At 45.3% G+C, this 71,234-nt stretch overlaps 4 protein-coding genes, 1 non-coding gene and 3 pseudogenes across 5 annotated transcripts; all 8 read right to left on the reverse strand.

The window, feature by feature from the left end:
• Positions 1–15,763: 15,763 nt before the first annotated feature.
• Positions 15,764–19,574, reverse strand: LOC136467354 (two-component response regulator-like PRR1). Its single transcript, XM_066466037.1, has 6 exons — positions 18,872–19,574; positions 17,716–17,877; positions 17,495–17,628; positions 17,212–17,379; positions 16,938–17,019; positions 15,764–16,824 (listed from the first exon to the last, which is right to left on the reverse strand). Exons 1-6 carry the CDS (start codon positions 19,032–19,034, stop codon positions 15,968–15,970), a joined length of 1,566 nt encoding a protein of 521 aa, XP_066322134.1. The 5' UTR covers positions 19,035–19,574; the 3' UTR covers positions 15,764–15,967.
• Positions 19,575–22,357: 2,783 nt separating this feature from the next.
• LOC136463872 (glutaredoxin-C4, chloroplastic-like) lies at positions 22,358–24,797 on the reverse strand. Its single transcript, XM_066462844.1, has 4 exons — positions 24,284–24,797; positions 23,352–23,440; positions 22,725–22,823; positions 22,358–22,577 (listed from the first exon to the last, which is right to left on the reverse strand). Exons 1-4 carry the CDS (start codon positions 24,337–24,339, stop codon positions 22,474–22,476), a joined length of 348 nt encoding a protein of 115 aa, XP_066318941.1. The 5' UTR covers positions 24,340–24,797; the 3' UTR covers positions 22,358–22,473.
• Positions 24,798–25,269: 472 nt separating this feature from the next.
• On the reverse strand, positions 25,270–25,411 carry LOC136468324 (small nucleolar RNA snoR136). The gene has a single exon (XR_010761830.1). It is a non-coding gene; the product is annotated as a small nucleolar RNA snoR136 (small nucleolar RNA).
• Positions 25,412–25,491: 80 nt separating this feature from the next.
• Positions 25,492–25,578, reverse strand: LOC136468345 (small nucleolar RNA SNORD25; annotated as a pseudogene).
• A 4,496-nt stretch (positions 25,579–30,074) lies between these two features.
• On the reverse strand, positions 30,075–35,877 carry LOC136463873 (uncharacterized). Its single transcript, XM_066462845.1, has 5 exons — positions 35,478–35,877; positions 33,404–33,443; positions 32,918–33,133; positions 31,200–32,794; positions 30,075–30,334 (listed from the first exon to the last, which is right to left on the reverse strand). Exons 3-4 carry the CDS (start codon positions 33,125–33,127, stop codon positions 31,241–31,243), a joined length of 1,764 nt encoding a protein of 587 aa, XP_066318942.1. The 5' UTR covers positions 33,128–33,133; positions 33,404–33,443; positions 35,478–35,877; the 3' UTR covers positions 30,075–30,334; positions 31,200–31,240.
• A 2,522-nt stretch (positions 35,878–38,399) lies between these two features.
• Positions 38,400–42,003, reverse strand: LOC136467355 (RAN GTPase-activating protein 1-like; annotated as a pseudogene).
• Positions 42,004–52,214: 10,211 nt separating this feature from the next.
• Positions 52,215–52,733, reverse strand: LOC136465894 (protein FAR1-RELATED SEQUENCE 5-like). Its single transcript, XM_066464455.1, has one exon. It carries the CDS (start codon positions 52,731–52,733, stop codon positions 52,215–52,217), a length of 519 nt encoding a protein of 172 aa, XP_066320552.1.
• A 17,755-nt stretch (positions 52,734–70,488) lies between these two features.
• The window catches only part of LOC136467356 (serine/threonine-protein kinase Aurora-2-like), a 6,787-nt pseudogene continuing 6,041 nt past the window's right edge, over positions 70,489–71,234 (reverse strand).

The raw sequence follows: 71,234 nt of genomic DNA on the forward strand, positions 1-71,234 counted from the left end.
GTACTTGTTCTTGATGGTGACTGCATTCAAGTTCCGGTAATCAATACACATTCTCATTGAGCCATCCTTCTTCTTGACAAATAGAACAGGGGATCCCCAGGGTGAAGCACTGGGTCTGATATATCCCTTCGAGATGAGCTCATCAAGCTATTTCTTGAGCTTGGCTAGTTCATCGACTAACATGCGATAGGGTCTCTTGGCAATGGGTCCTGTTCCCGGCAAAAGATCAATGATGAATTCTACATCACGATCTGGTGGCATACCCGGTAATTCTTCAGGGAATACATCAGGATAGTCTCTGACCACAAGCACATCATGAACTGTCTTTTCCTCTTTTTGTGGTTCTAAACTTGCTTTAAGGGCACATAGGATAGAGGTGGACTTTCCGGACTGGGGTTCACATCTAATGACTTGGCCTGATGGGTGGGTCACTTGGACATATCTAGGTGAACATGATATGATGCCTCAGTGAATGGTTAACAAATCCATGCCTAAGATGACATCTAGGTTAGTGGAAGGTAATAGGGTTAGGTCAGCTTTAAAGGTAAGACCCTCAATGGTAAGACTCACTTCCTTATAGATGTGGGTGCATTCAAGGTCTCCTAAAGGTGAGCTGGTGATGATAGGCTTTTCACATGGGGTTACAGGCACATCATGCTCTCGTGCAAACTTGGATGATATGTATGAACAGGTTGCTCCAGAGTCAAATAGAACTGATGCAGTATTGCCATTAACTAAAAACATACCGTACACCACATCAGGGGCAGCCTGTGCTTCCTCGACGTCTAGATGGTTGAGACGTCCACGAATAGCAGATCCCTTGAACTGAGACTTCTGAGCAGCTGAGTTCTGAGGGCACTCAGTAGCTTTGTGACCTGGTTGGCCACAAGCGAAGCAGGTGAAAGGCACACCGCCTGTAGGGGTTGGCACGGGTGCCTTCCAGTTTCCAGTGCCTGGTGTGGAATGGTTCTATGTTGGACGCTCATTCATAGAGCGGGAACGGTTGATACGATCCTGAGTGTTGCGGTCCTGAGCATAACGGTCCCGGGTGTAACGATCCTAAGCAGGGCGAGGGTATTTGGTGGTGTAGCCTCCACTACCCCTACTTGATCTAGGGTTGTCATCCCTGTTGTGGCGAGAGCGCTCCCTGGAGGGTGCATCTCTGTGGAACCTCTTGCGATCACGTCCATAGAAGGACTCCTCAGGCTAACGCTTCCTCTCCCTATACTCTTCTCTAGCTTTAGCACGGTCCTTCTCAATCTGGATGCAGCGATCCACCAGAGTACGCACCGTGTTACTCTCAATGCCGCCAAACTTCAGCTTGATGTGCGGGTTAAGTCCCTTGTGGTAGTAGTACAGCTTCTCCTTCTCAGAGTTCACAACATAGGGAGGTGCATAGCGCAGAAGGTTGGTGAAATGAGTAGTGTACTCGGTCACCTTGTCCTTTCCCATCTTGATGTTGCGGAACTCCTCAGCTTTGGCCTCCATGACACCCTTGGGAATGTGATACTCAGTGAATGCTTTGGCGAACTCATCCCATGAGATGTTGGCAGGGTCCTCATGGGAATCACTAAAACTGTCCCACCAGGCGCGTGCTGCACCTATGAGCTGGTGTGTGGTAGCTCCAACACACTCATCGTTGGTGAAAGTGGTGAGGTCAAGCTTCTTCTCCATCTCCTTGAGCCAGTCATCGGCTACAAGTGGGTCAAGGTTGGTGCCATCATAAGTGGGTGGCCTTAGCTTCAGGAATCCTTCTAGCTTCCTTTGAAAGTCATTCTGCTAACCTCCCTAGCGATGGTTTGCTCCTTCAATAAGAGCTGCAAGAAGCTGGGTCTGCTGCGCCATCACTTCTGCAAGGTTCGATGGTGGTGGTGGTGGAATGTTCTCCTCAGGCAGCGGGGTATCCTCCAGGTGGAAGGGTATCCCTCCACGTCCATGGCCATGGCCACAGCCATGGTTGTTGCCACCACATCCCCCATTTGGTTCAACTTGTTTAGGGGTGGGCGCACGTCCATGGTTCATTAGGCGATTAGATCGGCGGTTCGGCATCTACAACACGGATCATAGAGAATTTAGTATGATTACATGATTTTGATGATTTAAAGAAAAACATTTACACTATCCAACACTTATTACAAAGAATCAATAAGATGCAATAAGATCCAAAACATTCATTACATGGGTTTTATTACATAGCATCATCTCTAGTAGCTACACTTGAAGACGTGCGAGAATTGTTCTACGCATAGTGTCTCATAATACATCTCATAAGGGGTACATCATGGGGTACAACTTATGGAAGCTACTGACATGACTCATGACCACGCAGGGTCATTCTACTCTAACTCATATACCACAGCTGGGATACGACTGTTCTCGATCTCGATCTCCTCGTCAGACTTGTGAAGTCGGAACACGTACTTTAAGGCCTCGGCGAGCTCCTTAGTAGGCTTGGCTCTAGGTAAGGTAGGGCAGGCATCTAGGTTGAGGCGAGTCAGGGCTAACTCAAACTCCTCTATCCTAGGCTTCGTCTTGCTACGAATCTCCTTGGGTAGCTGATCCCACGTACCCTTTATCTCCCTGAGGCGCTTCCTGTCAGACTTCTACCAGGCCTGTCGAGTCCTCTCACACTTGTCCTATAGGTACTCATTCTGCTTGAGTGCCTTAATCAGGTGACCCTGGTTGTGAACGGCCTTCTTTCTGAACTCTTCTAGATCTTGAGTCATGGTCTTGTTTCGAGACTGGATCCTCAGGATGTCAATCCCCTTGGATCTCTCTCTGTCTCCTCTGCGGTTGAACTCGGCCTTCTTATTGTCCAACTCTCTCTACAACTCCAAGACCTTACTGTCGAGGTAGCAGTTCCTATTGCCTAGGTCGGTGGCTTTGTCCTGTAAGTCGTCGACCTCGGCTCTGTGAATTTCTTCACGGTGGTTGAGCTCGTCCTGCAGCTTGGCAACTGTCTCAAGTAGACTAGCTCGCTCCTATGCTCTCTACGAGTCTCGCTCTTAGTACTCCCACAGAAGGGCCTGGTACTAACGTCTCCTCTGCTCCAGCTGGGTCATGTACCTATCCTATTCCAGCAGGTGGATAGCTGAGACATGAAGGCATCTATCCTCCTCGACAAGGATAACTCTACCAGGCTGTGAAACTCTACTCACTAGGGGTAAGACTAAGGTCGAGGGCCTAGGGAAGTAGATGGAACTCTATCGTCTTCAGGTGCTTGTAGTGGTCCCTCATCACTCTACGAAGTGCCTTGTGCGAGATAGCTCGTAGTCCCTCCTCGACGGTGTCCTCTATAGTCAACTCGGTGGAAGCTGGGACAGAAGGTAAGGTAGTGCTAGCTAGGAACTCAACTGAGGTGACAATCGGTCCTTTGATTCATCCTTCCTAAGCTGGCTTCCCGGTGCAGGTGACCTTGACAAGCTCGTCGGGGACACCTAACATGACGAGAACTTGGCAGAGGGTCTATGCAAAACCCCCGAGCTCACGTAAGTCGAAGGTAAGCTTGGCGTGGTCCAGAGGTAGCGGTCCTAGAGGCGGCCAGTCGACGTTCGTTGCCATCTGCATGTTTTAAGGAATAGGTGTTAGTAGGTCTTGCATAAAAGTAAATGCAGGGTCGGTATATAACTGAAAGAAGGGCTGTTCACATCCTATTCTATCATCCATTTCTAAGAGTTTCGTCCTATGGTCAAGTATGGCTCTAATACCAACTGAAACAACCCTGATTTCCACGAAGGGAAATCCACAGAGTCAAAGTGTAATAAGACCGTTGTAGATCATATTACCCAAATTCCAGTCGAATATCACATCCATACAACGATAATATCAGAGTACAAATAGTGCGGAATTACATAGATTATTACATCGCCACATTGGCGGAATCAAAAGTAGCATTCATTCAGAATAGCTTGAAGATAAGATCGCCAAACTCGAGCGTAGGAACGAACCCCTCAACCGTCAAACTCCTCGGAGCTATACTCCTTAGCAGAACCTGTGTGCCAAAATTTATTAGTATGATTTGTACTGGCCACTCCCAACCCTATGAGCATTGCTTTGTGGAAATTGGATGCAAGTTGGATATAATCAAAAGGAACCTATAAGGCTAGGGTTTCCTATGTATTAGCATAGCAGTATTTATTAACAGTTGGTCAAGTTTTAACACCATTCACACACCATCCCACCCCATTTCCATTTTAGAGCCAGGTTTCAATCCTAGGATCGATACACCACCATCTCCACATCATCTCCATACCACACCCATACCACCGCTCAGTCGACAGGCCAACTCCCTCTCAGCACTGTCTCAAGGCCCGTAGCCCCTGGCTACGTCCGAACACTCGCTCCTAGGGGAAGAAGTGAAGGACTCATCTTGCTATCTAGTTTAAGCGAAACCCAGGAAAGGTCCATTACCGATGAGTCGGCATATGTATCGATCGATCAACCATACACTCTGTAGAGGTTTTACATAACCACAAGATCCGCCTTCCTCACTAACTGTCATCAACTAGGCTGATTCTAACCGCTTGCTACCCTAGGATAATGCCACTCTACCATTCAGCCCTGGTACACCCCAAGTCCGGTCTGGGGTGGCTAAAACTATGAGTCATGAGCCGGGTCCACAAGGTCTCCATGAAGTCTCGGAAGGGTGGGGGGGGGAATCCTCCGAACCCCATACCTCCCTCACACTGTCCGCTATCAACCTAGCAGTAGTGGCAATATCCTACCAAGTAGTCCGGTCGTCCCGCACCATATAGGGCGAGTGGTACGTAAGGCTTCCTAGTGAATCTGAGTACTAGTAAGTCCTTAGGGATGACCAAGCCAGAATGTCTCCATCAGGGTTTCCATTTACCGTGCCACCACAGCACCTCCACCCTAGGCTCCTCCCATCATAGGTTCACACCCAGGGCCACCTCATATACCATTTACCCACCACAGGTATCCATTCCAGAGGTGCCTAGGCAGCACCCCACGGCAAGACTTGCCCCAGGCTCGTCGTATACTCCAACTTAGTTGACACAACCCTCACCCTCCATGCACCCAAGTCACACACACAGCACTCTCCCCATAGTTCAATTATCACACCAGTTTCCAACATGCATCAATGTAGTGTAAGCATAGTAGATGTAATAAGCATTGAAATATAATAGCAAGCGTGTGACTAGCCTAACAGCAGGGTGAGTAGGGGTAAGGTTGTGTCAAGGTAAAGGCCATTAAGAAAGCATACTACCATGCAAGTCCAACCATAGTGTGATCATAACAACAAAGTAAAGCACTAGCATTTCTATTTTAGCCATGCGTAATAGGTGCTACGAGATTGGGTGGGATGTGGCACCTTTAGTGTAGTCATCTCCGTACTCCTCACGATACTCACGATCCTCGTCGGTATGGTGCTCCTCCGAGTCTATAAACGATCGCATTATAGTCGCGTTAGCGACGTCTATAGAATAGCACAAAGGAGCAATAGAAATTCAAAAGAGCCAAATGCACTCAAACATGGGTTCATTGCATAGAGCTCGATTTTAGATGAATTTTGGTCCTGGTTTTGTATTTTTCTGAGGTCATATGAATTAGTTATGAATTTCTGAAGTTTAAATCATTTCTGAAAATGGAAAAAGGGCTGAATTAATCCTGGGCTGACACATGTCATGCTGTGGTTGGTCCACGTGGCTTGCTGATGTCAGCATGACGTCAGCATCATGGTTCCGAGCTGACAGGTGGGGTCCAGCTGACGTCAGCATGACGTCATCAACGTCATCCACACCGACAGGTGGGGCCAAAGGCTATTGGGTCACTGACAGGTGGGTCCGGTCAAAGTCAACGTTGGTCAACGGTGAGTCAACGGTCAACGGTCAACAGTCAGGGTCACTGACATGTGGGGCCTGGGCTGCTGACGTCAGCAGCTGATGTCAGCGTGGCATCAGCATGATGTCACCTCGGCTGTGCTGGCTTCTGACATGTGGGTCCTACATGACGTCATCATGACGTCAGCATCTGACGTGTGGGTCCAGAGTGTCTGTGCTACTGACAGGTGGGTCCAATCAACGGTCAATGTTGACCGGTCAATGATCAATACGGGCCAGGTTCAAGCTGGGCCTAGACAGGGCTCGGGTTGGGTCGGTCTGGGCCAAACTGACCCGGACACGTGGCACGCTGTGCTAGAGCCACATCACGTCCATGGGCTCTTATTAGGCTGTGGTCTACGGCTTGCGGTCTACGGTGGACCAAGAGATGCTGGTCCATGGACCGTAGACTGGTCTACGGTGGACCGAGTCCACCCTTCGTCTCCTAGGCGTGGTCCATGTACTCCGGGTGCACGCGCGGGTGGCCGGTGAGGGGGGGTGTTCCCCTATTTTTCCCGCGGCGGTGCTCCTGTCGGTGGCGAGCTCGTTGTGAGCCCCCGCGGTGGCGCTGGTGTTTGTTTGGGGAGGGGAATAGTTCCCTCACACCGTGGCGACTGCGACGGTGGGGTCAAAGTGGCGGCCAAGGCTTCCCAAGGCGCTAGCCACGATGAACGGCGGCTCAAGCTCCACCAGCATGTGGGAATGGCGCGGTGCTGCAGCATAGGCTGATTCTATGGTGCGCGTGGGCGACACAACGCTCCAACGGGCATGTTGGGCATGTCGATGGGTCCTCCAGGGCCTCCGGTGGCTTTGGCCACGGCGGCGGCTTCCCGAGCACGACGGCGGCGTTGACGAGGTAGCTATGACCCCGGAGAAGTGTCGCAGTGGGGGCGTGTAAGTTTCTACGGGTTTATGGGGCCACGGCGAGGACGTTCAGGCTCAAAGGCGGGGCTTAGATTCTCATGTGGCCGATAGGGGCTTCCCGGCGGCCATGGCGGTCATGAAGACGACGGTGAGGCGCACGGGTGAACCATGGGGTGATCATGGTGCGGTCACAGACATGTGCGTGGGTGCATGTGTTCCCAGCGACCGAAGACAGCCCTAGCCTATGCGCTCCCGGTGTGGAGCGCCATGGCTGGTGTGACAGAGTCCGGCGGTGAGCAGGGGAAGAACTGGGTGCTCACTGATGGTGTTGTGGAAGAGGGGATGGTGATGTAGTGGTGAGTCATGGCAGTGTAGCTCCAAAAGCCATGCAGTGCAGCGTTGCCCGCGTCAGTGATGAAGACGACGGCGTCGTCTTCGGCTCCGATGACCTCCTCATCCGTGGCGGCTTCGGCGTTTTCTCCCTTTCCCTTTCTTCCCCTTCTCCCCCTTCTCCCCCTTCTCTCTTGGTTCGGATGCGCTGTGGATGGCCACCAGGTGGTGGCGGGCGACGGGACAAGCGCTAGGGCTCCGGGGCTAGGGCTTTTATAGCCAAGCTCGGCCATGGGGCTCGGTGATCGGCGGATGGAGGCCGAGAGGTGATCGAAGACGCACGCTTGCATCCAACGGCGCGCGCGTGGTTGCGTGGGCGCGGCGCAAAGGAGACAGGGGCATGCCCCGGGCGTGACCCCCTAGCCCGCCTCCTGCCAGTGCTGTCGGCGTTTGGTCGCACGGTGGTTGAGCACGGCATGGGGAAGAAGAACAGTAGGGCTGACATGCGGGGTCCAGCGGGCAGCGGCTACAAGCGGAGGCGGGGAGACGCGCGGGTGTAGGCGACGTGCAGCTGACACATGGGGTCAAGTGGCAGCGGCAGCTAGCGAAGGCAGCAGGGCGCGCGGACGACGCGCTGGGCCATGAGCTAGGCTGTTGCGCGCGAGTTGGGGCCGGCCTGCTACTGCGCGCGCGTGGGCCAGCGGAGAGGAGATGTGAAGGGCTAGGCCGGTCGGTTGGGCTTGGTTGGCGCAGGCCGAGCCTGCGAGACCTTCTTCTTCTTTTCTTCTTTCTTTTTTTCATTTCTTCTCCGTTGTTTGATTTCAAATTTGGTTTAGAATTTGAATTCAAAACTGAGGTAACTTATTCGTTGGAGTTTAGGGAATTTTGTTTAATAATAACTTTATGGTTTATTACTTTAATGGATTTGTTAAGCATAACATAAAGCAAATGGAAGTCTAAATCACAACTTGAATTAACAATGTTTGTAACACTTTATTTGTTAGAAATTAAATAACATAATCAACAAATGGCATGCCATGCTTATATGTTGTCTTGGTTGGGTCAGACCTAATGCATCTCTTAGGTTGGGTTTCTATACATGACACTCATCATCACATGGGAGTTCTTGAGAAAAAAAATTTATAGTTGGTATTTTTGGTGTGTGAATTTTTGGGTTGTTACATTATGGGCGCCTACCATCATCTCGTACCCGACGGCATGGGCAACAAGACTTAGTAGCATACGTACTCTCTCTCTCTCGCGCGCGCTTGTAAGGCCGTCCCCTTCATCTATAAAAGGAGATGCGCTCTCTCCCAACAAAAGGGGGATCAGGGGACAACTCCCCGACGATCAATCACATAGAGCACACGCTCGAACACTTAGCGCATGTAGGAGCTTCCGTCGCTCTCGGCTCTTCAGTCCGGAGTCCGACCGGGACTCTTGCACCCCAATCTTTCTTCCTCTCGTTTGTAACCCCACAACAAACTTCGAGCACCTAGGCTCAGGAATAAAGCCACTGATCGACTCAAACTAGACGTAGGACACGTTGCCTAAACCAGTATAAACCCTGTGTCATTGAGTGCTAGGCCATATCCGATCACAACGTACGGCAAAACTACAAATATTTACGCGTTGGCCACTTTCTGCACCGACAGTCTCTCTGGTAGGTTTTTACTTGATGTTGGTCTAATAATCTGTTAAACAATTATTGAACTATATTGATCATTGAATATTGAATGAATTTGAATGCTAATCTCAATAGTGATTATGTTGATTGACATGGTGAATGTTAAGTGATGAATGTGAAGGAATATTGTTCTAAAGCATGTACATCATGTGTTTAAGTATTTGTGTTTATAAAATTTTTTCTTGGTTAAATGTTTTCACAAATAAGTAGTTAAGAATTTTTATGTTTCCTATAAAGCCGCTAAATAAAATAGCTTATGTTATATCCGCTATAGCCTTTTATAGTTTTTAAAAGGAAACCTTGTGCGAATTAGTGCCTATTTGGCACAACTCTCCCCTAGGTGCCCCTCTTGAGGAGCCCGAGCCGAAGAAAGGAGTCATAAATTGTACCTCTAGCTTCTAAAAGAACAACTATGCTTCTCTTGAATGCACCAAAAAAATAGTTTTTCCTTTTAAAGATGTTTGATTGATACAACTAATTTAACTTCTGTCAAAGTTGTTGTTAGATCTCAAGATATAACCGTGCCAAACACGACTTAGGGCCTATTTGGGAGAGCTCTGGCTTCAGAAAAATAGATGTAGATCATGAGATCCACCCTGGAGCAACTTTGTCGTGGAGCTGGACTCCCACCAATGTGTTTGGTAGAGCTCCAACATGAATTTGGACTCATATGTAATTGTAAAAACATATTCATGGGGCATAATAAAAAATTAAATAAAAATTTGAAAAAGAGAGAAGGTTTCTTCTTCCTCCTGTGGGCGCAGCCACAGCGGGCACGGGCCGCCATCGCCGTGGGGGCTAGCTCGCAGTGATAGCGACAGCCTGAGCTCGTGGCGGTTTCGAGCTACGGTAGGACGCGAAGCCGGGGCGACGAGTGGTTGGACGGGGAGGGCACACGGTGGTGGTTGGCCTCCCAAGCGGCGATGCATGATGGGGTGCTAGCCTGATGTCGGGACAGGAGAGAAATAGGAGGAAGATGCGTAGTCAGGAGAAAGAAAAAAAATAAATGAAGGGGTACCTTTTGTGTAATTAGTGGTAGTGGTGTGTAATTTTTATCAACTTCATGAATTCAATTTATAGATTCTATAGAGCTACTTTATGGTGTGTAGATCTGAAATGTTTGATTTACAAAAGTAGATCTAAAATTATTTTTCACGAAAGAGCCTGCGGTCCAATGGGACGCTACCCACCAAGGGGTGCGCGTTCGGTGGTACTGCGCGTTCCCCGTGCTCTGGAGGCTAGAGACCTCTCAACTCTTCTTTGCGTGTGTACGGATGTGCGCGTGTATGTGCGTGTGGTGTGAGTGAAGTGTGTGAGTTGTGTACGTTCAAGTTATACTTGAGCTGCTGGAGCCTTAAGAGCATCTGCAGCGATACCACCTAAAACACCCTTACTTCTCTGTTTAGGTAGCTACTCATTTCCATGCTACCCATATTTTGTTGTTTGCCCTAGCACTAGACCCCCAAATTCGTCCTATTAGAGAATGACATATGGGACCCGACTGTCATCCTCTGTCAACTTCTTCTTCCCCGCACGCACGAGCAGCTCAGGTGGGAGGTGGCGAGGGTGGGAGGTGGATGTCGGCGGCTGGCCGCGCCTGTGTTGGGGCAGGCCACCCGCGCCAGGACTCCGGGAAAGGCTGCCGCGGAGCCACGCTCTCACGAAGCCTCGCCACCGCGCCGGGAGGCGCCGCTGCACTGGGAAGGGCCGCCGGGGAGGGCCGCCGCACCGGGGTTCCACGTGCCCGTACCAGCGAACAAGTCGCGAGCGCGTTCAGGGAAGTCGTGTGGAGGAGAGAAAAAGTAGGGGGTGGAGTAGGGGCCAAAAGATATAGAGGGTGAAGGGAGAAAAGTGGAGGACAAGAAGTAGGGATGTAGCAAGGATCTACTGGAGCAGTTTTTTTTTATCTTCACTGGTTGAAATTGGCGAGATGGGAACCACAGTCGCGTGCGCGACTACTGCGGACGCAAAGCGGGCAGGTGCGGGCATCACGGACCTTGCAGGCCTGCCCACTCTAACCCACCGGGCCTCGCAGGCGCTCCTGCTTAAGCCCACAATACCAAATTCAGGAACCTGCATGTGACGCTAGCCTTTTTTTTTGCAGGGCGGCCCTGGTGGGATGGCGTACAGGCCCGCACCGCTTGAGGGAGTGCAGACTGCAGAGCGACGTCCATGCTCGCGTGTCGCGAAGACGGTAGGGGATTCATCCGTGGCATCTTTATACCCTCTCCCGGTCTCCTCCGTAAACCCTAGCCGCCAGTATCGTGCTGAAGCTGAACTGTTGATCCGTCTTCCAAGCGCTGGTAAGTCTGTCAGTTATCCTTTGTGCCTGGTACAGTAGATATGGGCGTTGTGAGGCGGAGACATCATAGGCGTGGGCTTGTGAAGCGGGATTCGATGGGGTTTGCGCCTCCGTCCATGGATCGGTGGATCATATTGGGGAGTTTTGTGCCGTTGCTTTGGTCTTGGCTGGACTCTTGCCGCCGTTGCACGGCCGGCTGCAGCTGGCTTCTGGGCGGCCCCGTTGTTGCGTATTCTTTTGCCTCTGCTTGTATTGAAAGCAAGTAAGGTTCACAAGTCCTTGTTCAAGTAAGGATGATTGTTTCGGTGAGATTTTAGGGGCCCTGTTAATGATTGGAAATTTGATGGAAGTTTCTATGGTGAGATGTAGTTTGTTCATGGACCAAACGATAAGAGAGTAGCGATTTGGGAATATTAGAGAAATTTCTTTGTAGTTAGGATTGTATAAGAAAACGCAAGGCTTTCGTGCAGAGGTGCCTGGTGTGATCTGGTTTGGTGGTTGCTGCTTCTTTCTTTCTCAGTCCTATCGTTGTTCATGACCGTGTCCAGCGATAGGAATATGATTCATCTTTGTTTTGCATCCTTGTGTAAGCACTAAGCACTATGTGTTTGTTCTGCTCTTTGTACGTCATTGTATCTAATAGTTAATACTAGTACCAGACTGGATAAAAAAAACTTCAGTACCCCCTCTGCAGGGTCTCCTGCTTTTGTTTGCTGCGATTCTTGTTATTATTGGGAGTAATTCCTCTTTATTCTCGTTGGATTTATCAGGTATCATTCCTCTGCGCTGATTCAAGATGTATCTCCAGTATTACATCAACGAGAAAGGGGACAAGGTCTACACCACCAAGGTTTGTGTATGAGCTTGCACTTAAGTTTCTCTGAATGGCTGATGATTTTGGGTGTTACTTGTTAGCCTCTGCTAATTTGGGTGTCTGTGTTCTTGCTTTGCAGAAGGAGTCGCCTCTTGGGGTGCCAACGCAGTCTGCTCACCCAGGTACACCGCCTTTGTTCACTGGAGTTACTTTTGTTTCTGCTGTTATAACTTGCCTGTCAAGATATAATAGTTGGATAGTTTTCTTTTGTTGGGTATAAGGAGTCATGGTTGTCTAATTATGAGCGGTTGGCATGTTTGTAGACTTGGACCCCTGACTGATTTGTGTCGTCTATCCGGTAGTATGTTGTATCTTCAATTTCTTCTGAGTATAGATTCTGGATATTTGGAGCAGACAAATAAAAAATTGCTTGCACAACTTTTAAGAATGGAGTTAAGAGTAGCGGTACCTATCATAATAGCTACAGATCATTCTTTCTTTTCCTGTGACAATTTCCTGTGCTTTATATGATCAATATGAACTCACTAGGCATTTGCATAATCTAGAGTTCTGGTGAATCATGAATGGCTTTACGATGAGCACTGTCTGCCAGGTTAAAGCTTCATTCTGTTGTATCATTGGACTAGATGTAAATAGAGAGATAGAACCTGTCTTAGTTTACCTGAGGTGAACACTTGTATTGTGGATGTGTAGGACCAAACAAAGATGTAATCTGCAAAACTGAACATGTGGAATTCGTTCTTTTTCATGGTTGCATTTGTGGTTTTGATTGTTTATTAATTTGGGTGCCCATGGCCCTCGCATCATGATTTACTGAAATATTTCCTTGTGGTGCAGCTCGCTTCTCACCAGATGACAAGTACTCTCGCCAGCGGTTCCTATTGAAGAAGAGATTTGGACTTCTGCCAACTCAGCAGCCGGCACCGAAGTACTGAAGCTTCAGCTGTCCAACCATGCATGTTCATTTCGTGTCACGGCTTGTTGGTTGGAATGTTGAATGGGTATTAAGAACATAAATCAAACACTGCTAGGCACTACTATGGCATCTCTCCAGCACATTCAGGCTCTATATGTAATGCTATGTGATTGACAGGTCGTGTCCTTAATATGTACTTGGTGCGTGGGCCAAAACATCGTCTTGCCGTCCTCTTTTGATCTTGACTGTTGACATGCTTAGTTATTGCTGATTCATCATGTTCGTGTTTCCTGTGATAAGATAGGGCAACGGAAATGAGTAAGGTTTCCGCCTGTTTTCATCTCTACCAGCAAGCCCACCGGTGTGTAATATAAGAGCCATTGAACGTTTCCCGGTTGGCCAAGCTGGTTGATGAAAACTGGTTTTTGGCCGATGTTGGAAAAGATGAAACCTCAGCCATTTTTGTACTACATATATCAAACTTTGAAATTCAACTTCTAACTTCCGAAATAAACTGGAGCATGAACAAAACGATGTGAAAAGTGAAAACTCCCATCTCATAGCTCAACGATCAATCTTGTTTACCAAACTTGCACTAGACTTTTTAGTGAAGGAATAATGTTTTTCTTTCACAACAAATTAGCATAAGCCAAATTTCAGCGAGCCGAACAGGGCCTATATAAAGAAATGCACAAATTATGTGCGCGTGACATTTTGATAAATTTGGAAGAGCATTGCGCATACATGACTACGCTGATTGTGGCAAGACTGGACTGATGACTCCAAGCCATAGGCAAGGAGCGAGGTCTGACGACACCAAGCCATGGGCATGGAGCGAGGTCTCTAACTCGGTGGGCATATTGCTCTTCAACGCCTTCACCACAATCAATAATGGAAACGGGAAGAAGACACTCTTTTGGCACTGCAGTTGAATTGGTGGGGAGGCACCTAAGAATCTCGCGTTGCATGTATTAGAACTAGCAAAAAGAAAAAAAAAATGGAGTAAGGCCGATGAACAATGCTTGCATGAGAACCATTCGTGGAAACATCACAAGCACGGTGTAAATTGAGTTCATGTCCCTCTGGATCCGGATGCATGAGCTCTAGCTACAACACGACAGGAGGTGTGTGGCACCAATGTGTTTACCTAAATGCTAAACACTACGGTCAGTCACCCTTCATTAGTTCATTTAGCGTTTAGTAGGTGTAGACGGTATAAATGGTTTGCCCTGCAGCTAAATATGCATACAAACACTATAATTCCATCTAAATTTTTAATATATGACTTGAGACATGCACACAGTTCGTACAATAAGACATAGATAATTAGACTGACATAATGACATAGATAGTAGACATCTGTAGTTCTCACATAGTTAAATGATTAGATGTCATTACGCAGTACATTAGACATTAAATTCTAACAAGTGCATAAATATCAAGAGCCTTAAGTTGGTTCTCTGTTGGCACAAATACCAAGTTACTTGCACTAGAGCAAGTATAATAAGTCCTACTCAGTAGAGCTTTGTTACTGTGTGTGGTTCCTCCTCAAAGAAAAATTAGCAGCCCTTAATTATTATAATAAAAGGATTAATTATTCTAAAGGATAGTTTAGTATTTTTTCCCCTTTTTCCTAATAGAGCTCGGGCCAACGAAGGGAATTCCCGACGCTGCTGCTCGTGCGCGATCCGCGAGTACGCTGCTGCTCCCCTCCCCGTAAATCGTACCGCCCGCCTCCCCGCAAATCACCGTCGCACATCTTCCCTGGAAATCGCCGACGCCTGTCTCCCTGGAAATCGTCGCCACCCACCCAACTCCCCAGGCCAGGGTCGTCGTCTTTCCACGGCCTCCTACAGGAGCTCGCCCATATGAACCGTGCGGCTCTCCTCCGCCTCCAGGCCACGACATGTAATGCGATGCAATCATTGACGACGGCGGCCGGGTGGACCTCGAGCGAGCTGGACGCGGAGTATGAGGAGGCGCCCCGTGGCATGGAGCGCGTGTGGGAGCAGACATGAACACCAAGGTCCTGACTCCTGACGGCGTCCGAGCTGCTTGGTGACTTCGTGCCGGTGGTCAACTGGCGACCGGCTGGAACAACGTCTAAGCTCTAAAGACTGTCCATGCTACGCTGGTTCTTGAATTCTCGAATCTTGTACTCTGCCCTGGCTGGGTGACATCTTATCCGATCCTCTCAATAAAACTATTCACCGATTCTTCTGCAGTTGTGTGTATATTCACTAATTCGCCGAGTATGTCACCGTGCGCAGCAGGGGCTGGCCGGTGAGGCGGTGAGCTTCAAGCCGCCAGGGTCTCGCCAACGCCCGCCTGCCCAGGGCCCAGGGGTCGCTGTCGGCTGCATGCGAGGGCCGGGATCCCACCAGGCCGAATCCACCGCAGGCTGGAGTTGTGAAGTTGTCGGTCGGACAATATTGTTGCTTCGCAAAAGTACCATTTTACTCAACACAATTTAATTAGAGCCGGTTTCGGGCCTACTAAATTTTGGTTCCGACCCGCAATTTAAGTTCCTCTTGGTAAGTTCCTCCTATTTCTTAACCATCCAATTTAGCCAAATGAATAGCTCTCATTATTTCCAAGCACTGTAAAATTTCTCCTTAAGTAAAGGTTAAAAGGCAAAGCTCTTAAGTCTTAACATTGGCTATTTTGCCTGAACTTAACTCCGCTGAATTTTTGGGTGATACATATAAACTAACTAGTGAGCACATTACATAAACAGATTAGTATTAATCAACTTAGTTTCCCCTTCCTCCAGAAATGGATCCTTCGTCTCAGACCAAATTGTGCGCGGGGTGTAGGCGTAATAGGAAACACACATGGAATAGGAAACCAAAATGTAGAACCAACTTATGATAGGCGGAATGTACAATAATAGCCCTGTTTTACCTCAAAAAAGCAAAGATTATACTGCAATAAGACCATATTGATTAGACTGGCCTGTGCATCAATAACTAGCAAAACTAAACTACACTTAATCAAAAGATGATTTCTCCATTGAAGTAACCAGAGTAACAGCCACATTGTTTGGGGACAAAAAAGGTTATACTGTGTGTGAGCAAAAAGGGTGTATTGCCTTGTTGCCAGTAGAAGAATGTATTGCCTAGGTGTACTGAGTTGTAACAAAGTGAGCAGTAATCATCTGCACTCTATTTTTTTCACATAGAGGACCTCTCCACTACTCTGGAGAGGAAACCATATCTACCTCCCTGGACGATGGATCGTCATCTTCGTCTTCAGAGATATCATCTCCAGTGCTGGTGATATCTGTATTGCTTGCCTGTCTAACAAATTGACCTCGCACCCTAGGCCTTGTTTCAGCAAGTTTCTTCCGGTTCACATACCTCACCTTCTTGTCAAAGCAGCGCTCTTTCCTTTTTTGCCTGAATTTGGCAAGTGCTGCAGCCCTCCTTTCAGAGCGATTGCATGTTTCCTCAGGCATTGGTGTGCTTGATGCCGATGACCACACATTTTGCGTCGGTAAGTGACTTGAACTTAAGTGCATATTCATGCCAGCAGGATTAAACTGAAATGATGATATCATAGGTAAACCATGGCATTGAGGATAAACATTGTACTGAGGAAGCATCGTTGGTGGTGTGTGTGCTTGAGCATTGTTCATGTTTGCTTGAAAATTTTGCACTGATGAAACTGCCATGTTGTGCTCTACCATCCCTGGATAATAAAATGGGAAATGGTATACAGGTGGAGTTCCTGAAGTATCATTATGGCCTTCATTGCTTCGCTCCATATGTATGTTAGAGGAAGAAAAGCATACCATAGGGTACTGCACAGGCATCTCAAAAGCTTCTTTATTTCGAATATTTACATCAGTACCGGTGTCACTTCTATCGGTTGCACTAGAGCAATTACCCTGGTTATCCAAAGAATCTAACCGACTGCCACCTCTTTGTAATTCGCTATCAAATGAGCTGGTGGTTGGTGTGCTTGTCTTAACATATGCTAGAAATGCAGACGACTCAGCAATCCTCAGGTTCGTTTTTATAGGGTGTGAAAACATTCTTCCCGGAAAGGCTGGCAATTAAAATAATTAATCAGAAAACAGATGGAGAAATAGAAGTGATTAACAATAAAAAAGGAAGACGAGTAATTACAGGCAGAATAAAGGTCCGACTGAAACATCTTACATGCTTGACTGGCATCTAGGACAGAGCCTGGTACACCCTCCATCTTGTCTCTCTGGTCAGGCTCAGTGACAGAAGGATTAGACTGAAACACGCCAAGAAATGGTAGGGCATTTAAACAAGTATATTGTTAGCATCGCATCAACATACAACATATATAGAGCCAAAAGGGCAGATCTTTGTGGCAACATCAAAGAGCAGAAATGGAACTATACTAAAACAGCAAAAAGAATATCTGGACTGCAACAAACTTCCAAATGAATGTTGGGTTCATTACCTCGTATTCAAGTTGATTTGAGGTGCCTGTTTCTTGATTCATATTTTCTTTAGGCCTATCGTCAGTCTCGTCTGAGAGGAGGGTGGTGCTATTGGTATTGGCATCACTAGGTTCTGAGAGCACCAACTCGAAGTTGTCATTGAAGAAGTTTTTCTCGGGCAAACCAAGCTGCCAACACCAGTACTCAATTTAAAGAATAATTCATGCAGGTACAGCAACGCCTACAAGCATCTCAGCTTAGAGCAACGCAGAGGCTAAGGTGAATCAGCATAGTGCCCTTTACCATCTGTCTCCGCCGCCACACATGGGTCCAGAGGTTCAGCAGCTCATTCGTGCGCAGCGGCTTCACCAGGTACTCGGCCGCACCAAGCCGCAAGCACTTGACAACAACAGATACCTCATCTCTGTTGGACATCACTGCACAGTTCCATCAAACAGGGAGGATGGTCACAGCAAGCACATCACAGTAATCGGCACAAGACACAGGATAGGAAGGCAGCCTACTGATGATGGGGATGTGGCGCAGGTCCTTGTTCCTGGCAATGTACTTGAGCATCTTGAGGCACTTGGAGACCGGCAGATCAACCTCAGCCAGGATGATGTCGATCTCGCCGCCCTCGTAGTTGAGAATATTGATCACCTGCCGCGGAGACTTGGCGCAAGTTACTGAAAAAGAAAGTTCACCATCACAACAGTAAGCAGTAAGCACACATGGGCCATGGGCGGACGTAGTATATGGACATGGGTGTACAAATGTACACCCAATATTTTTTGCAACAAAATTACAGTTACCATGTATTACACATGGTGTTAATTTGAACCCAAACACACAAAAATAGCCCTGGATTCCTTTCCTTGAGTATGCGCTCTAGTTACCATTTCGCCCAAGTGAACGCATGTAACCATTGAGTTTGTCATTTGTGACGGCGCCAACATCATTGGGTGGCGGCCCGGCACATGGTGTGCAAGAAAGTAGACACCAGACGGCAATTCAGCAAAGCATGACACTAGCAGCGATGCAAAGGGAGCCACGCTGGCTATGGCAGATATATTTTATAGAATAGAGGGCTCAAATCATATCTTCAACCTTTAGAGTCCCTCCTTCCTTTCTTCTATGTCGTAAAAATTAAGAGGGGCTAAAAAAGGGTTCCGTTAACGCAAAAGCAGTAGGGGGGCTTGAGCTCCGCCCACCCCACCCTAAATCCGCCCCTGGTTATGCATATTTTGTGATAATTATGAAGTATTTATATTTGTTCAATTTACATGAAATTTAGGCAACCTTATCCAAGTTTTGTTTTGAATTTAAAAAATTATTTTACATTTTTTTTCTTACTTCGTGTCCAAGCTCCTAGAACGGCTGATGTGTACAAATTCGAAAAACTACTTCTACTTTATCATCTGAATTTATGAACTATGTTTTCTTGATTGAAATTTTATTGACTAGCTTTAGAGTATTGTACACCCAATTTTAAAATCCTGCGTCCACCACTGACATGGGCCCAACAGATTCCTATCATTAGAAGCCTGGTAGTATAGTACTCTACTACTGATGATTAAGCCCGCAGTGAGAAGCAAACACAATCCTAAATCGGGAAATCCCAACGATTAGAGAAACCATTAAACCAAGTACAGGGGGTGCAAACGTTGACTAAAGACTAACCATGGTATGAGCAGTTGCAGAGGAGCCGTAGCACCTCCCGGGAGCTGGTGGCGTCGCCGTCGCAGAGAAGAATCCTCACCTTGCTCCGGTCCACGAACTGCTGGCCTCCCCCAACCCCCACACCGCCGCCGCCCACGCGATCCCCCTCGCCGCCGCCCACCATACCCAAACCCCAAGCACACCAACCACGCCTCCGCCAAGGGGACTGGGGACAGGAACCGAAGCGTCGGATTCAGCAGCGGCGGGAACCAGAGACACAGGCGCAGGACGACGAAGCGGTCCGTGGATCTGCAGACGCCTCCTCCTCCATCCCTGCGGCCGCCGGTACCGCCAATCAACCCGGGCCCCTCGCGAGCTACCACCGCGCGTGCCTGCAGATGGCTGATGAGCAGGTATACTACTATCAGCGGCGGCGGCTGGGTCCGCCGGGGGCCGCGGCGCCCTGCTCCGCCCGTCGCGGTCCGGCCCGCACCATTATCCGCGCCTAATCTATTGAGGGGCGGCGGCGGTGGCGGGGCGATGGCGTCCACTCTTCTCTGCTGCGGTGCGGCCTGCGGTGCTTCGCTCGCTGGAGCAGGATATTTTCCTCGCTTTTTCCGCTTTCCTCAGCGAGTAGTGGGGTTGGGTTGGGGCACGCAGCAGCCAGCGAGAGGGCCTCGCTCGGCGGGGCGATCCCACAGAAGAGGAGGACGGGGAGAAGCCAGAGCCGCGGCGCCGCGGTCGCGGAGTAAAATAAAAGCAAAGCGACGGCTGGGCGCGCTCGGGCGAGCCGGCCGCGCGATCTTGGCCGCCCGTCCCGACGTCAGCAGCTGAGCATGAGCGGATCGGATCGGGGGCCCAGCAAAGCAGTGGCGAAAATATCTAGCTCGCCTCCGTTAAACGCTTCGCTTTTGGCTACGTGTCCGCCAACCAGCCGTCGCTGAAATATCTAATCCTCGTCGGCCATCGGTAGTGCGTGTGCAATTCGTAAAAAGCCAAGGTGGAGCCACGCCCACGCCTATAAATGTCCATACCACGGCCGGTACGAAGCCCGTAATTTTGGTCCGGCCCAAATATAGCCTAGCCCGATAGACTGCGGGCCCAGGCTGGCCTGGCCCGGGGCAGCAAGCCATGCCTAGGTCGCTACTCAAGCTCGCGGGCTGGCACGGCACGGCCCAACTTTCAGAGGTCGACCCGGCAGCAGCCCGAGGCTTCCCCAATCCCCAGTCCCCCATGGCCCAGCGGCAAAGCGGCCCAGCCGGCCAGCCCCAATGGCTCCCTAGCCCCCGCGCGCTCCCCCGCGTATATAAGCCACGGCCGCGCCGCTCTCCCTCACCCCGAACCCTAACCCTAAATCATTTTCATTCCCACCGTCGCGCCGCTCTTGCCTTGACGTCTCGTTTGCTGGCGTTCGACCTCCCCGACCCCGACTCTAGTGACCTCGATCCGCCTGTCGCCGGCGAGCCACTCCTCCTAACTGATCCCCTCCCTCTCTGCATCTCCCTATTTCCCCTCTAGATCTCTCGGTGACTATGTTAGTTCGTTGTCCCCATCTGTCCCTCCTCCGCCGCTCGCCGTCCTTGCTAACCGGTGTGTCTTCTTCTCCCGCACCGGGCTCCGGTTGTGCAGGTAGGTAACCTTAACCCTAACCCTTTTCTTTTATTCTTGATTTCTCGTCTCTGATCTGTTGTTTTCCTCCTCCTTTATCTTTTGCGCAGGTCGGTAGCCGATGTGTCGTCCTCTAGCTCCACTTGTGGCTTAGAGCGACCTAGGCGGCCCCGTGCACCGTTGAGGAACGGTGCTGGAGAGCCCTCCGTGGTCGAGGGCGCCATGGCATGATTGACAACCAAGAGTTGGAAGACTCCTTCAAGAATCTGTATCTTGATGAAGATACATATGGGTTTGCTGCTACTGCTGGTACATCTGGGACTGGTTCATCTGGGACTGTTGCTGGTACTTAGTGTAAGACTTGAGAGTTGAGAGAGGAGAGAGTTATCTGTTGTCTCAGTTATCTGTATTTTGTGATCTATGAGACCATTGAACAATGATGGAAGACTTAAATAAGAGTTGTGCTGCACTTTTTCTAGGGTTTCTCATAAGGGTGAGTTTTACCTAAAAATGTTTTTAATAAGGCAACATTGCATAAATAGCTCTTTTATCTTAATTGTCTTTGTCTCCTTTGGTGCTTTTGTTTAGAAGTTATAACTTAGAATCTGTGACAAGTTTGAAATGTTATATTTGTGATTGTGATTGTGAATGAGTTGGGTTAATGGCTTGTGAATGAGTGTGAATGAATATGTGCAACTGTGAAAATTGAGAAGAGTGCGATGGAAGCAACATTTTGAACTGTGTTAAGGTCACGAATTTTAGCCCGTAGCGCCGTGCTTAGGCCGAAGGCCAGACACGAAGCTCGTGGAGGCATGGCATGTCGTGCCGGCCCGACCACATACGGGCCGTGCCTGGCATGTGCCCGTGCCGTGCTGGATCGGGCCGGCCCGATGGACAACTATACCCACGCCCCACGATTCGGGTTGCTGGACCGTGTTACGGAGACGGACAGACCGGCTAGGTGGGGCCAGGCATGGGCCTCGTAGATTTCGGGTGATGGTGGAACTAAACGAGAGGGGACCGGAGGCGGGCCACGGGCACAGGCGCCACGTCCTCGCGCTCATCTCCTTCCGGTGCCCCGCCCCACGCGCGCCGGCGCGGGCGCCACGGTGGCCGCCTCCCCGCCCCTCGTTTTAGATCACTACGCGGCCGCCGCTGGCTAGAGGGCTTACAGGCGTGCGTGTACGCTAGGTTCCCGTCGTGACGAGCAAAAGATTTCGCCGGCGCGGCCGCGGCGGAGGCTTTGGGGACGAGTGGCCCCAGTGGAATCGGGCAGCTGTATGGCGAGCTCTTTCGTTCTGCCGATCGGAGACGAGTGGCCCGCGATGGTGGCGGCTCATGAACGCGGGGCCCTCCACTATTTTGTGCGTCCAATCTTGACGATCCAGAAGGTTTGTTGCGGTGCGGAGATGCAATTGCAAAATCCCGGCAGCCAAATCGGCAATGGGCCAGAAGCGGAGATGATGCTGCGGATGCGCATGGGTCAACTCAGGTGTCAAGCTCACGAGTACTACGTGTCGACCATTGCGGTATCAGGTTTTCAGCCTAGGAACTTTATTACACGAGTTTAATTAAACCTGATGGTGTCAACTTTCACGAGTTTAATTAAACCTGATGGTGTCAACTTTCACGAGTTAAACCTGATGGTGTCAGCTTTCAGCTTAGTCGATGAGACGTGAATTGGTATTGACTTTTTTTGCACAGCAGGTCTACAGCGTCTCATACAGTCACCATTTCAGATGACAAATTTAGGTGACACAAATCACACGGCACACTTTACTGAGACGAAAATTGAGAGGCGTACGCATTGAGCTCGCAGTCCAGACGATGAGGTAGTGCATACAGAGTTGCAGAGAGGCTCGCTCAGCAGAAAACCAAAAGCTTAAAATACAGTCGACATGAAGAAATGTCTAGGTCTTTATTCATCTTTATTTATTACTACGTATACGAGTTTAGTACTCCGTACAACACTTGCATATAGCCACCAATCGAGCGGACGACTCTGTAAAACATGTCTACAAAGACGGAGTGGCAGTTGCAGTGGCCGTGGCAGTGGCAATTGCTCCAGCCTCGCTCAGCAGAGGCACCAGCTTCCCACCGTCATGCATTGCCATGGTTGCTGCTCAACAGGCGGTAAATACATCATTAAAACACAATTCAGATGCAAATGAGAAACAAAGTGAACAGCAACTTTGGTTTCTTCGAGTTGGAGATCAGTACGAGCATGCGAGAATGACATCGACAGAACTACAGAAGGTAAACTCACCGTCACAGCCACCAATGCGCTCCCCTTTCACAAAGACATTGGGAACTGTTTTCTGACCAGTCCATTCAGCGAGAGCTGATTGCAGCTCAGCGCCATCACCTTCGCACAGTGATTAAAATGATAATTCAGCAAACAGTTCTCATAGAATGCCTAAGTTTGTTATCTCGAGTGCTCGAGACATGTTAAAATGGTTCATGTAATGTTCACAGTGTTCGGTCACATTTACAGATTCACACAATATTCATTGGTGTAATTGTGTTAAGATGATCTAATCAATCGAGGAGCAATCATTTCGCACCGTGTTAAAAATATTAAAGAGATTACTCCAAACATGGTTTGCAGAAATACTGAACTAATCTCCAATTTGATTGAATGGTAGTGTGTTCATTAGTTCATGGATACTTTCAGCGTTGCGGTTTTATCAGATCTAACTTTTGTAATATCTTTCAGTTGATAGATGAGCTGATAAGAGTCTACCAGTGGCTTCTACAACCATCATCATTTGATATCGTAAACCTTACCCTTCATTTGTTGGTTTATTTTATGACTATTGAGAATCAGATTATTCTGAAGTATAGAAGTGAACCAAAAATAAATCAGTACACTAAAATTAAGAAAAATACTCACTTTCCACATCCAACTCAATAGCCTTGTAACTTGCCCCCAGCTGTCCTAACAATTGCTTCACTCGGGTGCAGTAAGGACAGTAAGTTTTGCTGTGGTCATAAGATTAAAACATAAGGAATTTATTTATACAAAGAATAAATGATAATTATCATTTGAATTAGTATAAGCATATATAAGATTAAAACATAAGGGAATTTTTATACGAAGAATAAAAGATAATTATCATTTGAATTAGTATAACTATACCAACAAAATAGTTCATTCATTTTACACTCATGGAGCAATTCTAACACTTCAAATAATACAAATAGTTTGTTCTATGGCACAACAATATTCATTGTTTTTTCTTTCTTATGGCACTTCATCATAATGAATGGGTAGACTGATAATAATATATTCATAAATCACTTGCTATCATCACAAACAAGTAGAGAATTCCCTCATAAAACAAAGAACAAACCAACTGAGGAAACATGTATTTATTTTCGTTTTATAAGGGAGGAGGCATGTATATTGATAGTAAAAGGGGAGGGTAAGAATTAGTCCTGAAAAAAAATGTGAAAGATAAAAAGTGGTACCTTACCCATTTAGGAATAGTGGGGATTTCAATCTATACTATACACCCAATACTGCAAAACTAATATATTCAGTGTTTGGCACAAAGTTGAGGCAAAGTTCAAGCTACAAGGAGAAATGACAACCAATTTCCTTATCCACCCAGCCCCAATTCATCTGTCTGTACCACGCAAAACTATTTATTCTGTCCCAATCAATTGCAAATTCGAACGATTGCAAATTTGGAAGGGAGAAAAGAAACCTGCTACCAGATAACTACAGGATATATCACCTATGTAGCAGATTGCCCAACACGAAGGTTGCACTCGTTTTGCAAGTGCGGTACTAGAAAGAGAGAAAGATTTGATGGACAAGACCTGAAGACGACGACGGGGGAGGAGGCGACGATCTCCTTGGCCTTCTCGAGAGCCATGTGCGTGCGGCTTGCAGAGTTGTCCGAGCGCGGAGCTAGATGGGGAAAGGAAAGAAGACGGATATGTTGTTGTTTCCAGAAAAAACTAGACAGCTGTGAACGAACTTTCGGTGCCGAACCCGGCCCGGCCAATTTATACGCGAGCGGGAGGTGCCGATTTGCCGTGGGAACCGGACGGCAACTGGAGAATTTCTTTTGCACGGCAGCCGGCAGCCGCGTTGGCGCAGCGTGCACGCTAGGGCTAAAGCCATGCCACGAACGCACTAACGCACGACCTGAAGAGAAATTATGGCTCGTCTTTTCTTCACCTCTCGTCGCAACTGGATGGACCAATTTAGGTTAAAAAGTACTCTTCGCTCATTTGTTAAAACACTATAGATAACTTCAATCGGGCCGCCATCGGTGCACTGCAGCCTGCCTCTGAATCTGGAACGTCCGGCCTGGCCTTGAGCCGATTGAGAGCCCATACATACGAGAACATGAATGGATCACTGACAAGAATGTGGATCAGTGACATGAATGGATCACTGGACCAATCGTGTTGACTTCGAAGGGGCCGTTGTCCAATTCGTGTTAACTTCGAGGATAGCAATGCGGTCGTCGAGAGTCTCTTCTCCGTTGTCCAATATTCATTTATAATTACAGGAAAAAATGTTTTTAATCAGAACGAATCTTCGCGTCTGGTTTTTGTTGTGTTATACAGTATACGATTTTCTCTGTTCAGTTTCAGGTAACATTTGATGTGTTCTTTCAGTATAATACTGCTATTTGCCCAGTTTCAGTGTGTTTGCTCCGTTCAATTAATAAAATAGAGCAATTTTCTGTTCTGCTTGCGTCATTTCTTTTAGGGGAAAGAACAGGGCATCTAAAAAATTTGGCATTAATTTTTGCAAAAAAAAAATTGGCACGAAGAAAAGCATTCAAAAAAACAAGTTTAGTTCCTCGACGTCCAATCGCATCAAAAGAATTCCGCGCTGGATAGCGAGAGGAACAATCATTTTTGCTTCACATTCTCAACACTGCCCACAAACCATAAAAGGCTCACAAGCACAATGAAATCAAGAGAAGCCATACAAAAAAAGAGGGATCTGTAACAATTCACTGACAACAAGAGCAAACCCTGAAGAAAACCTAGTGATGGATTACTCCAAAGACAACTCAGTCCCTTAGATGTTCTTAAGACCATGCGATCATCTCCGCAGGAGTCATTACAGGTCTGTAGGACTCATCACGGTTGCCAGCACGAACCACCAAATATTTGTCCCCTTTTCACAAAAAAATTCGAGTCAGGAATCAAAATTTAGAACTACAAGATCGATGATTTGAAGCGGTTTTGGATTAGTAATGTATGTAAGAGTCGCCGCGTGCCCTGCGGCGCCGGGAAAATCCGAGGACACAGTGTGAAAGCGAGCTCAGGATACAACAGGGCGATGTTGCTTCAAGGGAACGAGTCTACTGGGAACCAACCGGTCGGAGACCGAAAATCCCAGCGACCAGATGACGAAGCCAACCGCAATATCAACAGTATCGATGGCAGACTATCAACATACGTATTACATCAAAATCGAAAGAAACGAACATCACAGCGCATCGAAGGCAGGCTATCAACATATTAAATCAAAATCGAAAGAAACGAGCAGCGCAGCGACCAAAATCGAAGGAAACCAGCAGCGCAGCGATCAAAATCGAAAGGAAACGAGCAGGAATCGAATGTGACGGCGGCGGCGGCGGTGCTGGAATGATGCGGAGGGGGGAGCAATTTATAGCCGCCGTGGGTGTTTGCCTAGCGGTTTGTTAGGTTACCTTCTCAAACCCTAATGGGCTGAAAAATACGTTAATGGGCTATGGGATTCAGCCCCACGTTAACAGGCTCTGGGATTCAGCCTTTGGGCCTGTTAAGCAAATTTGGTACTCCACCGCCCACAAGCAACAAACAAAATTTCCCTCCCTCTCAAAAAGAAAAAGAAAAATCTCTCCTGCTTACCATGTACAGTTGAGCAAAGTCGCTGTTGCTTCCCGCGAGGCGCGAGCATAACTGACTACTAAGGCCCGGATTAGATTGTAAATTTTTGTAATCTGGACACTATAGCATGTTTCGTTTGTATTTGATAAACTTTGTTCGATCATGGATTAACTAGGCTCAAAAGATTCGTCTCGTGATTTACAACAAAACTATGCAATTAATTATTTTTTTTACCTACATTTAATACTCCATGTATGCGTCTAAAAATTGATGCGACAAAAAAAGAGTAAAAAAACTTGAATTTAGAGGTGATCTAAACAATGTCTAAAGGACTAATGATGGTGCTGCTCAATATTCCACCATCATTACAAATTCGGAGGTCAATGCTATGATAAGTCAGATACCACGTGTAGGTGTATGGAGCTCATTGCCTCAGGAAGTCAGGATCCATCACATCCAGACGCGTCGATGCCGCGGCTGCTATCGATGACTGCGCGCCTTTGTTCGAATTAGATCAAGGGGTGTTTGAAATTGCTCCACAAATTCTGTTCTACAAGCTTTACTGTAGAGTAGCTTAAAAAAAATTAGAATTTGTAGAGTATCTCTTTAGGTGTTCTCACAATTCTACCATTTTTCCTCGAGCAGAGTGCGTGGAGTTAAAACCGTTTGGCTAAAAAATATGGAGCGGAGCAATCCCAAACACCTTCTAAAATGCACACCGAGAAAACGACTATAAGCCTCTTTGGCAGGGCTCTGAGGGGCTTCAGCTCCAGCTCCTACAGGAGCTGTGTCAAACGTCTGTTTTGAAAAAGGCTTCGCATGGAGAGTCGGTTAAGAGCCGGAGCCATTTTTTTGTTTGCGCGGGAGAAGCTAAAAAACGAGTTTCGTGCGGCTCCTTGCTATGAGTTCACGTCGTCTAGTGCGAAGGAGCCATTTTACCAAATATTTTCTAAAACGACATCAACTCCTTTAGAGAAGCTGCTTTTTTAGAGAACCAAAATCGAAGCCATTTTCAGAGAAGCCACGTACCTGCCAGACCCTATCTAAACTCCTGATCTGCGGCCGCGTAACAAAGGTCCAACATTCGCCACGCCAGTGCCAACATCCGACGTGGCCATGCCACAGTGGCACTAGGACACGTGACAGTGCCAACTTTTCACACAAAACCCCTTGTCTAAGCTCCACAAACGTGTGTCCCGAGCATGGCGGCCATGACGAGCTCCAGGAGCAGCACCGCGTGCACCCTGGACACCGCCGCTGCCGTCGCCGCGTGCCTCACCACCGACCGCAGCACCCTCACCGCCTTGTCCGTGGCCACCGCCTTCCACCACCAGGTCGGCGGTCGGCGCGCCCCTCCACGTACTCGCACAGGCGGTCCAGCGCCGCCAGGACGAGCTCGCACGCGCGGTGCTCCGCTCCATCGTCGAAGAGCATGTCGACGAGCACGGGCACCGCGCCGGCGTCCACCGCCTTGACGCGGTTGCGGCCCCACGCCGCTGTGCGCACAAGCACGTGCAGCGCCGCCTTGGTCGCAGACATGGAGACCGGCCTGCCGCGGAGCAGCTCTCCACGGCCTCCCTGAACGCCTGCTCCAACACCAGCTTGCTGGTGCTAGGCGGCATGGCGGCCGTGACGCGCTCCAGGAGGCGAGCTGCTGGGCCTGCTCCGCGCATCTCCGCGGCGCGCACGCCCGTGTCCCGCACGCCCTGGATCAGCATCGTGGCCACCAACGCCATCATGCTGGGCATGTCCTTCAGCTTCAACAGCATCGTGGCCGCCGCCAACTTCCTCTACAGCGTGGGCATGCTCGTCGAGTTCGCCACCTTCATCTGGCTCCGGCACCCCGGCTGCCGGCGGAGCAAGGTGAGCATGCGCGCCGCTGCGATGGGGAGCGGCAGGAGCAGGAACGTCAGCGAGAAGGTCGAGACGAAGCTCGACGCGAAGGACGCCAGCGGGTCCATCGGCGTTCGGAGCTGCTACATGCGCTGCTGCGTCTCCATTGCTACGGGAGCGGGGAAGAGAGAGACGCCGCGCGCGCACCAGGAGGGAGGCCCTCGCTGCCCCAGTGCTTCCATGGGCTGCGTGCTGCTATATATGGGCAACGGCCCGGCCCGGCACGGCACGGCATGGGCCCGTGCCAGTCATAGCCCGATGCCATCGGGCTGGCACGCCATGTCGTGCCCAGCGGGCCGTGCCTCTTAGGCACGCAGGCCTAGCCTTCGGCCCAGGCATGGCCTGCTGGGCCGTTTTTCGGGCCGGGCCGGCCCGTCAGGCATAGCCAGTGCCGGGCTGGCCCAGGGCCCACGAGGCGGTGCGTGAGCAGCCAGAGAGAGGCCGAGGGGGAAGCCGGGACGGGGAGGAAGCACGAGCATCCTAGTGGCCGGCGGCGAGCTAGCCCTCCCTTGACACTGGATCTAGCGTTGGGGGAGAGCTCGGGGCCGGCGCGCTCGCTCTGGCGGCGTCGCTCGACGAGAGGAAGGGGGCGTCGGCGTCTGCGCTCGGCCGTCGACGCCGCGAGTGAGGAGGTCGCACTAGGAGATAGGAGAGCCGGAGAGGGAGGAGACGCTCGGCTCGGCTCGGCTGTCGTGCGGCGCGAGGGAAGGGGAGGGGCGTCCTGCGTTCACGGTAGCCTCGTGGCCTTGCTCGACGCGAGGGAAGGGAGGGGGCTGTGGCGCAGAGGAACCAGTGCGGCGTGGGGAGGGGGCTACGCGTGCGCCGTGCACGGGGGGGTTGGGAAAGGGAGTTAGGGTTCGGGGGTGGGGGCGTGAGGATGGGAAGGGAGTTAGCAGGCTGGGCCGTCACCGGGCCATGCTCTTTGGACCAGGGCATGCCGTGCCGGCACGTCTGTGCCTGGGGTAAGGCCCATGCACGACCTGGGGCCTCGTGGCGGGCTGACGAGCTCGGGCTGCATGCCCATCTATACGTGCTGCCAATCATCGCGTGGGCGCTATAGTCGCCGTCTCGTGCCTGGACCGCGGCAACGCGCTGCAAGCCCATCACCTAGCAACCGCGTCGCCGCACGTCGCGTCCCCCTTGGCGCCACCTCTCCTTGCCCTACAAGTACCAAGGAGGGCAAGTGCAAGGACTAGAGTGAGTAAGAGAATAGGGTCAACTTTTTTGTGAAAAGTTGGCCACACCGGATGTTGGTGCTGGCGTGGCGGACTTTGGACCTTTGGTACGCGATCGTAGTAGATCAAAGGACCTAGATACCGCTTTTTTAGTTTGAGGACCCAAATAGAAATGGCACAAGTTTAAGAACCTAGCGTGCATTTTACTCTCTAAATTATAAGATGTTCTGATTTTTCTAGATACGAATTCTAATTTTTCTAGAGTACAATTATATATCTAAACAAGCTATTGTACCTAAAAAACTAAAACGGCTTATAATTTAAAATAGAGAGAATATTTAATATGTAATGGTTCTAGCTTGTCGTCTCCTCAAGTCTTTATACACTGCAAAAATTATAACTAATTACTACTAGTAGACAGCGGCACACGTGTCTAAAAAGACCTTCATATTGTGTGAATATAACAATCAAATGTTGGATAAGTTATCAATTCTTATTTCATAAGACAAATGTTCTTAATCTGGATCAACAACATATAACCACAAATCATTTCTTATAATGATTCACACTCATTCATTACTTTAACCAATGATTATTTATATATGATATGATAGAATGTACTCTCTCTATTTCAATTTATAAGACGTTTTAGCTTTTCTAGATACATTATTCTTATTACGTATCTAGACATAATGTATATCTAAAATGTATAGGAAAAATTATAGATCTGGAAAAGCCAAAACGTCTTTATAATTTGAAATGTAGGGAGTAGTTCTGAGTCCAACTCTGATACATACATTACAGAAAGAAGCATAAGGTCTTACGAGAAACATCGATGCACATAGAAATCAGACCCCTTAATATGATATATACATTTTTCTCACTAATGGATCCACCATACTTGTCAGGTAGTTTGAATACCATTTACCTTTTGCTATTCGTTTGACCATAGATGTACCTTAACCTGCCAAAACCAATTTATTTCAGTTACCACGTATGTCTTTGCTATAAATCACTCAATAATCTCATAAAAGAATATAACATCTAATTAAGTTCTAAAGGTACTCAGTACTGACATTTTAGTGTAAACTTCTACTACATATACCTTGTCCATAATTAATGAAAATTCCATTACCCTATTAACTGAATGTGGTGCACTATCTCAGATGATTTATCAACACCTCTGGATTCTAATAATAGCATAACTACCTGCTGAAACCCCAATGCCTACACAAGCTTGAAGCCTCAACCGAAACTAGAACATACTTGGAATTGTCTAAATGATGATGTAAGTAGAACTATGTTGTTACTACTACAAAATGCACTTTCAGAGGCACATATTTTCCATTAGCAGAGTCAGGTGTTTTCCATTAACAGAGGCAGGCGACCCGAGCGACTCTATGAAATGGTCTTTTATTTCCAGAGGCAGTCGGGCAGGCCGCTTCGTTAATATAGCCGGACGATTTAAGGCAGCCGCCGGCCGAAGGTTGCCGCCTCTATTAATAATTTTCAAAAAAAGGCGTACCCAGTGCAGAGAGCTCCCGCTCTGTGCGGGGTTTGAGGAAGGGTGTTAGTGGCAAGCCTTACCCTCGCCTATGCAATGCGAGGAGACCACGACTCGAACCCGGGACCTTCCGGTCACAGGCGGTAAGACTATACCGCTTGCACCAGGCCCGCCTCTATTAATAATTTTCAAATTAAAAAATTGCCCATTCTTTTTTATTTTGTTTTTGTGCTTGTATTTGTAAGATCGATTGGATTTCTTCCGCGTCTATCAGATGCTCTCCTGGAGCTGGCAGAAAGATATCTGATTGCGAGGAAGAACATGCCTGTACAGATGTGCCTGCTCCATCCTTTACAGTGAGATGTCTCATGACGGGGTTGCTGCTTCTCCCTCGACTGTCACGTTTCCAGACGCCGACGCCTGACCTTGGGGAGGATCGTTGTCGCACTCCAGCTGCATGGGAGGCAGTGGCGGCGATGCAGTAGTAAGGACGATGTCGTACCTATTCCAAAGTATTAAGTTGTCTTTGGCATCTCCCAAGTACCGGATGCCTTCCTTGGTGGGCAAGTCGATCTCAAGCCTCTGGTGATTAGGATGGACATCGACCACCAAGACCTTGGCGTAGTCGATCGGGATGGGTTGGCACTGAAACGTGCGGCCCGGGATTGCCATGCCTGTGGCCACCGCCATCATCCGCTTCTTCCTGCCGACCGGGATATGCAATGAGCACGGCGTACATGAGACGATATCATCAGCTGGTTGGTTCACAGTCGACGCCGAGCTGCTAGGAACTGACAGGCCTTGGTCCGGTTGCGTTCGTTGCATTAGTTCCATCGAGCTAGCCTTGCCCAAAAACTGTGACCTCAGTTGCACCATCTTAGGGTCACCACTTGTCAGAACGTTACGGATCTCTTCTATCACAATTTCCCTCATTGTTTCCTCACTGGTTTCCTGGATCAACTTTTCCTTGTAACCCTGTTGCGTCCTACAGGAGCCCGTGTTGATGGCCCAGGCGTCTTTCCAGCTCATTCTCGAGGACATGCCTCGGACGCGGCCACGATGCTCGGGGTTGCCCAACGCGGCCGACAGCTGATCTTTTTCCCTATGTGGAGTAAATGTTCCAGCTTGCTCGGCTGCAACAAATGCTAGAATCTTTTTCTCCGCTTCCTCAGTCTGTGGCTCATTGAATTTACTCTTCCCCTGCGCGAGTAGCTTTGGCCTACGGGCTTTGAGGAAGTCCCTTGTCCTCTCGTTCAGTCCCTCATACTCTATAGGCTTGCCGGCCACAGCTGCCTCCCTTTCTTCCCTCCGCCATTTCTTTTTCTTCACCACATACCCTGTACTGCCAAGGTGGTGGGGGTAGAGATTCCTCTTTGCTAGCAAGGAGAACTTCTCACTCTTGTCCATAGCATCTTCACTTGTGTGATATCGGACAAACTGGTCCCACCTTTCCTGTGTGATAAACCCGTATTCTTTAAAAGGCATCTCCCCCTTCTTAACATACTTCTGGTTAAGCTTCCACCTGAACTGGCGCAGGGCTTTTGAACAGGTACTCAATGCATAGCTCCTGTTGAGCTCTTCATTGGTGTCCAGTGGGTATGTGAATCTCCTCTTAATCTCTTCCCATAGTGAATTCTTAAGTAAAACATCAACCTTCTTCCATTCGTCTATGTTGAAGTCCACCCTTTCCCTGACCAACACTCCACAAGCATTACTAAACTTGGAAATCACTGAGACTGGCTCGAGGGGCTCCCCTTTTTTGCCGACCTCGTGTATTGCAAACACCTTGGTAGGTAGCTGGTGTCTGCCGTGCTGGCCTCGTTTCCTCTTAGACTTCTCTGAGGACGTTGTAGGCATCAGCTTAGGTACAGAGGTTCCCTGTACCTCGTTGAATTCCAATAGACAGGGTCTTAGTGGGATCTAGCGAGCATAAGAACATTAATTAGAAAGCGACAAATCAAATAACTTGACCTAATAAGAACATTAAATCTTATTGGCTAAGCCCATGAGGATTGAATCGGACCTAAACTTGCGCTTCCATACCTCGTTACTTTGGTGTTCTTCATCATCCTTAGGATTGAAATCTGCTCCCTTTCCATGAGGTTTCTTCTTCAGTCTCGAGGTAAGTTCCTCCTCACCACTCTCATATTCGGTTTCCCAACCCTCACTTGCACTAGGGCTCGGTGTAATAAATTTGTCGAACGGGGGTGAAGGTTGTTCTTCCCCACCTTGAGTGTTCAGTTGCTTCTCCATCTGATGCTGCGATAACAGAAATAGAGTCCTAACTTTGTCAAAGATTTCTCACAAATGTTTCATGCCGCATATATCCAGAGTATAACAAGAATTCTTTCAAAATTATATTTAGACGTTGCAAAGTTAATTACATATACATAGAATTCTCATACATGGTGTGGCTCAATTTTTCTCAACTAATCTCATAAATATGTGATGTTTCTCAGTTTTTCTATACATCTAATCCCATAACTACAATAGAGAAGCAAAAAAAATCTATGTATATGGAACTCTCACCTCGATCTGGTTTCCAAAGACGACACCCTGACTTGTTGACCTACAATAGAGATATCACAAGGCATTTGCATAAGAAAAAATATCTCAAAAGTTGCCATTTGCATAATTTAATACATATATGGTTTGCATAATGTGTGAAGCAGGGATAAACAAGAAGAAACAATGCGAGTTGGAAGCACAAAAGTTGAAAAAAAGACAGCAAAAATGTATATTTGAACAAGAGGAGCCCCATTCTGCAGCCTATAAAGAATCCAAAAAGGTATTCTCTACATGATAATAAGAAATGAGCTGCTGTGCACAAAGAATGGGCACAGAATTGTTGTTATACACGTCAAGTAGATAGATGACCAATTGTTTCACCAAATCAAGATGCTTACAATAAAATTAAAGAGATTGATTTATCCTGTACAAATCAAGAGATGGACAAAAGAAGGGGAAGAAAGCACTACCACTGCAGTATTTGCATCAGAAACAAGTTTTGATTACTTCATTTACAATCAAACATATCATGACAATTCTAGATATTAAAAGGGATCTGCCATCTATGACAAACAGCTCTCGTTTTTTCCCCAAAAAGAATGCCCTCGTTTGTGCTCCATCATTAAAGGCTTACAAGTTTGTGCACCCACATTAACAGAGGAGTTTCGCAGGAATGCGAGGATAAGGAGTTAAGGACTTGTCATCAACGAGCTGCGACGAACCAGAACAGATACACATCATTCTATCATTTGCGAGTCACCCATCAACTGCCCATGGCTGAAAATTCAGAGTTGCCTCACGCCACTACATCAGCAAATGTGAGCAAAAGTCCACTTGAAGATAAACTCTAGCAAAACCGTGAGACGACAGCCAGTATTTCTAGTCTAGTCTGCTACAGTGTGGGATAAGAATAACAGAATAAGAGTGACAAAGAAAGAAGCACCAACTGCATCAGTTAGATATGACAAAAAAGTTCTCCACTGACATTTCCTTTTCGTATCTGATAACCGTCCAAAGTGTTTAGTGTAATAAACGTAGTCGATAACCATAAGCACCAACTGCACTCAAGCATGTCCCTTCACCCTTGTAAATTTGTATTCTAACTCATTTCCGTCCATTTATTTGTGCTGATTACTTTTCTCGAGGCATGATACTAGCACCCGACAGTATGCACTCCAATGTACTCCAACTCATTTCTCGCAACGTTTATGACATATTTTAAGAATTTTGACTTTAATGTTATGACTTCATATAAAAATTATAAATAGTTTCAAGTTATAATACTTTCTTTCTTCAAGACTCCAACAGAGATACTAGTCTGTCACTTGGCTTTTAATGTGGTGCTATCATGTATGAGGATTCTTGAAACCCTGGATACTCATACAGTTGTGGATACTATGATACAAAAAAAAAGTCTTATTAATGTTGCATGCACTAGTATAAATATTATAAAATACTTATTTCATCAAGACTCCAACAAAGATACTACTCCTGGATACAGTTGGAGTACTATAAAAAAATGAAATGATTGTTATCAATATTGTATAAGCTGTGACTTTGGCTTTTCACTTGGCACTATCAGTATTCTCCGTTTGCCAGCAAGCATTGGGCAATACAAGTTCCTTGTAAGATCAACACAATACTATTACAGTGGGTACAAAAATAAACATTCACCATCCAAAGAGCATTTCCTCTAATGTGAGTACCATTCAGGTTAATTATGTCCATATACTTATTTCCTCACAGGACAAGTCTTTCGAAAATGAAAAGGAGTAAAGAATAAATATATAGCTAAGATGCGCTAGAGCTTTCTTAATGCTTGTGAATAAATGTAGAGTCACAACAAATAATCAGCCATTCATAAAAAAAAACAAATAATCAGCCGAACATAGGCAATCATAACTGTATCCAATTCTAAAAAGGAGTTGGCCAGCCATTAGGCTTATAATTGGTTGCAAGCTCAGAAGTAAACAGACTCGAGTAGCTATGATACTAATTTCTTCCCTCAGAGTATGAAATCTAACGCTAATACTATAGACATTCACAGAGTTGACGAGCATCCTAATTTATTGTTTCGATGGGCTTCGGATATTACCTCAACTTGACGAGGGCGGTCCACAAGCGCCGCCGCACCTGGCCGCAAGAGGCTTCGCGGCGAGGAAGATCCAGGCGATGCTGCTTGACTGAGAGGTGGGAGCACGTCCGGGCGGCGAGGGAGATCCAGGGTATGGTCCTCAGCGGATTAGGGGAGCTCGGCGTCGGGCAGGTCGTGGCCACAGGTGGGCGGCGCTCGGCGATGCGCGCTGGTTCGGCGGGTAAGGCGCGGCAAGGCACGGACGGCGTGGGCGGCCAGGCGTGCTGGCCCCCGCTTGCGGATGCGGAGAGGGCAGCAGCGGTGGAGGACGACGACCTCGGAGCGGCGGCGGTCTGAATTTGGGCAGCCCTTCGGGGTGAGTTTCGCCACCGAGGACGTATACGTTCATCCTAGGCCAGTTTCGTATGCATAAATAAATTTTAGAAATACCAAATGTGGTGAATATCCTTGTGGTGACCTACAAATACGTTGTTTCATATAATGCATTAATGCCTGTTTAATGTTCATAGCTCATCATACAAACTGACCTAAGAGTATTAGGGCCTGTTTAGTTTCCAAAAAAATTTTGCGTGGTACACGTCACATCGAATTTTATGGCACATGCATAGAGTATTAAATATAGACGGAAAAAAAAACTAATTAAACAGTTGGGTGAGAAATCGCGAGACGAAACTTTCGAACCTAATTAATCCATAATTAGACACTAATTGTTAAACACAAACGAAAATGCTACAGTAGCCCAAATCCAATCTAAACGCGCCCTTAGTTCCAAGGGAGGGAGAAAATCAACGCAAAATAAACATGGACACTCGTGGAAAATACTTTTTCACTTGGATTTGTAGATTACTTTAGCTTTATCCTAAATTAAACTTCTCTAACATCTATACATAGTTAAACTGATTTCATTAAATCCGATCGATAGTGTATTTGTTTAGTATTATAGATGTTAATATATTTTTAACAAAATGTGGTAAAAGTCATTAACTAAATTAAAACAACACACAAATTCCAGGTGCTGCCACAGGGGTGCCTTCGAAGGTGCTGGCCACGGACATTGATGGGGACTGGCATATGCATTTGAAAACAATGTATATCCGCGATGAGGATCCAGGACATATTATCCGCGACGCCACCATGCAGAAGTAGAATGTCCGTTCATTACTTTGTTTTCAGCTCGTGGAGTTTTCACTTAAAAATTGTCCAACAATATGACAATAGTCATCGCGTCCTTTACAAGTAGATCATACAGTACATGATTGCAGATTCGACAACACAAATAAAGGTCGCAGGCTTTCTTTAGCGAGGGTAAACACGAGCAAATCACAGTAGCATATTTCAAAACCAACATTGAAACTGTCTCCAGAAAGCAGCTGATGATGGCTGTCCGCAACAACATTGAAACTGTCTCCAGAAAGCAGCTGATGATGACTGTCCGCACAGTTTTTTTTTTTTTGAGCAACCGCACAGTGATTTTGTGAGAGTCAAAGCAACTGCCGCAGCAGCAACAAAAGATAAGACTGTCTCCAACAGCCCCAACCTAAATACGAGACGCATTCAATCGTTTAGGTCGCGAACAACAAAAGGGTGTGTGACCCAAAACTTCCCTTTTCCAATTTCCAACAACAGACGCATCCTCCATCGTGAGCCCTGACTTCTGACTCTCATTTGCCCGGGCGCCACTCCCATGGAGCTCGCCTCCATCCCATTCTTCGGCGAGTCCGCCGCCCTAGGCACCCCAGCCTCGGTCGCTCCCATCGTCGAGCCGGCCTCCACCCTCGAGCTCGCCTCTGCCCTTGCGTCGGCAACCCCGCGTCCTCGGCAAAGCACCCCCCGGCCCGTCGTCTCCAGCTCCGGCAAATCGACAGCCCCACGGTCCTCGCCCCCATGCTGGATCGAGCTTCGGCGGCCCCATGGCAGCGACGGCGGTCGCCCCTCCACCTCCCCTCGCGGATCCACCGCAAGGCCCATCCCCTTGGTCACCGACGGCAGGCAGCCTCTGGGGGGCAGATCTAATGGCAGCGCCCGTCCTCCTTCAACCATGATGGCGCCACCGCCATGGCTGCGCCTCCTCTCCTAGCAACGATGGGAGCCTCCAGATTTGGGTCGAGGAGAGAGACGACAGGGAGAGGACGCTAATTTGGGTTCTCTCTCTCCTTCTACGCAAAATAGGTGCTTCTTTTGCCTACTCTGTTGGACGGCATTTTTTACTGTGCACGACGCATTTTAGGTTTAAGTAGTGGTATGCCTAGGCTGTTGGAGACAGTAGAAGAAACAAAGGAAAACAAGGAACAACAGGAAGAGTGAAACCTTAAACTGGTAAATAAGGAGTAGGCTCCTGTAGGAGCTCACCATTGCCATATCTGTCCACGCCTCACCAGGCCTTCCGGAACTGGAAGCCAGGGAAGACGGCCATAAGAGGGGCGTACCCAGTGTAGAGAGCTCCCGCTCTGTGCGGGGTCTGAGGAAGAATGTCAGTGGCAAGCCTTACCCTCGCCTGTGCAATGCGAAGAAACCGCGACTCAAACCCAGGACCTTCCGGTCACAGGCGGTAAGACTCTACCGTTTGCACCAAGCCCGCCCTTCGAAGAAGACGGCCATAAGAGGCATGGAAAAAATACAAACTGATGATTGATGAGGAGCAGCAGCTCAGCTGGCCATTGTTCTCCAACCATCCATGAACTGCTTTGCTGCTTACCCAACTCTAAAGAACCATGCAGACACCCCTGCCATGCTTCCTCCATGATCTGCATGGGGCAGAAGATTGCAGGGCAGGGGAGGAGAGGAATGCTTTTACCCGCCATGACGGACGGCGCCACCTGGGGTGCCTTCAAAGGTGCTGGCCACGGACAACGGACATTGCTGGGGATTGGCATATGCATTTGAAACAACAGATTCGTTCAAGGCTCTGAAGAAGCAAACATAGAGTCGAGCAGGAAGCCTCTGGACCTACCAGGCTCTGAAGAAACAATGATTTGAGGAACAGCGGATTGGCATATTCGAGCCATAGCACATGGCTTCATAAAATGTGTATGATTTTTCCCGATCTAAAATCTATGCATAATGCAATTGAAAATAACGAGTATGGGTCTACAACTCTACAAAACAAGATGCAGAAATGATGCAGGAAGCCGGCCATATCGTGAAGTGAGTGGTCCAGGTGGTGGCTTCCTCCGGCGCTCACTGTCACCAATGAGGCATCGGCGGCAGCTAAACGTTTCCCTTGGTCAAATTCAGGTAACTGGTGGAATCTGTGATTAAAGTGAACATAGTACAGACTTAGCAAATGAATTTACTGACCGAAGCAGGGTCACAGAGACAACCTATAGTAGGTCAACTACTAGTGCGCAGTCACCCAAAAATAATTGTTGGGAAAGTAGGTAGCATCTATAAATCAGAGCATTTATAACGGAATAATGTCATGAACATAACATAATGAATAAGCAGTTATAATCTATAATCAGAAATGAGATCGCACAAGATAATTGGTTTTACATAACAAAAACTGATTAGGAACCACGGTAATCAAGACTCTGCTACTAGCTTACATCTTACTACCAACTTGCATTAGATGAACAAAAATACAAAGCAAACCAGATGTCATGTGAAAAGCTGCGTCGATACAAGCAGGGTGTGTGTTTTCTAATGCTCCTGAACTAACATTTTTACTGGAACTTGGAAGCATAAATTGTTGCACTAACATTTTTACTGGAAGTATATATTGTGACACACGGTCCATGATTAAATCCACAGATCAGGGCCCGTGAAAGAGATTTAAAAGGTTACCATGTGGGAACAGCACATAGATCCTTTGAAAAGTGATGTAATTAACTGTTTATATCAATGAAACAAGAGGTTTATGTACCAATGAACGGCCAGAACATCCTCTCTACCGGTGATGCAAAAGGCCACAGACAATGTAAGTCCCCCCCCCCCCCCCCCCCCCCCTCTTTTTTTTTTCCAAAGAGTTCATCAAGATGCAACAAAGCAACAGCATTTAGGACTATGATATGCGCATGTAACTATACACCTTGATGCAGATTCAAACTAAACAAAGTCAAGCAAAAGCAACATTATCAACCAACAAGCATGGACTATATGCGATCACAGATGAACCTAGAAATATTTTCAGCATCAGCACAGCTAATGTTTCCCTTGGTCAAATTCAGGTAACTGGTGGAATCTGTGATTAGAGTGAACATAGTACAGACCTAGCAAGCGAATTTACTGATCAAAGCAGGGTCACTGAAACAACCTATAGTAGTAGGTCAACTACCAGTGCGCAGTCACCCAAAAAGACTTGTTGGGAAAATAGGTAGCATCTATAGATCAGCCCATTTATAACGGAGCAATGTCCTGAACATAACAGAATAAATAAGAGCAGTTCTAATCTATAATCAGGTTGCACAAGATAATGGGTTTTGCATAACAAAAACTAAGGAACCAAGGATCAACAGCACTTATACCTTAATACCAACTTGGTCAATCATCCTGCTCGACCTTCACACTCTGAAGCTTCGAATCCAGCTCAGCCTCATTGTCCTCAGCATCCTCTTCTTCTTCCTCATCATCAGGCTCCCCGTCAGGTTCATTCTCATCTAGTGAGCCCAGAACATCCAGGGATTTCTTACCAGCCTTCAGAATTTCCTTCACCTCATCAATCCCTTCATCAGGAGATGAAATTTCCATTGATGTTCAGTTGCACAAAAGCTGGTTTATTTGCGACTGCCCGCGCAAAGCACCGAGCTCCAACCCTCTGCAGCATGTTCGTGCTCACATCAAGTTCATTGAGATCTGTGTGGCCATCTTCCAATGATTTTGCAATAATCACAGCACCGTCATCCTTCAGTTCATTTTCAGCCAAGGTCAGCTTCTTCAGTGACTGCATTGCCGTTAGGCATTCTGCCAAATCTGGGGCTGCTCTGGCATTGATTTCATTTCCTGCCATTTCAAGGACCTCCAACTGTGGTGCTGACTGTTTGAGGGCATTGGCAATTGCTTTTGTACCCTCGTTCTCAAGATTGAGATCACTGAGATAAAGCTCAACAAGATCAGGAAGCTTTGGAAGGGTTTCGCTGAGAGCTAACCCCGCATCAACACCAAACAAGTTGTCCCTGAGATCAAGTTTCTTCAGACGAGTGCATCTCCCTAATGCCTCAGACAATGCGACTCCACCATCAGATCCGATCCTTGTTGCTGAGCACCTGAAACTCTCTACATTTGGGGAACACTTAACCATCTCAGCAATATACATAGCACCTTCATCTCCAGTCATATTGTTGTGGAATTGAAGAACCTTGAGCTTGTCAGTTGCAGGAATAAGCTCAGATAGAGCTTTTGCAGCTTCCTCTGATATGCCATCATTCATCACATAGAGTTCTTCCAGGGATTCCTGTGATTTCAGGAGCTCACTGAATGCCCTGACACCCTTCTCACCCAAAGCATTGTCAGATATATTCAGATATCTCAGGACAGAACCCTCTAATGCTTTGGAGAATATGCGCATCACATCAAGTGCTTCATCCTCAGGCCTTCCTGCCACAAAATCTGAGATATCAACCTCTGTGAGCTGATTCTTAACTGCCTCAAGAATTGGCCCTGCAACATTAGCAGCACCAATACCAAAGCTCCTGTTGCTAAAGCAAATTCTTTTATACGAATTTCCTGGTTTGGTGAGTGGACTCAGCAGTTCCTTTGCTTCATCTGCCTCAATAAAAGCACGCTTGCCGCCAGATATATCCAGTACAGTATCAGCAGGCACAAGAGGTGCATCAGCAGGCACAGGAGGTGTATCAGCTACAGGTGCCTCCAGTTCTGCAGTAGTCCTTGGGCCTTTTTTCAGAACTTCCAACATCATCTTGCTCGTTTCCTTTGCATATAGCTGGACAGCAGAACTCCCATCACCATCTGGCTCCCTTTTGAAATGCTCATCAGCTGAGGCAAAGCAAAGTTCTTCAATCCTTTTTGCATTCTCATGAGCCTCTTGCTTGCCCAAAAGGCCATACTTGCGAGAGAAAATTGTCTCTGTGGACAGATTCTTTGTCATCCTCTCAACAAGCATGAGCCGTGTGCTTTCACTTGGCGGCCACAACTTTATAGAGAATGTCCTGGGTTGGAAATCTTGTGTTGAATCCATGTGATAAGCCTGGACTTAACACAGCAACCTGTAATAGCAGAACATGACTTACTAGCCTTGCTTTGATAACATAAGATATCAGCAGTAGCAAAAAAAAAAACGAAGTTAGCAGATAGAATACATGTATACACTTCTATTTGATCAGATCCGGAGACAAATGGCTCAAGTTAGGGTTTGGGTGCTCCAGCTTCGCCCAGCAGGAACGGAAGAGAAAGGGTGGGCGTACCTGGCGGAGCTTGTCGGCGGCGAAGGGCAGGAGAAGACCTGGCGAGGGACCGATGGAGACCTGGGCACCTTGGACAGCGGCGGCGGCCGCCCAGTCGTCGCCACGAGATGGAGGGTAGAAAGCGTGCACAGGGCGAGTGCTGTTTGGAATTAGGATCCCGTGTGGCTGTGGCCGCCGCCGCTGTGGGGTGTATTGCTAGGTTTAGGTTTGGAGTATGTACGTGGGCTTAGTTGGGCCGGACACTCGGGGCCATACGGGATGGGCTGCAGCTCACCGGGCATATACGAAAGATAAAAGGGTCCATTCTACCTCACCTCGCTTTCTTTTCAAACTTTCAAAACCACGAATCATATTTCTGAACAGTCAAAACCATTTGGATTATATAATAAGATAAAAAAAGACCATTTGGATTATCTCCGTATCCTAGGTTCAGGTGGTTCTGAAGGCAATTTCATCACTTTTTATTTAATATAAAAATCCAGTTTATATATATTATATAAGATTTTTAAATCACGAAAATATCTCTAAGCTTCTATAAAGTCCAGAAAAAAACCTGGAGATAAGTTAGGGCACGATAACCTTAAATAAAATATTTATAGATCATGAAAATATCTCTTAAAGCTTCAAAAAAATATGTATAACTAGAAAATAATGTAATAACTAGAAAATATCTTGAAAATCTCCCCAAAACATTATAATCGATGTTTATACGTGTTTCGAAAAAACTTTGCATGGCAAAATATGAGATGCAGCTAGCATGAATGCACATTGATGTCAGATGCATTTGTGCTGGCTGTGTCCTACGTTCTTGTTGTGAAACATTTTCAAAACGCATTTAGACAACAATTATAATGCTTTGAGAATTTAAAAAATCTAGATATTTTCTCATTTTTCCTAGAGATAGATCTAATTTTTGGAAGCTTCCAGAGATACTATGACGATCTTTAAATATTATATTTGAATTTTTTTGTTTCCTAATCCATCTCTAGGATTTTTATTGAAACTTTTAGAATCTTAGACATTTTTATAGTTTAAAAACTTTATCAGATATTTATCTGATTTTCAACTAGACAACGGAAGAAACCACCATCCAAACCACTTCAAAACCATACAAAGGATATAATTTAAATAATTTTGAGAGTTTTGGAAGTAAGATGTTTGGTTTTGAAATTCTAGGAGAAAAATCGGATCACCGTTGATAGTTCGAGGAGATAAAAGCGACTTTTTCTAAGTCCTTTTATCCTCTCAATTATCCATGGAGCACAGCTTTACTTAGTGTATAAAATCAGATTTTGATCTACATGAATTTTAAAATTGTTCTTTTTTAATCTGGGTGGTTTAGATGGGAGTTTTGTTTGATATGGCACCAAGTCTGGGAGGACTAAATCGGACCATGTATGGTTGTGGTTTTGCAGGTGTTGGTGATGCTTATGGTATTTTAGTTTCGAATGGCTAGTGTTGGGCATGCCTAAGTCTCTCTTAAAGATCGGTTTGTGGAGTGACTACCTAGAAAAACAGTACAACTAGATTTACATGGGTTATGAAAATTGGCTTCTAAATTAGAGGAGTCTAGTGGAGTGATACAGGATGGATCCGATGAGAGATTTCCCGTATCAAGTACGACTCAGTGGCAGCCCCTAGATGTTTATGTAGGCTAGGTGGAGCTCTAGAGTGGTAGCACACACTAGATCAACCTTGCAAAGATATTGTAGTAAAACTCAGACATACCTTGGGAAGTGTGACATATGAGTAATTAACCATGGCATACAAGAATCATGTGCTATGGGTAGAGACGTTTTGTATAATGTCTAAAATTGATATATCAGGAGATAAAAAATTTGATATATCACCATGCTCACAGCCGAGAGTGGCCTAGGTACGATATGTGCTCATTCCCCCACTCATTCGGTTAGTAAAAGTAAAATCTGCTCAAAAGATGGAGATGATGTGGTGTGTCTAAAAGACTGCCAGGAGCGCTTAGCCTATGCGTTTGTAGGCCATCTTCCCATGTTTGTAGGCCATCTTCCCATGAATTGTTGTACGATCTGCTGCTATTTGTGGTTAAGAACTTTTTACTATGGTTGGGAGACGTCAGGAAGTGTTAGATGTGTCTATGATTATTGGACCCATATGAGGGAAGGCGTTGAGAGACGTCAATGAGGGAGACGTCGGAAAGCGTTAGATGTGTCCATAATCGGTGGGCCCATATGCGCCGTAACGCCTCACAATGCCTGAGGATTAGGACTTCAAATAAAAAAGTGCCAATTTCTTTTTGTAGCTAATTTTTTAATCAAGGGTAAAACGGTAAATCTACAATTGTAAAAATAATGTTTTGAGTAGTATAGTTGGGATGTATGATTTAAGTACTATAGTTAGATGAATATTTGCTTTTAAAAAAAGATGAATATTTTCATCTTGTTAGGGTTCATTCGCCGCCGTCTCTGTATTCTTCGTCTCTGTGCCGCCGCCGTCCGCCGCCGTTGATCCATCCACAGGAGGACCTCAACGCGTTGCGTCGCTCCTGCATTGTCTCCGTCGAGATCCAGGCCCGACCCCTTCTCACTAGCCCTCAGCTCCCCAACCAAGCACGTGGAGGCCACGACGGCGACTGCGCTCCCGGTCGTGGCGGCAGCGGCCGTCCCCGCTGCCCGGGGGGTACGGATGGCGAGGTGCGCGTGTCCACAGACATGGCGGTCCATGGTGGTGAAGCTAGAGGGCGGGCTCAGCAAGCCCATGCCCACCACCGACTGCCGCGCCTGCTACGAGTACGAGCGCTGCGACGGCTGCTCACGTGTGGCGAGCAACGAGGAGGAGGACGGCGTTGACAACCTAGAGGGCGAGTTCAACCTGCAGGATGGTGGCGCAAGGCAAGTTGGAGGCACCAGGGGCGCACGCACATTTGCTCAATCGCTCGCATAGCAGCTCAGGAGCTCGGTGGCGGTGCTCCAATCCAACTCATGGCGGCGCTCCACTGCTCCAGGGCGGCATGCCATGCTCCTTGCCTCCCCTCTCCGGCTCCCCGTCCCTAGCTCCTAGCCCCCTACGTCGGCGGCTAGTGAGCAGCGGCGGCCGGCCCTGCGCGCGGCTACGCCCGGGAGGTCGAGGAGCGAGGACACCAGCACCAAGCAAGCAGTAGAAGATAGATGGGAGAGGAGATGAAGCGATTAGGGGGAGGGATGAAGCTGGAGCCGATGATGCGTCTAGCACGGCGAGGAGGTCGGCAGCTCCAACTCCATTGAGCCAGAAGCGGTATAAGAAAATAGGTGCTGCCCTTAATCCATTATCCATAGCAAATTGTTAGTCAAATAAATAGATAAAGATTGATCTCTAACTAGTGAAATCAATTCAATGGTTAATTGGTTTTGCAAATTTGAAAAGCTTTTTTCCTAGTACAAATTCCGCAAGTGATTGGTTACAACATTATGATTGGTTGGAATATAGTGTGGCTAAGGATGCAGAATTTTGCTTCTATTGCTTTCTTTTTAAGCAAAAGCCCTTAGAAACACATTTTGGTCATGATGCATTCAGTATAGAGGGGTATAGTAATTGGATTACAATATAGATAGGGTATACATACATAGTTAGACTAGTATATCGGTCAAGTTTTGTATCTGTACATAGCAATCCACCCTAGCTCATATTTTCGGCTGGGTCCTACCACTGCTCAGGGCGCAGATGAGCTACGGCACGTGGCGGGGACGCGCATCCCGACTTCAGCCCCATCCCCAATGTGCCGCTCCTCACCAACGGCCAGATGGTACACACCTGCTACTCTACTCTTCCTCTACAGCAACTTGCCATCCACCTTGCTTCCTCTTCATCAGACCATGTGCTGCTTTTTCTGTTTTCTTGACAATTTTCAGTTACAGTATGTATTTCCCTTTTGATTTGCCGGTTGGGCCTAACCAAGGCAAATAGTCACTATAAGCAAGGCAATGTCTGATGTTGTTCCTGGTCCTATCTAATTCTCAATTAGTGGCTAGCATCAGGGCAGCAGTAACCTGATGCTTGTGTGTACTTCTAATTTTTAGAGCTTCCACTAAGGTGGATGGCAAGTTGCTGCATATATTCCTGTACTAATTTTAGATGACACAAGTCAGATGAGTCAAGAAGCAAAGGATGGTCGAGACAAAGCATTGGCTTTGATGGACAAGAAGCTATTTGGGAACCCACAAGAAGCATAAGGTGAGACAAAGCATTCATTGGTCATGAGTCATCTTTAGTTAATCTTCTGTTATCTGATAATTAATCTTAGTTATGGCCCTTATCTGAAAATTGTTAATCGTTGGTCATGTGTCAACCTGAGACTATTGTATGTGCATCTACTATTATCTGCTATTTTAGTGATGGTTGCTGCTGCTTTGTAGCTCATATGCTTAGCTCTGTTGCTCATATTTTGAATCTGAGACTATCTGTTTTTCCTGTCAATATTAGAACATGCTTAGCTCTGTAGCTCATATGGTTAACTGCTATTTCAGTGATGGATGCTGCCTGCTGGACTAGCTGCCTATAAAGCCAGTAAATTGGTAGAGGAGTGCCCAAGTCAAGTCAGGATGCGAAGTTGGAGAAAATCACCATTGTCATGATTAAGTAGTGAACTGAGAGAGAGGCTATCTGATTTTTTTCTGAAATGAAAATCTATCTGAATGCTATCTGCATTGGCCTGAATGTTATCTGAATGAAAATCTATCAGAATGTTTTCTGCATTTGCCTGAATGTGCTCCTATCCCTGAATGTTATCTATCTGAATGTTTTTCTGAAATGAAAAGGCATGTGACACTAGTATGAAAGTAACACAATAGTCTGAATTCCTCTAGTGTGAAATCTAGTCCATTCTTGTGTGAATTTGTACATGGAGTCATGAATATATATACACTGACACCAAGTGCAAGCCATGTTCAATTTAGTTACATTTGATCATAACACATACGGAAATTAAATGCTACAGATTGCCTATGAAACTATGCAATGAAACTATCAGTCTTAAAAAGGTGGGAAATGAAACCCCAATTGAGACTGGCCTTACCTAAATCCTATTATCTCTGTGCTGTGTGTCATTGCGATTGTTCATGATGCTTGTGGTGGAGTGTCGTTTGGCTTTATTGTAATGTTGGGTAACTAGGGTTCTCGAGATATGGATGCTCTGGACTGAAAAGAAATGGTGGCAATGCAGGGGAATAGTCTGAACTCTGAAGGCACATTTCTGAATCCCTAGAGTTCTTTCACAAAGCACAACTACATCATGTAGGCCTCTTAGGAGTCAGGACAGAGATGGCAAAGAGTAACACAGAAGGTTCCTTCCATGAGCAGCAATGTAATAAAGGAGGGTGGGTATCTCTCACTGGTAAATTGTGATCACCTCACTTTGGTGAAGCTGTGGCATCAGGAGCTAGCTATATTCAGCTTCAGCATGCTAGTTGCCACGCTACTCAAAATATAACAAAGTAGTGCACAGATGCTATAATGGCGAGACTTAACTTGCTTGTTAGCCTTTTCTGATAGTGGCCATACCATGAGTTGTCGGCAACTATTTCCTCTTTGGTAGGCTTTCATTGGCTTGCTTTAAGTTATAACTGACAGTAGGTGAGGCTAAGCTTATTAGTTGCCTCCAGAAGTTTGACTTAATTGCAAAGCAGCATTGTATAGTCCATTAATTCACTTTGTTTGCAACATATTTCTTCTCTCATCTGTGTGTTGGAGTGCTTGCAACATATATGTTGGGGTGTGTGTAAATTCATACAATGATTGGATAGTGAACATCAGCAGCAACCGAGATGGAGCAGCGGCAACAACAGCATCACAACAGCATTAGTGACCCATACATGTGCACAGAAACACAACAGCAGCATCGCCACCACCACCATACAAATGACTCATCAAGAAGAGTTCAGTTTAAAACTAGGCATGGCTTCTAAGGCTTCTAAATCTTGGCAATGTTGGCATCGACCTCCTTTTTGAGGTCCGCGATCTGCCTACACATGGCGACCACCTTCTTTTGGAGGTCCTCGATCTGCCTAGCCATGGCTTCGCCATTCTCTTTGAGCTCCTGGATCACTAGTTCCTGAATGAGTGGGCACGGCGGTAACTATGGAAGATAAAGTTCATTAATTAGATAAAGTTCATGAGTGAGTAACACTAGATTTTCAATCCTGTTAATTTAATTTTCAAGGCTCTATGTTTATAGCAACATTAATATAATGAATGTCAAGGTTTAGGCTCAAATAATTTTTTATGCCATTGTCGTAACTAAAAGTGTAGTACAGTAGGACACTCTTACTACATATCAGCAATATAGACAAACAGACCACTGCTTGACAGAAACAAAATCACAAGAGATCAGCGAATCAGGTGATCTAAAATAGCAATTTCTCAAAGATTTCATTTATGCAGCCAATTACCAAATCAATAAGGCCTTCGTTCGTTTCATCCCTAAACCATGGGGATTGAGGAGGATTGGAGGGGATTGAAGAGGATTTTTGACTTGTAGGGGATCTAATCCCCCTCAATCCCTCCCAATCCATAGGATTTGGAGTAAAATGAATAGGCCCAAAGGAACAACCGTGCAAGAAGATAACTTGTAGGTTGACTCAGCGTCGGTGCTCAGTATCTGAGGACAGACATCCATTCATGTAGGTGCACCACTCTGTGTTCAAGCAGTTGCAACACATCTTGACAGAGTCGCTCCACCGAGACATACCACAAATCTCTTTACATGGTGTCGAACAGGTTCATCAAATAAAATCTGCCCTATAGAGCATGGTTTCATTTTAACTGGACTTACAAGTTCCTCTGAACCTGAGTTCACTTACTAGCCGTGTACTAACTATAACTAGTGCAAATGATTGCAAATCAGATTACACTACTAACATATTCTCAGCGAACAAAAACCAGAGAAAAGGAAACTGATGATCATGTGGCAATGTTCAAAGGATATGAAAGAAAAGCTATATTCTCCAGTAAAGCGCCCGAGTGTAGGGTTTTAGTTTCAGTTTAGTTGAGGGCAGCATCATAAGGTCCAACTAACTACTAGGCTTGTGCTACAAACAACTGAGTAGCATAAACAAGCATCACTTCAAATGAGTTATGAACCAGTTATCGGTGTTTCGAGTAAACACCAATGAGTAAATTTGTGTTATTGCGCGTATGGCCCAGATGGTGTGCTAAAAAGACATAAGGTTTATACTGGTTCAGGCAAAATGTCCCTATGTCTAGTTTATGGTTGTTGCTTATATTATTAGCATTGAAAAGTTCATAGTAGGGGTTACAAACGGGTGAGAGAGGGACATGTCCCAAGTCTCTGATGAAAAGGTCGAATGGGTGCTGAGAGCTTGGTTGCTGCTCCGCTATGTGTTCGAGGTTCGAGGCTAGTGGTTTTGCTGTGATGCAGCATGATGCGCGATGCGATGATTCGATCCCCTTAGTGGGGTGCCCTGCTTTCTCTTTTATGGGCCAAGAGAGGGCATGGATTACAGATGGGAGAAAAGAGGAAAACGAGAGGCAAAGGAAGTCCTTTAGGGTCGCCGAAACTTCCTTTTCCCCCATGCGAGCCCCGCTGACATGGCAGGTGGTGATAGGGATAGCCTCACGTTGAGCGCCTGTCTGCTAACTATGACAGGGCCACACTAGGCGCCTATCCTCTAGCAATGCCACACCCTAGCATTATCAGCGGGTCATCATGTCCCATTCCATCTCGGCAGGCGGCGCGATGAACTAGTGTGCTAATCAGCGGCCATACAAAGAGTAGGCATCACAGTGATCACGCGTCTGTCACTACGGGCGATGTGAGTTCCCTAGAATGACATGTCGTGAGGATGGGTTGCGTTGAGGTGTGAACGCTCCCTGCATGACTCCATAAGTTTTACCTTGAGTCACACCTTCTAGACCGTAGTGGTTGTCGTGAGCTTCCATAAGGATCCGTGTCCAAGGGCAAATGACGGTGCCCACAACACTCTGAGGCAAATTTCGGCACCTACAATACTATTTGGGCTCTGACACGCCTGGGAGGTCACAAAGCACCCTTCTAGCATGGCCTAACGGTACTATCCTACAGGTGTGCAGGGTACGGTCCTCGGTATTGCGGTTGACTTTGAGCACCTTGCCTTATCTACTCCATGTGTTTGTTGTAAAGGAGTCACGCGCAGACATCGGGCGAGGCAGAGCTAGCCCTTAGACATCTGGCAAGACAGAGCCAACCCTTAGATGTTAGGCGAGGTGGAGCCAGCCAAGCCAACCCTCAAGGGTTGGGCGAGGTGGAGCCAGCCCTCAGACGTTGGGTGAGGCGGAGCCAGCCCTTAGACATCGAGCGAGGTGGAGCCAGCCCTCAGACGTCGGGCAAGGTGGAGCCATCCCTCAGATATTGGGCGAGGTGGAGCCAACTCTCAGACATCGGGCGAGGTGAAGCCAACTAAGCCAACCCTCAGGGGTTGGGTGAGGTGGAGCCAGCCCTCAGACATCGGGCGAGGTGAAGCCAGCTCTAAGGAGTCAACCGAGGTAGAGCCAACCCATGGGGGTCGGACGAGATAGGGCCCACGGTTGTAGCACCCATCGAGGCAGAGCTAACCCTCGGGGGGTCAGACGAGGCTTGGCCCATGGCCTCGGTGGCTAGACGAGGCAGAGCCCGATAAGCGACATAGTCGCGCTCTTGATCGCATAGATGAATCAATGTTGATGGTCATTAGCTCCTTCTCTTTGGGTACTCTAGTATTGGTCCTCGACACCAGGGTACCTATTATGCAACAGCAAGTGGATCCTTGGCAAATCATATATCCAGCACATCTTCAGGGAGTTTTGTTTCCTACAAATGAAGAGTAACATTAGCCATAACTAGACAATCCTCATAGGCAGATAGTTTTTTAGCTTTGATGAACATTACTCTTAACTACCTCTTCTCTCATGGAGCATGTTCGCCAATTGTGACCCTCACCCTTACACATGGTACATTTCACCTTAGATTTCTTCTTATTTGAAACTGACTTCAACTTTTTCTTTAGGGGCCCTCTGCTAGGAACATGCATGGGATCCAAGACATTTCTAAACTCTACAGAATCAACATCTAAGGCTTGTGACACCACTGGACCATACCTCTTGTCTCCGTTCTCCCCTTCGTTTGGTAGGATCATAGCAGCTTCCTCATGCAGAACGCGTTTGAGCCACTCATATGCTTCAGGTGAACGAGATGCTACGAAGGATGCAGTGTGACTGATATTGCGTAGCTCATGGTACCTCTATAGGCTATCAGAATAGTCATACATGGTGCTCTTCCTTACAGGAGGAAATGCACTCTTGGCCCCCTTGCCCACCTTTTCAAAACACAACAGCCTAGAAACTCATGTTCTTTGCGATAGCCCAATACAAAGAAGATGTGTGAGCAGGAGGTTTCAAGGGACTGTAACTTAAGAAAAGAATAATAAATTCCCTTCAGATTGCATTCATCAACACATATCTCACATTCCACATGGTATTCACTGTCTCCTTTATCCTCCCTGCCAACAATATACTTAATCGTATCATAGCCATCTAGAATCTCTCTCGCAAAACACTTTTTGGCTGCTTTTATGCTGAACTGCACCATGGCAAAAAAAAACTCTTGGTGTGAACAATTTCACAGCCTCTTTCTCAATAATTGAAGCATCTGGTTCTAAGCATGGCAAAGAATTCGATGCTTGAAAGTCCAGATTCGCTTCATTACTGTGCAGTCGCAAAAGGCAGTGGTCAAAGTGCTCTACCAGCTCGAACAATGTCATTTTATGATCTAGATTTACCTGAAGCCTAGAGTTTAGGCTCTCACTCCGCTGGTTGCTCCTCAGTCCTAAATAGCACTTATCAGCATGATACGCAGCAAACTAGATTTTTGTCCTCTCATACATCTAATACAACCATGACTCCTTATCTATAACGTTATGCTTATCTAAGAATTCTAGCCATTTCCTCTCAATCTCTTATATGGAGCAACACTCATAAAGGAAATACATGAAATCATCCTTCACACCATCATCGTGAAGAATACGCACAATGTTCTACTCAATATACCATATGCATAGCCTATGCGATGAATTCGGCCACACCAGCCCAATTACTCTCTACATAGCAAGGTCTCCATCAGTGATCACGTAAACTAGATGCTTCTAAACCATGGCATCAGAGAATGTGCTAAGAATCCATACATATGACTCAATTGTCTCCTAGGAAATAATTCCATATGCAAAAGAACTGTGTTGCCATGGTGATTCACCCCAATAAAAGGAACAAGGGGCAGGTTGTATCGATTCATTTTGTATGTGCTATCAAATACGATGACATCACCAAATGCTACATAATCAAGCCGACATTGACTATCACACCCAAGTAGTTCCTTGAGGTGCCCTTTCTCATCAGTCTTCTAGTCGAAGAAGAAATTAGAATCCCTATGTCTGCATTCTGTCAGGTAACTGATGACTATTTGAGCATCACCAGCAACAACTGTCCCCACCTTATTGCGATGGCAGAAATTATACAAGTCCCTTATTATAAATTCAACTTTATCATACCCACCATACTGTATTTCCATAATATCCATTATCTGGTGTTTGCGGATCCTAGAAATTTGCATTGCCACAATATCAGCTTTCTGCTCACTGCTGATTCTTCTATGTGAACGCAAAAGACAAGCAAGGTCTCGTTCAGCCATCGGATGGTTATGTTCATAGATGAAATCCTTCATATACCAATACTCTATGTTCTGATCCTGTGCAATCACAAATTTAGCAGGGCATCCTACACGAGTAATATTCCACGACTTTCGCTTCTTAATCTCCCTCTTCAGCTCATTCTCTTCGCGAAAACCTTCACACCTGTAAACAAACTTCCGAAGGGTCCTCTCATTATGGCCGTTGCCCCATTCACAATAGCTTTTCCTCATACTAAATCCTTTCCCCCTAGCGTATTTATTATAAAATCAATATCTTTCTTTTTCACTACCAAACATCTTCCTAACAATTTCATTGTACTCTAGCAAAGAATCAAGACCCGACATTTCCTCCTGCATCAATAAAAAAATAGTGTACATTAGTATGCCACGTCCTACAAGATATCTTATGCATAATAGGTTCTTTGCCTACATGCAATCATTATGACCAACCCCGGTTAACAACTCCATCAAAAAGAGCATCATGATAGCAACAAGTTTGAAATTAGATTGCTCAAATCACGTGTGTAGTTATAAGCACCACTTAACCCACCAAAAATAAATAAACCTATACGAGGAATAAAATATACACCAAGAATCAAATTCACAAACAAACATTGTTTACCATGTGCATCAATGCCATATAGCACATGTTCAAAACTCTGGCACCAACAGATTGCAAATAGATAGTCACACATCAAAAACAAGTTCAGTAGCAGAGCATGCAGCTGAAACCAGATATCACCGGATTATATTATCACTGCTGAAAAGGACCTGCCACATTTTTATGATTTTTAGTTTAGATGCTTACTAATTGTGCTTTATCTCAGTAATAACCAAAGTACAGTTTACATAATCCTCCAAGCAAAGTATGTTTGTTTAAGATGACCATGTCCTTGCAAGGAGCAATGGTTTATCCTGAAATCAAGATATCATTCCATTAACAATGTCCGCAAGTGAGATGAATGAAATTTAGAATTTATGAATCCATCGTTAAGTGCAAAACAAGTGCCTAGATCATACATTGGAAACAAATGCATTGCTGCATTCCCAATTCATGCTATATGAGATAAATCAAATGCAAAACAAGTGCAAAGGACGGGAACCTTGGCCTTCTGCAATTGGAGTTCGATTGGATCCGGATCAGAGAGTTCTCCACGGCAAGCGCTGTTGACAGAAGGCACGGGGCGACCGACGGGGGCCAAGCACGTCTCCTCGGTAGCTACAATGACAACGCCGGTGGGGGTATGGGTCGCAAAGCGCTAGGCGCAGGCGCAGGTGCCGCTTGCGTTAGGCGGCGGCGCTAGGGAGGAGGGAGGAGCGACGATGCTAGGCACGAGCGAGGGCAGGTCAGCGACGCCGCTGCGGCACGAGGGTGAGGGCAGGCCGACGACGACTAGGGCTAGTGCAAGGGATGGGCGCCGGTGTTGCGGGGAGGTGGATGTCGAGCAAGACGCACTAGTACAGAAATAGGCTTTACTCCCAGTTGGGAAACCCCTTCAGTCCCGGTTTCCCAATCGGGAGCATGAATCTAGGACTAAAAGGCCTCTCCTTTAGTCTTGGTTTCTCGCTCGGGACTAAAGGACCTTTAGTCTCGGTTGATAATATCAACCGGGGCTAAAAAGGCCTCTTGGCCTGGCCACATGGGCCGGCCCTTTAGTCCCGGTTGGTATTACCAACTGGGACTAAAGGTTTTCTTTTTTTTGTTTCTATTTTCAATTGATGATTCGTTTTGGTTTTCGAATATGCATTCTACGCTGCTAATAATACACGTATTCTACACGCTTATAATGTTCGAACATTTTGTACAAACTAAAGTATGAAACTAACGTATATATTACATGCATATACATATATTGTACGTTATTTTATATACATATAATATGTATATATATATATTACAAATAAAGCTTACATTGTATATTCTATCATATCATTGGGATAACAAATTCACTCTATCTAGTTTGGCTCCCATGTTTCGTTCACATCATTGTAAAACTTGTCGGCGGGGTTTAAGACCTTGTCATTAAGAAATCCTGCTATGGTCTCTTGAATTGCTTTCAGTTGGTCACGTCGTATGACTTTTTCCTTCAACCATAGAGTCTTCAATAAAAGTTAAAGGAAAAGTATTAATATATATATATATATATATGTGTGTGTGTGTTGGTCACGTGATTACTTATATATATGAGCAATAAAAGAAATTGTGAATATATGAATATATTTATATAACATACTTTGAGGATCTCTTTAGGAGTTCTTTTTGTGTATGACATGATGAACTCACAAACATAGTATCCGCAATAGTTGGTCCCCTGTTCTTGCCTCAGAACCCACTTTTACGAGAAAAAAGATCTGGTGAATTGAAAGCATACATGGTGTTAATTGAATTATATATATATAAATGTAGCTAGTACTTACTTTGTGTGCGATTGCATCTAGTGGTGCTTTGCAATGTTTCATGTGGTGTTCCTCAATGAAACTTTTTCAAACACTATGCCTAATAAAATAAAAAATTAATTTGGCCTTTAATAATTGTTGCAGTTAAGAGATCAGGGTATATATAGTTGCCAGAGAGACCAAATTACCATTGGATAATATCTATCATGTCTTGGTACTCTGTTTACTCTTTCTTAACGAGTCTAAGATGCTCAACTGACTATTTGCCATATCGATGACCATCAATATCTAGTGATTGCTGCATATGTTTTTATACACAAATATGATCGACATTAACTAGAGTCAACATATATATATATATGGGAGATAGCTTAGCTAGTAAGCAAATAATTAAACAAATATCCATATGATCGACATTAATTATTTAACACTCACTTGAAGTTGTAGGAGAAGAGTATGTTCTTATTTTGTTGGTTCACTAAAAACCCCATGAGATTTTTCTTGAGTTTAGCTTTCCATTGAGGCGGGGGATTAGGGTGTTTGAATACGACATTTGGATCAACAAAATCAACATCATTATCTTTTCTCTTTCTAAGTTCTATCATCTCATATCTACATATATAAAAATATAGTGTGAGGATATATAATTTATATATATACATGTTGCTTTATATATATACACTTTAATAGTAGAAAATAATCACTCTTATAGACAATAACAGCTAATGAAACTTTTGTCGAGAGAGTCTAGGTGGCATAGTTGGTGTAATTCTAAAAACTCGACATATATAACGTCATCGCCACGGAAGTAATGTTGGTTTCTAACTCTGACAGAAACAAAGTTCTCTCCTCGTTCACATGCCACCATGTACCACTTGTTTAGCAAGTACATTTGCGTACCCAGTTCACCTAAGGCCTCAGGGTTGTATAGACTCTTTCCATGTTCAAATTTCTTCTAATAATTCACTTTTAGAGCAGATGGTCCTTTAGCGAGCACTTGGGAAAGGTCCAAACCAGTATCCTCATAAAACCAAACCAGATCCTCAAAATCGATGTCCAGTAAGTCTAAGTTTGAACCATATTAATTACGAATGACAAGAGGGGGGGACTGATTGTTGTGATTGTTGTTCGAGTTGTGCAACACCTTTCCCTGCTCTAATCTTTTTCTATACCGCCTCAAATGACTTGGTGAGAGAGCGGTCGTAGTCCGATTTTGATAGAGTCTTTTGAGATTCTCACTTTTTCTAGTCCATCTTCTTTCTTAGAAGATCTAGATGTAGGTAGAAGTACGGTTTCTCCAGGTTCTCCCTCGCTTCTCGTTGCTTTCTTACTTTTTCAAAGAAACTGTTCACATCTTTTTGTACTGCAGCATTTAATTCCTTTTTACTTTTCTCGTAAGACAGTTTTTGGGGAGTAACTAGATTAGAGGAGGCTTTCTTCTTTGCTGGCTGGTGGGCCAATGGCTTTGTTTACGGGGTGGACCTCTTAGGAGCTGCTTCTTGGTCATCAAGAGAGGCGGGGCAGCCATTGAAGACCTCCTTGGATGCGTTGGAGACCTCCTTGAAGGTGGCGGCGGTGGCGGTGTTGCCACCTGATTGCTCGGAGCACTATAATGATCTAGAGATTGAATAATTGGACTTAGGTTGGCGTAGGCCCTACTGTGTGAGTACAAAAAAGAATAATTAGGTATAAAAAATTGTTATTATTAATCATGCATATCAATAGAAAATTAGTAAAAAAATTATTTCATTTACTTTTATCCGCACCTATTGTCCGGCAGTTGAGGAAGCGACGGTGGACTAGAGACCTCGGGAATAATGATGTAGCGCTTGCGCCATAGTATGAATGTCTTCTTTGCTTCTCCTAGAGTCTTCTCCCCATCACCTCCTAGAATGTCAAGAGCCAGATCACTAAAACCTTTGTTAACTCTATCCACTGAGACGCTAACATATCCAGGTAGTATTATTGCCTCATGGATTCTTGGTGTCTTGGTAGGATCTGGAGGAGAAAAAACACCGTGAGCCACTATGATTGTGGCATTCTCTTTTGGAATATGTAGCTCACATGATGTAAACGGTGCAGTGATGTCATCCACAGGGAAACGTAGCATTGCGTCATCTTGATTTGGCAACTCTGTGGAAGCGCAACTGCTTTTCAACTGATCAGGCGGGCTAATATTAATGTTGATTCCTAGATCTGATGCCTGCCTTTGGGCACTCATTGCTATTTGCACTTGCTTTATGATTTCATCCTGCATTCTAGCTTGCATGTCTTTTTTGCGTTCCTGTGCTTGAAGCAACGCCTCTCGTGACTCATGAACATATTCCTCCAACCTGCTAATCCACGCTGCTTCCTCATCCTTTCTTCTCTGCCAGCTTCTGTAGGTATCTCTGTCGTTAGGGAAACCATGCTTCCAAGAAATGTTCTGTCCAAAACCTCTTGTTCGGCCATTGTGTTCAGCAGTCCCAATGGCATACACCAGTTCATCCTTCTCTCTATTGGGCCTGAACGCACTAATAGCTTTAGCTTATAGAGCATAAGAAAATATTTGTGTTGCTCTTTCAAGTTTTGGGCCATGAACCAGCTACCCGATCTCTAGGTCCAATCTTCCCCCATGAGTAAAAAACCAATTCTTCGCGCGTTTGGGCCAATTGAGTGATTCTGGTGTGATACCCTTGGCAAGAATGTCTGCTTCAATTTTTTCCCACTTAGGAATGGCAGTCGCGTAGCCACCTGATCCCATGCCATGGTGGTATACCTTCTATCGGGCATTCTCTTGGTTCCTTCTCACCCGTTCCTCACCCTCATCCGATGTCTTGTACTGTATAAAATCATTCTAGTAGGGCCTCAACTTCGCGAATGGGCCCCTAGTATTGAAATTGGGCGCTAGGTTCTTCTTGACGTATTTTATGTATAGGAATTTCTTCCAAGTCTAGAATTGTGTGGCCATCTTCTTCATAGCCCACTTTCGAACTAGCTCCTTCAATTCATCATCGTTGATATCATCATAATCATCCGCTTGCAACATGAAATATTGAAGGATATCATTCCAAATTAAATTCTTATCAAGATCAGAGACAAAACTAACATGAGGCTCGTTGATCTTTTGCTTCCATTCATGTGCACTGATCGAAAGTCTGTCCCTTACAAGGTACCCACAGTGTTGCATGAATTTCCTTGCATGTGGACCAAGTGGTTCGCCTATCTCGGTATTGAATTACGATATTATGTAGCGCCCCTCCAATGGCTTTTTCGGGCCTCGAATATTTTTGCTTTTCACCATTGTGGTCGTCGATCTAGAGGGCTACGTATAAAAAAAGAATAAATAAATATCATGTGTACACATAATAGATGATAGATATTCAAATATATATATAAATATATTTACCTCGCCAGTATTTTCTTGCACAATATTTTCTTGATTATTTTCAAGAGCCAGGTATTGACTTCCGTCATCTACATCCTGCTGGTCACCATCAACAAATTGAGTGCCGGTGTTGATAATATCCATCATTTCTTCATCCATGTTGTCTCTTGGGGCAGCCATCTAGCTTTTACACCACTAGATATATCTATAAAAAATAAAAACCATATATCTATAAAATAGATCGAGTCATGTGCTTAAAATTAATTAAATAACTACACTCAAAATTCAAGTCTCCAAAGCATAACTTTGATTTCTTATTTTCTAAAAATATTAGGGTTTGGAGCGGAGCTTAGGATATTAGGATATATATCAACATTAATGTTAATATATCAAAATTCAGATATATATACCAAAAAATTCATAGCACTAATAAAAACAATCTTTTCAATTGTGATGGAGATTCTAATATATTTCTACAACTATATATTGTACCATGCAAATAATAATTAGGGTGACATGAATTTTATTAGTGCTTGTGCTCAATGTCCATCATTGTCAATTGTCATCGCCTGCATCTGCATGCTGCGGTGGTGTGGTGGCAAAGCCGTGGGGTAAGATTCGCATACGTGCTCCCGCATGATTTGATGTTTTTATGTAAGGTGGGATGAAGTGGTGTATAGTAGCGTGTTTACTTCAGTTTAGTTAACAAATAACAAGAACTAACACTGAATCGAGTAACACAATTTTGATGTGTCACTTGATAGGTCCAGGTAAAAAAAGGATTAATTCATGCTGAAAAAAGAGGTTGTCGGCTCTAATTAAAACATTTATCGTGCTTACACATACACCAAGCAGACCCTAAGGGTGTAGTGTAGGTATATGTATTCGGTTTCATTATTGCTCGACACCATATATTTGTGTTGCTGAATGAGGATTCCAAGCAAATCTCAGTGTTTGGTTCCTTTACCAAATCGGAGCATCTTCAGATTCGTTGAGACGAGATGATTTCGCTTGCTTCCGTGAGAGAGCTAATTAAAATGGCTCTTGACCTCTTGTCTATCTGGATGACGAGCTACTTGTTTTGCTCCCTTAGGATCGAGCAAGGCTACGATGGAAAAAACAATCTATCATCAGATAGATTTTGATGGAGGTGCCTTAGGGTCACCCCTAAACACACTCATACACACACTGTTGCTCACATATAGCATGGTGAGCACAAGCACGATGGCAAGGACGAGCACGAGCACAAGCGCGCACTGTGAGGAGATCGAGGATAATGAGTGTGGAGGATGACGAGCGTGTGGAGCCGGCAGGACGAGGCGCGCATGCGCGTAGAGCCAACCGCCAGGGATGAAGGATGAGCTCGAGGCACGGTGTTGGCCGGAGGTGATCTCTCAATGACGAGGATGAGCACACGGCGACGAGGACAACGATGAGTGCTTTGACAAAGGGGACGATGACAAGCGCTCCGGTGAAGGGGACGACGAGCGCACGGTGAGGTGTGCGAGCGCGTGGAGCTAGGGACAAAGCTAGCAATGACGAGGATGAGGATCGACGATGGCAATGAGGGCGTGGTAGATCCAAATCAGATCTGGGTGAGTGCGAGGACGATGGCGATGGATCCAGGTCTAGGCGCCGCACACAAACAGGAGAGGCATAAGCCGGGCCACCAGCGGAGATGGCGAGAGATGGGAGAGGCGCGTGGAGGTAGTTGGAGCTGATGAGGAGCGACGGTGGCGTGGTGGCTCTCGGGCGATGGATGAAGATGATGGAGGCAGAGAAGAAGACGAGGTGATATATATTTAGGGGATCTTTAGCCCCAGGTGAAACCATGGCCCGAGACTAAAGGACCTTTAGTCCCGGGTGATGGTAAGAACTAGGACTAAAGGTCTGACCTTTAGTCCCGGGTGCAGCCATAACCCAGGACTAAAGTTATTTTAGGGCGGGCCGCGAAAACGTAGCCCACCTTTAGTCCCGGGTGGTTGATCCACCCAGGAGTAAAGGTGGGCTGCAGTTGGCTTTCTGGTAGTTTCTAGAAGTTTTTCCTTTTTTATATATTTCTTTTATATAAATATGCAGAGAGTTATTAATTGCCTAATAAATAAAATATTATCCAAAAAATTATAAAAAAAAATTTCTAGACTTGGTTTGCATTATTATACACAACAAAAATTTATAACCTAAACTCTTTTGTTTTACTGTATAAATATTTAACATAGTATAAATAATAATTACGATTTGCACCATGCAAAAATATAATACTTGATTAAAATTATTAAAACTATTGCTTTTGACAGGAAATTAGTTTTCACATCTTATTAACGTTGATCATTTGGTTTTTCATCACACATTCTCCACGGAAAATCCACCGTCAAGCAAAAAATTCATTTAAACCGTAGAAAATATGAAAACATGACAAAAAAATATGAAGTCACAATTATTACATAATAGGTATAATACATCACCATATCAAGCCAAGACTAAAACAATTTTTTCACTATTTTTTTCACATCAGATGCATTGCTTTTGCTTTTTGCTTTGTGCGACATGGAAATCCCACCATCAAACACAAATTTAATCTGAACATAGAAAAAAGGAAACACCTAATAAACATCTTTGATTTCACACTTATTACATAATACCTCTAATACACACTATTAAACATCACTATATATATCAAGCGGGCACAATAGTGAACTTCTTCTTAACGTATATCCCTTGGTTATGATTGCGCCGTAACCATGGAGTGTCCTCATCATTTAGCTAGATGCTTGGGTCTTTGTTCACTGTGAAGGGTGAAATTCGGTCATTCTTTTCATAATCTTCTGATATGTCTGACTTATCTTCAATTCCAACGATGTTTCTTTTCTCTGAAAGAACTATGTGACGCTTTGGCTCATTGATTGGGTCGTTGTTGTTTTTCCCTCTCTTTGGTTTTGTAGACATGTCCTTGACATAGAACACCTAATTTACTTCCTTGGCAAGGACAAACGGTTTGTCTTTGTACCCAATATTGTTGAGGTCCACGGTTGTCATTCCATACTAGTTGTCGACTGCTACCCCGTCTCTAGTCGTCTTTACCCATTGGCACTTGAACAAAGGTACCTTAAAAGTAGGTGCATAGTTTAGTTCATATATCTCCTCTATGCGGCCATAATATGTTTGCTTATTTCCATTAGGGTCGGTGGCATCTATGCGGACACCACTATTTTGGTTGGTGCTCCTTTTATCTTAGGCTACTGCGTAAAATGTATTCTCATTTATCTCATATCATTTGTATATGAGGATATGCCACAATGGTTGCCTAGCCAACAAATATAATTACTCATCAATACTCTCATCACCCTAACATTCTTTTCACAACTAGTCGCTGCAAGTTTCTATGTGCTGACGCATAATCTAAGCTTCAGACTTCCCTAGAAACTCAGATCGGAGCAACTCTTTATGTGTCTCGATATATGGATCCACCAAGGAGGAGTTTTACAGAACTGTGTAGTGTGCTTTATTAAAATAATTGTCCTACGTACCAATATATGGTTTCTTCTCTAGTGTCCCCTTTCCACTTGGTCTCCCCTCATGTCGCGATTTAGGAACACCAATCGAGTCAAGGTCGAGAATAAAGTCAACACAAAACTCAATGACCTCCTCTGTTCCATAGCCCTTGGCGATGCTTCCTTCTGGCCGAGTATGGTTGTGAACATATTTCTTTAGGACTCCCGTGAACCTCTCAAAGGGGAACATGTTGTGTAGGAACATAGGACCGAGAATGCTAATCTCCTTGACCAGGTGAACTAGGAGGTGTGTCATGATATTAAAGAAGGAAGGAGGGAACACCAACTCAAAGCTAACAAGACAGTGAACCACATCATTCTATAGTTTAGCTAGATCTATTGGATCGATTGCCTTCTAAGAAATTGCATTGAGGAATGCACATAGCTTCACGATGGCTAGACGTACATTTGGAGGTAGAATTTCTCTTAATGCAACTAGAAGCAATTGCGTCATGAGCACGTGGCAGTCATGGGACTTTAAGTTTAGGAATTTTTTCTCTGGCATATTTATTGTACCCTTTATATTCGAGGAGAATCTAGATGATACCTTGATGCTTGCTAGGCATTCAAACATGCTTTCTTTCTCTTCTTTGCTAAGAGTGTAGCTAGCAGGACTTAAGTAATGACGTCCATCATCTGTCTTATCTGGATGCAGGTTGTCTCGTTCTTTCAAACACCACAGGTCCTGTCATGCTTCAAGTGTGTCCTTAGGCTTTCCATACACACCCATGAAGCCTAGCAGGTTTACACAAAGATTCTTCATTAGGTGCATAACATCGATCGCGCTACGGACCTCTAGGACTTGCCAATAGGGTAGCTCCCACAATATGGACTTCTTCTTCCACATGGGTGCATGACCATCGATGTCGTTCAGAATAGGTTCGCTGCCATGTGCCTTTCCAAATACTACTTTCACATCCTTGACCATATTGAGTACATCATCACCAGTTCGGTTGCCCGGCTTGGCCTAGTGGTCTGCCTTACCTTTAAAATGCTTGCCTTTCTTTCTTAGGGGGTGATTCATAGGAAGAAATCAACGATGGCCAAGGTACATGACCTTTTGACATTTTTTCAAGAAATATACCTTTAATGTCATCGAAACAGTGCGTGCATGCATTATATCCCTTATTTGATTGTCCTAAAAGATTACTTAGAGTAGGCCAATCATTGATTGTTATGAACAACAATGCTCGTAGGTCAAAGTGCTCCTGTTTGTGCTTATCCCACACACGTACACCTGGTCTATTCCACAAAAGTAGAAGTTCTTCAACTAGTGGCCTTAGGTACACATCGATTTCATTGCCAGGTTGCCTTGGGCCTTGGATGAGCACTGGCATCATAATAAACTTATACTTCATGCATAACCAGGGAGGAATATTGTAGATACATAGAGTAACAGGCCAAGTGTTATGATTACTGCTCTGCTTCTCGAAAGGATTCATACCATCCGTACTTAAAGCAAACCTTAAGTTTCTTGCGTCATTTGCAAACTCCAGGAATTCTCTATTGATTGCTCTCCACTGGGACCCATCAGTAGGGTGTCTCAACATATTGTCTACCTTATGGTCTTCTTTGTGCCATCGTAACAACTTTGCATGGTCTTTGTTTCTGAACAGACATTTCAAGCGTGGTATTATAGGAGCATACCACATAATCTTGGCAGGGATTTTCTTCATATGACGTTCACCCTCAACAACACCAAGGTCATCTTGCCTGATCTTATACCGCGATGCATGACATACTGGGCATGCATCTAACTTCTTGTACTTCTCGCCACGGTAGAGGATGCAGTCATCAGGATATGCATGTATTTTCTGGATTTCTAATCCCAAAGGGCAGACTACCTATTTTGCTTTGTATGTAGTGGTGGGCAATTCGTTATCCTTCGGAAGTATCTTCTTTTGGATTTTCAGCAACTCCCCAAATCTCTTGTCAGATACACCATTCTTTGCCTTCCATTGCAGCAATTCTAGTGTGGTATCCAACTTTTTCTGCCCCGCATCACAAGTTGGGTATAGCGATTTCTTGTGATCCTCTAGCATGTGCTCGAACTTGATCTTCTCCTTTTCACTTTCGTATTCTCTTTGTGCATCATGAATGGCCTGACCAAGATCATCAGCGAGCTCATCTTCTGCCCCTACCTCTTCTTCAGCTTTTCCCATTGCAGTATCATTGAAGGCACCATATTCAGTAATAATGTCATCATCGTCCCATTGTTCTTCTTCACCTTCTCCCATTACAACCCTAGTTTCTTCGTGCTTCGTCCAACAAATATAGTTTGGCATGAAACCAGACTTCAACAAGTGTGAATGAAGACTCCTTGAGCTGGCATATTCCTTCAAATTCTTATATATGGCACATGGACAGCACATAAAACCATCGTGTTTGTTTGCCTCGGCCACACATAAGAAAGAATACACGCCCTCAATGAACTCTTGGGAGCGGCAGTCAGTATTGTACATCCAATGCTGGCTCATCTGCATTACATGATATACGTACCATATTAAAATCTAGAACATAATTAGTTAATTATATGATATGCATGCCACCACACAAGGTATTAATTTATAAAAGTCTCGCTACAATGTAGACAATCCCAACTACCACTAAAAAACTAAAGCTAAAATGCACTTCAGCAGCATAAGGATTTCACGACCAATCCCAACTAAAACAGACAGATCATGCGTTTGTTCAATATCTATGGGCTTCTTCCGTAGGATCACTGCCTCATCAGCCGCCGTAGCCGCCTGTGTAAGAGAGTTTTGCACGTGTTCAACATACTCTTCCTCCTAGTACCAGCCTAAACATCCAGTGTCATCCCACTGAAATTAAAACAAAAAATTAAAACTTTAATCACAATCATCATAAAAATAAGTATAAATTAATCGTAATCATCAAATACGATAAAATAACTCACATTGCGATCCAGACACTTGTAGAAGATACGACCCTTGTTGGGACACTCCTTCCTCACCCGGTACTCTATCACAATCTTCTCCTTATACTTGCCGCATGCAATGAGAGGGAGGTCCGGCCTCAGTCGTTTTGGAACCCGATGAGAGGCCGAGGACCCGAAAGTAGTTGCCATCTACTCTCTATACTCATTTTAATATAATATAAATTTCTCATTTTATAAACAAATAAAATTAAAAAACTCTCAAATTCTCTATATCTCTAAACCATAAAGTATGCTATGCATGCTAGAAATGAAAGTTGAATACTAGTTTTGAATAACTACTTTAACCTTCCTTCATCCAAATATGCAAAGTTTAAAATGATTTTGAGTTTAAATGGCTTATAAATAAAAAAAACCATCATAAAAAACCACATATATCTAGTCCACAAAATGAGATATGCTACTGATGAAACATGAGAGTATAAAGTTGGTAACCTTTAAAACCGAAGAATCAATGGAGTAATCAAAGAAATCTTGTGATTACCGGCGATGAGGAAGAAGAGAGGTCGGCGATGAAGCAAGAGCACTGAGGTCGAAGTGGCTCGGGTTCGGGAAGGAAGAAGAGATATATAAGAGGGGACCTTTAGTCACGGTTAGAGACACCAACCGGGACTAAAAGTCCCTTTCTAGTCTCGAACGGAGCCTCCAGCCGAGAGTAGACTTTTACTCCCGGTTGAAGGGACCAACCGGAAGTAAAAGTTAACCTTTAGTTCTGGTTGGTAGCTCCAACCGGGACTAAAGGTCCCATGCAGCAAAAGCCTGCCGCAGTAACCGTTGGGCAGGGACCTTTAGTCCCGGTTGGAGCTACCAACCGGGACTAAAGGTTTCTCTAGTCCCGGGCGCGAAAAATACCGGGACTAAAGCCAAATTTCGAAGTGGATCAAAAGTCATTTTTCTACTAGTGACGACGTCGGTGTCGCGTAGGAGCTCGGGTGCTTGGGCGGGCCGGTAGGTGGGCTGATAGGGGTGGTGAGTTGGCTTTGCGAAATGACCATAATGCCTTTGGACGAATAAAATCAACAAAAATAGCTATTTTAGGTAGGCATCAGGAAGTGTCAGCAAGCGTTTTGTGGTTAATCGTATAATGGCCCAATTCGCTTCGCTGAAAAAAACAAGCTGAAACACTGTTTCGACTAATTTATTATGAGAGAAAAATACTGTTCCAGCTAAAAAAACAAGTTGAAAAGTACGGATTACAAGAGAAACGAAGAGAGCAATTTACATGTCACTTGTTCAATATATTGTATCTATTATTTATTTATGACATCATTGTACATATGGAAATTCATCTTAGCACACATACGATGTACACTTGATTTTATTCTCAAGGACGGATGTGACTGTTTTTTTAGTCTGACGCATGAAGAGCTGTCCTCTCTTTCATCTATATTCCTTCCGTCTACTTCTGGGGCCTGTTTACTTCCTAAAATTTTACAAAAATTTTCAAGATTTTTCGTCACATCGAATCTTTGAACGCATACATGAAGCATTAAATATAAATAAAAAATAAAACTAATTACACAGTTTAGACGAAATTCACGAGACGAATCTTTTAAACCTAATTAGACTATGATTGGACACTAATTGCTAAATAACAACGAAAGTGCTACAGTATCATTTTCAAAAAAAAATCGCCAACTAAACCAGGCCTACTAAAGTTCATGATAAACTGAAAATGCATCCACAAATTTATTTGCTAGCTTATTTAGACTGAATTCGGAAACAAAGTTCATGGATAAATTGAAAATGCCTCTAGAAATTTATTTGTCAACTTATTTATGCCCCCTCCGGAATGTAGAAAATTATTGTGTAAATCCTGCACAAATTCATGTGTTTCAAAGGGCCGTCAGACTGATTTAGAAGGCACACAAGTTTTACTGTTAATACCACATGGCGTGCAGCCTTTTGGAGCTCAGAGTTGCTTGGCCGACCAGGCCGTGTTTAGTTGGTGAAATTTTTTGGGAAATGATACTGTAGTATTTTCGTTGTTATTTGGTAATTAGTGTTCAATCATAGTCTAATTAGGCTTAAAAGATTCGTCTCGTGAATCTCGTCTAAACTGTGTAATTAGTTTTATTTTTTATTTATATTTAATGCTTCATACATGCGTCCAAAGATTCGATGTGATGAGGAATCTTAAAAAATTTTGCAAAATTTTGGGAACTAAACAGTGATGTAACATATCTGTGACACCACTCACCCAGAGCTGTCGTTTCAGGTTATTTTATCTGTGTGTGTGAATTTTCACTCGTCCAGCAGCTGGTCGATTCTCCAGCTTCGGCATAATGCGGTGTCACGTCTCACAGCGGAGTGGCTAGACTTTTTTTTTTCTTTCTGAAAACATGAATGTTCCAAGAAAATTTTCGTTCTTAACATTAATGATGATGCATTCGATAAAAAAACACATTCCAGGAAAACTTGCGACATCTTTTCCCCTAAATTATCGATATACACTGTGTGCGGTACTACCATCAAGCAGTATATATATATAGATATACACTGTTGCAACTTGCAAGGGAAAATCAGAATCATTTCGCGCAGAGTGCACTCGGTGCATGCAGTGCCAGCGTACCCCAGCAGCATTTCAGGCTTCAGAAACCATAAATTTCTGACGACCTGATAAGGTGTTATTAGGATTCAGGACATCTGGACATGCCTGCGTAAATTTCTGAGGACCTGATCAGGATCCAGGCCACCATGCAGAAGTAGAATGTCCGTCCATTACTTTGTTTTCAGCTCGTGGAGTTTTCACTTAAAAATTATCCAACAATATGGCAACGGTCACTGCGTCCTTTAGATCAAACACGATTGCAGATTCGACAGCACAAATAAAGGTCTCACAAGCTATCTTTACGAGGGTAAACACGAGCAAATCACAGTAGCATATTCCAAAACCAACATTGAAACTGTCTCCACAAAGCAAAGACTTCTACTGAAATCTTCTGCTCTCACCGGTGCAGCTCTAGGGCAAGAGGAGACAGATAAGAAGAAACGAAGGAAGACGAGCAACAACAGGTAGAGGGAAACCTTATAAACTGGTAAATAAGGAGTAGGCTCCTGCAGGAGCTCACCATTGCCGATCTCTGACTTGCCGGTCTCTGTCCACGCCTCACCGGGCCTTCCCGGACTGGGAGCCAGGGAAGACGGCCATAAGAGGCATGGACAAATACAAACTGATGATTGATGAGGAGCAGCAGCAGCTCAGCTGGCCATTGTCCTCCAACCATCCATGCACTGCTTTGCTGCTTACGCAACTCTCAAGAACCATGCAGACACTCCTGCCAAGCTTCCTCCATGATCTGCAGGGGGGGGCAGAAGATTGCAGTAGAGGGGAGGAGAGGGATGCTTTTACCTGCCTGCAGCCGGCAGGTGTTGATGCAGCAAAGGCTCTTGTGAGAACCAAGAAGAACTTGCACGGTGGCATTTTAAAGAGGCTAGTGGTGGTGTGCTTTAATGGAAAAAAAAAGAATAATGATGAAAGCTTACTGTATGGGGCGCGTACGTGGCATTATCTGGAAATCCCTATCCATGCTATTCTTGTCTCACCAGACATCAATTCTGCAGCTATTCCTTCTGCTGACAATTCTCCATTCCTATCCTTGTTTGGGGGCTGTCCAAGAGTAAGGCTATGTTTAGTTCGCGAAACGAAAAGTTTTTGATGTCACATCAGATGTTTCGAGGATGTCGAAAGGGGTTTTCGGATACTAATAAAAAAACTAATTACATAGCTCGTCTGAAAACTGCGAGACAAATTTATTAAGCCTAATTAATCCATCATTAGCGCATGTTAGTTACTGAAGCACTTATGGCTAATCATGGACTAATTAGTCTTAAAACATTCGTCTCGCGATTTTCAACCAAACTGTGCAATTAGTTTTTTTTCGTCTATATTTAATACTTCATGCATGTGCCGCAAGATTCGATGTGATATTTTGGGGTAAAAATTTTTAAGAACTAAACCAGGCCTAATTTGTAGTGAAGGTAAATGTACTACATCCAGCGACCCACCCAAGGCATTCATGCTGGTAAAACCTAAGACAACCTCTATACTAATCTCATTAACCTTTTTATAAGTAATAATTTGGTGTCAGCTTTTGACTATTTGCCATGCTTGCTGCCAAAATTTGGAAGCCAAATGTCCTTTCTTGCTACCCAATTGCTTAGCAATTAAGTTTCTAACAATCAACCTAAAGGCCAAACCCCAACTAACCAATCTTTACCAACAAACTGAGGTTACTCAGATTTTCCCAAAGTGACCAAATCTACAGATCCACGATGCAGAAAATAAAGATACCTTTTTGTAAAAGGTATCTTGGCACCTCTTTTGAGATGCGCTTTTTGGAACAGGGAGATTGAGGAGTGTGGCCTTCCTGTTTTGCCACTACTTCGTGCTTATCAACCTCTGCATCCCTCAATTCTTCAGTGCAAGTGAAAAAATAACTTCCATGAATCTAGTTGAATTAGTTCTTCATGATATTGTCGCAGGGCCATAAAAGGCAACAAAGTGAGAAAAATACCATGTAAAAAAATACTGTTTTTCAGTCTGCAACAAATAATGATTCAGAGTTCAGAGGGAATATACCATGCATTTTTGGTGGAAACTGCACCACAAAAAAGGAGAGAGAATCAATACGGCCAAAGTGCAGTGGACCCCTCCAATGGAATTCCTGAATACCCTTTTCCTCCTTCAAACGGGTGGAATGGTGGAGGAGCCATGGAGGTGGTGAGCCTGCCTGTTGCAAGTGCTCCTAATCATCACCATCATGGACACTAGTCAGAGAAGCACCACCAATAATAGGTCCCTTTCGACCTGACGTGTCCCACGACCAAGCATCAACATGCACAGGCATCAAGAATTTTCCAATTGATGGCCTCCACTTCTGACTGTGTGTACTGAATGATTTTTGTCCTTAGCATCCAAAACAGCAACAAAAAAGAAAACAAAAGGCTTCCTAGAATAGAACCCTAATAGCTTATGTTGCTCTCCCTAAAATAGCCTCTTCGTCAGCTCCACAAGCATGAGTATTTTCCAATTTGTTCATCTTGTAATGGACCAAGCCAATTTTTGTTTACAAAGCAGCTGAATGATCCATGAAGCAATTGCGAGCTTCCATTCCCATTCAAAAATTTATGTTGCTATCAGTCTTCAGACTAATATAAAGTAAACAACACTCAAAAGGTACATGATTGCCCCACCAGAAATAAATGGTTTGTTCTTTCTAGCATGTGCAGGGTGCACGATTGAGTAGTACAGATGTCACTCATCTGACACATTAATAGCTTTTAGTCACGAAACAAAATTGTACCTTTCATCCCCAACAGTAACCAGTGGTCGGGCTAACGATTACATATAGTTGGTATACAGAGGACGTGATTAGTGTAAGGAAATACTGTGTACAAGGGCTTGGTGTGGCACAATAAAGTGATATAACACACAAATTTGGGGCAACTCTTTACACACTTTGGCCAAATCACATGTATTTAGGTTCCTACTTTTTACTCGGACTAACTTTGGCAGAAGATGGTTCAGCAATTGACAAGAAAAAGGTTATTGGTAGTTTGGGGCAACCAGCTGTTCTTTGCACAGAAAATGTCCTTATCATATTTGAGTGCCATAATGTTACTCCACAGTGCCTATATTTAATCCCCTTGAATTAGCTCTAGACCGAACCCAATTGATCACTGTCTATATTTACTCCCCTTGAGTTAGTTCTGGACCCAATTGATTAGTGACAATAGCGATATCCAACAAGCAAACAATCTGAACATTTTTATCTGAAAAAAATGAACAAAAATCCGAATCAGTGTTTGTTTCAGATTTTCAATCTCATTTAATCTTGTTACTTTTTGTGTACTTTTTATCCAAACACAGCAGTACAACTGTCTGCCATTAGATTAAAGAAGATGAACGCTTGCCCACGCAAACCCATGTGGAACACTGCACACCCCAATACAGACACACCACCAAATCGAACACTAAAACACATCCAGCAAGGCCCGGGTTCATGAGCTGATTCCTCGTGGCATTCCATGTGTCTGCGCACTCCCCTCAAATTGGGGAGAGTGGAGGAGAGGCAGTCTTCAGCCAGTGGTCGCAATGTGTCTGCGCACTCCCCTCGAATTGGGGAGAGTGGAGAAGCGGCAGTCTTCAGCCGGTGGTGGTTCTACCCTCTGTACACGCCAGAAGGGTCGGCATTCTGGACGATCCATGGGTGCTCAAGAACCTTGTGGAGTGGCAGCCGCTGCGCCGAGTTCTTGACCAGCATCTGTGTACAACAATTTATGAGGTTCTGAATCTGAACAGCCATTTTCTTTACAAGACAAGGGAAAAACTGAAGACTTCTTACCTGAGAAATCAAATCCTTCGCGGCAGGTGAAACGAATGGTTCCAGTGGGAACTTCAAGTCGACTTTCACTATCCTGTATCCAAGTAAAAACGACAGATTCAGAAACAGCAGTTG

The sequence above is a fragment of the Miscanthus floridulus genome, chromosome 7 (genome assembly GCF_019320115.1).
Source record: "Miscanthus floridulus cultivar M001 chromosome 7, ASM1932011v1, whole genome shotgun sequence".
NCBI lineage: Eukaryota > Viridiplantae > Streptophyta > Magnoliopsida > Poales > Poaceae > Miscanthus > Miscanthus floridulus.

Excerpts from the sequence above, each read along its gene's own strand:
- LOC136463873 (XM_066462845.1), bottom strand. The coding sequence starts at position 33,127 with ATGGAGAAGCAACTGAACACTCAAGGTGGGGAAGAACAACCTTCACCC. Across the intron at positions 32,795-32,917 it reads AAGAACACCAAAGTAACGAG|ATCCCACTAAGACCCTGTCT; the intron begins GTATGGAAGCGC and ends TATGCTCGCTAG.
- LOC136465894 (XM_066464455.1), bottom strand. The coding sequence starts at position 52,733 with ATGAGGAAAAGCTATTGTGAATGGGGCAACGGCCATAATGAGAGGACC.
- LOC136467354 (XM_066466037.1), bottom strand. The coding sequence starts at position 19,034 with ATGGTGGGCGGCGGCGAGGGGGATCGCGTGGGCGGCGGCGGTGTGGGG. Across the intron at positions 17,629-17,715 it reads GCGCCACATCCCCATCATCA|TGATGTCCAACAGAGATGAG; the intron begins GTAGGCTGCCTT and ends GGAACTGTGCAG. Across the intron at positions 16,825-16,937 it reads CCTAGATGCCAGTCAAGCAT|CCTTTCCGGGAAGAATGTTT; the intron begins GTAAGATGTTTC and ends TTTAATTGCCAG.
- LOC136463872 (XM_066462844.1), bottom strand. The coding sequence starts at position 24,339 with ATGGCTCTCGAGAAGGCCAAGGAGATCGTCGCCTCCTCCCCCGTCGTC. Across the intron at positions 23,441-24,283 it reads TCCCCCGTCGTCGTCTTCAG|CAAAACTTACTGTCCTTACT; the intron begins GTCTTGTCCATC and ends TTATGACCACAG. Across the intron at positions 22,824-23,351 it reads TATTGAGTTGGATGTGGAAA|GTGATGGCGCTGAGCTGCAA; the intron begins GTGAGTATTTTT and ends CACTGTGCGAAG.